The sequence below is a fragment of the Pseudophryne corroboree genome, chromosome 9 (genome assembly GCF_028390025.1).
Source record: "Pseudophryne corroboree isolate aPseCor3 chromosome 9, aPseCor3.hap2, whole genome shotgun sequence".
Lineage (NCBI taxonomy): Eukaryota > Metazoa > Chordata > Amphibia > Anura > Myobatrachidae > Pseudophryne > Pseudophryne corroboree.
This window is the reverse complement of record NC_086452.1, coordinates 346,617,339-346,689,427: the sequence shown is the minus strand read 5'-3', so window position 1 is coordinate 346,689,427 and position 72,089 is coordinate 346,617,339. Positions and strand designations below refer to the sequence as shown.

Sequence of the window (72,089 nt, the reverse complement as noted above, 5' to 3'; positions counted from 1 at the left end):
GTGTCTGCTGCTAATATAGACTGGATGATAATGAGATGAAATCAATATATATGTATATATCACTAGTACTGCAGCCGGACAGGTATATATATTTATTATGTAATGACTGATGACGGACCTGCTGGACACTGTCAGCTCAGCAGCACCGCAGACTGCTACAGTAAGCTACTATAGTAGTATGTATAAAGAAGAATGAAAAAAAAAAAAAAACCACGGGTAGGTGGTATACAATATTATATATATATATTATATACAATTATATATATATATATATATATATATATATATATATTAAACTGGTGGTGGTGATTGATTATTAAACTGGTGGTCAGGTCACTGGTCACACTATCAGCAACTTGCAAGTAGTACTCCTAAGCAGACAATCACAAAATATATTATACTGGTCTGGTGGTCAGTGTGGTCACAATGGCAGTGTGGCACTGACTCTGGCAGCAAAAGTGTGCACTGTACGTTATATGTACTCCTGAGTCCTGCTCTCAGACTCTAACTGCTCCCCACTGTCAGTGTCTCCCCCACAAGTCAGATAATTAATACAGTCACACTATCTAATCTATATCACTTCAGCAAGTAGTAGTAGTATAGTAGTACTCCTCCTAATAATGCTCCCCAAAATTACTACTACTGTGTCTCTCTCTACTGTCTCACTCTCTTCTCTAAACGGAGAGGACGCCAGCCACGTCCTCTCCCTATGAATCTCAATGCACGTGTGAAAATGGCGGCGACGCGCGGCTCCTTATATAGAATCCGAGTCTCGCGATAGAATCCGAGCCTCGCGAGAATCCGACAGTGGGAGGATGACGTTCGGGCGCGCTCGGGTTAACCGAGCAAGGCGGGAAGATCCGAGTCGCTCGGACCCGTGTAAAAAAACATGAAGTTCGGGCGGGTTCGGTTTCCGAGGAACCGAACCCGCTCATCTCTAATGAATACATGATTTTTTATTTTGGTTTTACAGTGTTTGAAAAAAGCAGTACTGGTCGTCCTACAGTAACTCCCATGACATCTGATGATGATGACGCAGCGGAAGCAGGTAAAGTGTCCATTGTAGTATAGGGTATGTTTATAAAGGAATGGCCATAACAAAATTTAACTTTCAATAATAGGCCCATCAAAAGAAGTCTGGAGCAGCAGAAGTGGGACTTCTGTAACACACCACCAAAAAAAACATGTGGCAGCAAAGAAAGCAAGGTCTGATGTCCAGGGCCAAACACAGCAGGCTACCCCGCCACGGAGATTATCGACAGTATGTTCGGTCCCCCCGCTCCAAATTTTGGACACACCTCCAAGACGTGAACCACACTCCCCTCATCTTGATTGTGAGTATGAAACTGAAATAAATTAAAGCAATTCAGATCATAATAACACTTTAACTGAAATGCATTAAGTCAAAACACATCAAAATATGACATACTTGCCGAAGTCAGTAAGACACGAAATGGAATCCTCCCAAAATGGCCTTGTCCACATCCTGAAAATATATGCATGTCCACTTCAGCCATAGAGTAGCACATTGGGTGTAAGATGCTGCAACAGAAACTCATGTTTAATTTTGGAAAATAGTACGGTTGTTTAACAAATTTTCACATGTGTGTTTGACCTAACATTGCCAAATACATATAAAAACATTACTATGTTTGTTTTTGAGAAGGTATAAGGTAACACAGTATGGATTACAAAGTGTTTTTATGGTGGAGTATGTGTGATCTACAATAAAACTAATGTGTTTCCTTTCACAATGAAGTAACCAGACACATTTGCCACAAACAGGCATATGTATGTATTTAAGCTATGAGTGATGATGTTGCTAGGCAGGATATCTGAAAGCAACAGTCAATGACATGTGTTCCATGTGTAGTAATTTGTTATAATTTATCAAACATATGGCTAGCTAATGGATATTTTTTTCTAAATTTCTGCTTCTAATCCGGGTAACAACATCCCTCCGCAACAACAGCAAACAAGCAGCAGTTCTGGTACGACTACTCCAAATATCACGCCAGTGTAATCACCACCAAGATGCTCCAACAGAGCACGCCAACATGACAGTGGTAAAGGCAAAGGGCAGGACAAGCAGCCACCCAATAAAACTTAACAAATAAACCTCACATTTTTAATTTCAGAGAAGTAAATCCAAAAACTTAGTAAGTGTATGTTTGTCAAAATAGATATAACACTTAGCTCCTTGACAATTTGTACAACGTCATTAATTATAAGTGGTACAAACAACAACAGGAAATTTGTACGCACATTTATTCTTTACCATCTTTGAATTTTTTTGGAGGAGGGAAATGTTGTTTGAGCTGCACATAGATGTTAGCAGGAAGTAACCAGACCACTTGATTTTTTTCTAATCATTACTCTTTCTAGATTCCAATCAATCTTATATTCTGCAGACACAATAATTGGCAGCCATGCAGAATGTCTTCAGCATGCAGTAACCAGACCACTTGATTTTTTTCTAATCATTACTCTTTCTAGATTCCAATCAATCTTATATTCTGCAGCCAATACAAATTACAATGTGATTGTTAACTATTTTAACTTTCTTCTCTATACAGCATTACAAAAATAACACAATTGAGTTGGCTAAAAAGATTTTAATATGTTGTGATTTAATTTAGATAATTCTGTGCCAAAATGAATGGCATTATTGTTGGGCCATGTTTGTGTGTGTTAAAAATGAGTAATCAGTTTCTGACACATGATGCAGAAACCAAGAAATGTGTAATTTAAAAATAAATAAATAATGTGTATAATAATGTATATATGTGCCAAACTGTGTATTTACTTACAAATCAGCAAGTTTACTGCAGCCAACATTACTAAATAATTTTTTTTGGATGAGACTAAGTTTGTGTCCCTTCAATACGATGGAGCATCACACATAGGGACACTTGTATTCCTCAAGGCTAACATATTATATGTGGAGGACTGTTTAATTAGGACACAGTTTCTCAAACTCGGGCCTCAGGACCCCACACAGTGCATGTTTTGCAGGTCTACTCACAGAATCACAAGTGACATAATTAGCTCCACCTGTGAACCTTATAAAATGTGTCTGTGAGAAATTCATACACCTGTGCTTCTACTGGGTTACCTGCAAAACATGCACTGTGTGGGGTCCTGAGGGCCGAGTTTGAGAACCTGTGCATTAGGACGTTACACACAATCATAAAGTAAAAAACAAAATAAATTACTCTGTGCATTATGTGTGCTTGTAATAAATTGCAAATCCAAGTTTGTTAACACTTATCCAGACTTCATACATACAACTCATAATCTGTTGTTTTGAGTTTTTAAATAAACACAATACACATGCTACATTTGTATAGCATAAAGCAAGGGTATGTTTGTATGTCTCAAGGAGACAGACACATTCTGAGTAATGGTTTTTAATTGAAAAATGGGGCAACATATATTTAGCCTTACACAACAAATGAAAGAAGCAAAGAAAACTTACCTTAAAAATAACGATTTATGAGCTCTTGCCTAACCTGCCTCCCTACATCTGTACTCCAAGTATCACCAGATGTCTCTAATTCCTCTGCTTGCTGGCTGCTTTCTTCATCCTCCTCCTCCTCAACATGTGGCAGATGTTGTTGCAAACACATGTTATGAAGAAAGCAGCAGCAGAACACAATTTGAGTCGCCTTCAAGGGACTATACAACAAAAGGCCACCAGACTTATCCAGACACCGAAACCTAGATTTCAGTACACCAAAACATCTTTCTATCACATTCCGCGTGGACTTATGTGCATGATTGTAATTGTGTTCAGCAGGGGTATCAGGTCGGGACAATGGAGTTAGAAGCCAAGAGAAACAGCTATATCCTCCATCACCTAAAAGACAGATATAGTAACGTGATTCATGTTAAGATACAGCAACACATAAGTAACACACTGTGAGGCAGATGTATTAACCTGGAGAAGGCATAAGGTAGTAAAAAAACAGTGATATGTGCAAGGTAATAAAGGCAGCGGCCAATCTGTCCCTAAATTATAATTTTCATATTGGAGCTGATTGGTGCCTTTATCACCTTGCACATATCACTGGTTTATCACTTCCTTATGCCTTCTCCAGGTTAATACATCTGCCCCTGTATTTGGACAAAGTAGACGCAGGCCTACACATATCAAATTACATACCCAGCAGCCACCCATCTGGCATTTGTCCGTCCTCAAACTTATCAAAGAGGGATGACTGACTGAGGATGAAGGCGTCATGGCAGCCCCCAGGGTAACCAGCAACAACACTCATTATTTTGAGATTTGCATCACAAACCACCTGCACATTTGTGGAGTGCTCTAGATGTCGATTAGTATAGATGTGCTGCCTACCCCTAGGTGGTCTCAGCTGAATGTGTGTGCAATCTATGGCTCCCAGCACATTGGGCATGCCAGCCAGCTCATAGAAATCTACCCTGACGGCATGCCACTGAGACTCCTGGGTAGGGAAGCAGATTGAGGCATCGATGTGGGGCTGCAAAACAGCCAACACCTGTGTGTATATTTGAAAGAAAAATAAACATGAGATTTTAGGACAAAACTGGCCTCCGAGAAATAAAAAAAATAAAAAAAACAGAGGAGGTAGTTAGGTATACATCACCTGTGTTAATATTCTCGAAAATGAGGGCTGTGAGATTCCTATGACATCCCCTGACACAGCCTGAAAGCTGCCAGTAGCCATAAAGTGCAACACAGCCAGGAGTTTGTGCAGGCCTGAGACAGAGCGAGAGCGTGCTGTCTCAGGGTCTAGGCCCAGTTTGACAAGGTCATACAGACGGAAAATGTTGTTACGATTTAGACGGAACATCTGTATGACCATTTCATCGGACAATGCGTTCAAGTTTAAACGCCCCCTAAAAAAACGAGGCCTGCGCAGCCTCCGCGGAACCTGTACAACCTGCTGACCATGTTCAGTTTGTTGGCCCTGGTTACTTACAGGCTGATGTCTGAGTCTGAGGAATCCCACAGCACACAAAATATCACTGGTCCACAGTCCTGCTGCCATTTCTGAGTGTAGGTGTATTGAATTGGGCCTAAGATCCTTTTATAGGCATCCTTATTCAGGTGTGATTGATTTTTGAGTTGCAACACATGTAAACACGGCTGAAAAAAGCAGGTCTATTTTTTTGCCGCTTTTTTTAACGAATCGCAAAAAAATACGACCGCAATTGAGCACTCAGAGACTAACACCCAAATACGAATGAATAGTGAATACCCGTGTTGTATGAAATAACAGCCGCGTTTGACCGATGGTCTACTCATTCGTATTTCTGAACTTTGTCATTCAAACCATTACGAATAGTCCAAACACTGCCGAGATTTGTGCTTAGTGAATTTCCCGTGTTGGGACTTAGAAAAAAAAACACAAATCGGCCAAACTCGGATTTTTAGTAAATACTGGCCCAGGTCTGAATTAGGCCCAAAATCTGGGCAGTGACTTACCATGATCATTGAGCCTGCATATATCTTAAGTGCTGTATTACATAAACTCAGGGTCGGACTGGCCCACAGGGGTACCAGGGAAACCACTGGTAGGCCCCACTGCCTGAAGGCCCACTCCTTCCTCTCGGCATCAGGTTCTAGACTGTGCACTTGTATTATACTTGGTAGATATGTTGCATTACACTGCACTAAACTATTGTGTATTTCAAGCCTCTGTGGAGGCTGGCCACACCCCCTTTATAGGCTGGCTACACCCCTAAATATGGGCCCCTATCACTGCATTCCCCCGGTGGGCCCTTCATACCCCAGTCCGACACTGCATAAACTGCATTTTGGAGTAGACTGTAGCATGTTACATGCTAATTTCTCTAACGTCCTTGAGGATGCTGGGACTCCGTAAGGACCATGGGGAATAGACGGGCTCCGCAGGAGATAGGTCACTTTAAGAAAGCTTTGGACTCTGGGTGTGCACTGGCTCCTCCCTCTATGCCCCTCCTACAGACCTCAGTTTTACACTGTGCCCAGAGCAGGATGGGTGCACTGCAGAGAGCTCTCCTGAGTTCTCTGCCTAAAAGCATTTTTGTTTGGATTTTTTCTCTACTTTTTCTACTTTGTCACAGGGAGCACTGCTGGCAACAGGCTCCCTGCATCGAGGGACTGAGGAGAGAGGAGCAGACCTTCTTGTCTAAGATAGGCTCTGCTTCCTCGGCTACTGGACACCATTAGCTCCAGAGGGGGTGAACGTAGGTTCTTACTGGGCGTCCACCCCCGGAGCCGCGCCGCCGTTCTCCTCACAGAGCTAGAAGAACAGAAGACAGAAGTCGGCAGGCGGCAGAAGCCTTCAGCTTCACTGAGGTAACGCACAGCACTGCAGCTGTGCGTCATTGCTCCCATACACCTCACACACTCCGGTCACTGTAAGGGTGCAGGGCGCAGGGGAAGGGGGGGGGGGGGGGCGCCCTGGGCACCAATATAAGCACCTCTTATGGCAAAAGACAATATACATGTACAGGTGGGCACTGTACATGTATATAAAAGAGCCCCCGCCATATTTTTGTAAGTTTGAGCGGGACAGAAGCCTGCCGCCGAGGGGGCGGGGCTTCTCCCTCAGCACTCACCAGCGCCATTTTCTCTCCACAGCACCGCTGAGAGGAAGCTCCCCGGACTCTCCCCTGCTTACACACGGTGAAGGGGTGTTTAAAAGAGAGGGGGGGGGGCACATAATTGGTGGATAACATATTATACACGGCTGCTGGGGAAAAACATTTTGTGTTGGTCTCCAGGATCATTGCGCTGGGGTGTGTGCTGGCATACTCTCTCTGTCTCTCCAAAGGGCCTTGACAGGGATACTGTCTTCAGAAAGGGGTTCCCTGTGTGTGTGAAGTGTGTCGGTACGCGTGTGTCGACATGTTTGACGAGGAAGGCTCGCTTAATGTGGAGGGGGAGTGCTTGAATGTCATGTAGCCGTCGGCAACGCCGACACCGGAATGGGTGGATATGCTGAATGTCTTGAATGCAAATGTTAATCTATTCCATAAAAGGTTAGACAAGGCAGAAGCTAGGGATCAGTCAGGTAGCCAGTCCATGCCTGTCCCTATGGCGCCAGGCCCTTCGGGGTCTCAGAAGCGCACCATATCCTAGATCGATGACACAGATACCGACACAGATACTGACTCTAGTGTCGACTATGAAGATGCAAAATTAAAGCCGAAGGTGGCAAAAGGTATTCGGTACATGATTATTGCCATTAAAGAGGTTTTGGATATTACTGAAGAACCCCCGGTCCCTGACACAAGGGTACACATGTATAAAGGGAAAAAGCCTGAAGTCACCTTTCCATCCTCATTTGAACTAAGCGAATTGTGCGAAAAGGCTTGGGAATCTCCGGATAGGAGACCACAAGTTCCCAAAAGGATTCTTATGGCGTATCCTTTTCCACAAACTGATAGGATACGCTGGGAATCTTCGCCTAAAGTAGATAAGGCGCTGACACGCTTGTCCAAAAAGGTGGCACTGCCTTCTCAGGATACGGCTTCCCTCAAGGAACCTGCTGACCGCAGGCAGGAAATTACCTTGAAGCACATTTACACTCATTCAGGTACTATTGCTAGACCGGCTATGGCGTCGGACTGGGTTTGTAGTGCGGTTGTGGCATGGGCAGATTCCTTATCTACGGAGATTGACACCTTAGATAGGGATGCTATTCAAATGACCATAGAGCATATCAGAGATGCTGCCTTGTATTTGAGAGATGCTCAGAGAGACATTTGTTTATTAAGCTCCAGAATAAATGTCTATTTCTGCTAGGCGGCTCTTGTGGACCCGACAGTCGACGGGAGATGCCGATTCAAAGCGGCATATGGAGTCCTTGCCTTACAAAGGGGAGGAGTTGTTTGGAGACGGGCTCTCGGACCTTGTCTCTACGGCTACGGCTGGTAAGTCGAATTTCTTACCTTATGTCCCCCTGCAGCATACAAAAAAGGCACCTCATTATCAAATGCAGTCCTTTCGTTCCAATAAAAACAAAAAGGTACGGGGATCGTCCTTTTTTGCCAGAGGGAAAGGTAGGGGAAAGAAGCTGCACACAGCTAGTTCCCAAGAGCAAAAGTCCTCCCCTGCCTCTGCAAAGTCCACCGCATGATGCTGGGGCTTCCCGGGGGGAGGCAGATCTAGTGGGGGCTCGTCTTCGGTTTTTCAGCGACGTCTGGGTTCACTCGCAGGTGGATCCCTGGGCATTAGAGATTGTTTCTCAGGGATACAGGCTGGAATTCGAAGACTTGCCTCCTCGCCGGTTTTTCAAATCGGCTCTGCCGGCTTCCCTGTCAGAGAGGGAGCTAGTGTTGGCGGCAATCCAAAAATTGTATGTTCAACAGGTGATTGTCACAGTTCCTCATCTCCAGCAAGGAGAGGGATATTACTCGACCCTATTTGTGGTTCCGAAACCGGATGGTTCGGTCAGAAGAGGTTCAAGTTCAAGATGGAATCGCCATCCTGGAGGGGGGGGATTGGATGGTGTCCCGGGACATAAAGGATGCATACCTTCATGTTCCGATATTCCCCCCTCATCAGGCGTTCCTGAGATTTGCAGTGCAGGACTGTCACTACCAATGTCAGACGTTGCCGTTTGGGCTTTCCACGGCCCCGAGGATTTTCACCAAGGTAGTGGCGGAAATGATGGTGCTCCTGCGCAGGCAGGGGGTCACAATTATCCCATACTTGGACGATCTCCTCATAAAGGCGAGATCTCGGGAGAAGTTGCTGGACAGCGTGTCTCTGTCCATGAAGACGTTGCAGATACACGGCTGGATTCTCAATATACCGAAGTCCCAGCTAGTCCCTACAACGCGTCTGACCTTTTTGGGCCTGATTCTAGACACAGACCAGAAAAAGGTTTTTCTTCCGATCGAAAAGTTTCAGGAGCTCATAGCCATGGTCAGGAACCTATTAAAACCAAAAAAGGTTTCAGTGCATCATTGCACGCGGGTCCTGGGGAAGATGGTGGCTTCATACGAGGCCATCCCTTTCGGCAGGTTCCATGCGAGGACCTTTCAATGGGACCTCTTGGACAAGTGGTCCGGGTCCCATTTACGAATGCATCAAAGGATCACCCTGTCTCCCAGGACCAGGGTATCTCTCCTGTGGTGGCTGAACAGTGCTCACCTGCTAGAGGGTCGCAGGTTCGGCATTCAGGACTGGGTCCTGGTGACCACAGACGCAAGCCTCCGAGGCTGGGGAGCAGTAACACTGGGAAGAAATTTCCAAGGTCTCTGGTCAAACCTAGAGACTTGTCTCCAGATCAACGTCCTGGAGTTGAGGGCCATATACAACGCCCTGTGTCAAGCGGATGAATTGCTTCGGAGAAAAACGGTTCTGAGTCAGTCGGACAACGTCATGGCAGTGGCTCATATAAACCGGCAAGGCGGAACAAGGAGCAGAGTGGCCATGGCAGAAGCGACCAGGATTCTACGCTGGGCGGAAGGCCATGTAAGCGCACTATCAGCAGTGTTCATCCCGGGGGTGGACAACTGGGAAGCGGACTTCCTCAGCAGGCACGACCTGCATCCGGGAGAGTGGGGACTTCATCAAGAAGTCTTCGCACAGATCACGGATCGATGGGGACTGCCTCAAATCAACATGATGGCATCCCGTCTCAACAAAAAGCTAAAGCGGTATTGCACCAGGTCAAGGGACCCTCAGGCGGTAGCGGTAGACGCTCTGGTGACACCTTGTGTGTTCAGATCGGTCTATGTGTTTCCTCCTCTTCCTCGCATACCCAAAGTGTTGAGAATAATAAGAATGAGCAGGGTCAGAACAATCCTCATTGTTCCAGATTGGCCACGGAGGACTTGGTATCCGGAGCTGCAAGAGTTGCTCACAGAAGATCCGTGGCCTCTTCCTCTAAGGCAGGACCTGCTGCGGTAGGGGCCCTGTCTATTCCAAGACTTACCGCGGCTGCGTTTGACGGCATGGCGGTTGAACGCCGGATCCTAGCGGAAAAAGGAATTCCGGAGGAAGTCATTCCTACCCTGATCAAGGCTAGGAAAGACGTGACGTTAAAACATTATCACCGTATATGGCGGAAATATGTTTCTTGTGTGAGGCCAGAGCTGCTCCTACGGAGGAGTTCCATTTGGGCCGTCTGCTTCACTTCCTTCAAACAGGAGTGACTTTGGGCCTAAAATTAGGGTCCATAAAGGGCCAAATTTCGGCCTTATCCATTTTCTTTCAAAAAGAATTAACCTCTCTTCCTGAAGTACAGACTTTTGTGAAGGGGGTGCTGCATATTCAGCCTCCCTTTGTGCCTCCGGTGGCGCCTTGGGATCTTAACGGGGTGTTACGTTTCCTCAAGTCACCTTGGTTTGAACCACTCAAAACTGTGGAGTTGAAATACCTCACGTGGAAAGTGGTCATGTTGTTGGCATTAGCTTCGGCTAGACGTGTTTCAGAATTGGCGGCTTTATCACAAAAAAGTCCATACTTGGTTTTTCACGTGGATAGGGCAGAGTTGAGGACTCGTCCTCAATTTCTGCCAAAGGTGGTCTCATCTTTTCATATGAACCAACCTATTGTCGTGCCTGTGGCTACACGGGACTTGGAGGATTCCGAGTCCCTGGATGTGGTCAGGGCTTTGAAGATTTATGTGAAAAGAACGGCTAGAATCAGGAAGACTGAAGCTCTGTTTGTTCTGTATGCGGCTAACAAGGTTGGCGCTCCTGCTTCAAAGCAGACTATTGCTCGCTGGATCTGTAACACGATTCAGCAGGCGCATTCTACGGTAGGATTGCCGTTACCGAAATCGATTAAGGCCCATTACACTAGGAAAGTGGACTCTTCTTGGGCGGCTGCCCGAGGGGTCTCGGCATTACATTTGTGCCGAGCAGCTACTTGGTCGGGGTCTAACACCTTTGCAAAGTTCTATAAGTTTGATACCCTGGCTGAGGAGTACCTCCTGTTTGCTCAATCGTTGCTGCAGAGTCATCCGCACTCTCCCGCCCGTTTGGGAGCTTTGGTATAATCCCCATGGTCCTTACGGAGTCCCAGCATCCTCAAGGACGTTAGAGAAAATAAGATTTTACTTACCGGTAAATCTATTTCTCGTAGTCCGTAGAGGATGCTGGGCGCCCGTCCCAAGTGCGGACTTCTTCTGCAAGACTTGTATATAGTTATTGCTTACATAAGGGTTATGTTATAGTTTATCGGTTGAACCGTGGCTATGTTGTTATTCATACTGTTAACTGGGTAGTTTATCTTAAGTTATACGGTGTGATTGGTGTGGCTGGTATGGATCTCGCCCTTAGATTTACAAAAATTCTTCCTCGTACTGTCCATCTTCTCTGGGCACAGTTTCCCTAACTGAGGTCTGGAGGAGGGGCACAGAGGGAGGAGCCAGTGCACACCCAGAGTCCAAAGCTATCTTAAAGTGCCCTATTTCCTGCGGAGCCCGTCTATTCCCCATGGTCCTTACGGAGTCCCAGCATCCTCTACGGACTACGAGAAATAGATTTACCGGTAAGTAAAATCTTATTTATACATCCTTCATGGACTGTAGACAATCGTTCTTAAATCAAACATTTGGAAACGCCCCTCCAGAAATCCTGCGTTTGCCCCAGGCGCATATGCAGGCACGACTGTGTCTTTGCACAAAGTGCAACTGTGAATTTATGCTAATGCGAATTGCCTCCACATCTGAATCAGGCCTTCTATTATTATAAGAAGTGAGAGAATTGTGGTGATGTAGTATAGGGTTAATATGGAACAACTGTACAAGTCCTGGGTTTCCAGGTGGGTATCCAAACTAGTCTGATTACAATTAGATTCTAATCACTTGTGAGAGAATCAAGATTCAACTGTCATTTCTCATCTTCACTCTGGAGGAAGATTTATATACAGAGAAAAGAACAGAGACTTTTCCTGATTCTGGGATTAACAGATTGTTCACTGAACATAAAATAAGCTGTTTCTCTCGCATTGTACAGTATGTGTCACTAATTAATTATGCTTGTGAGGGCTACTATATTACACCATATGGGTGCCATCGTTGTTCTTGTTTATGGGCCTAATTCAGACCTGATCGCAGCAGCAAATTTGTTAGCTTATGGGAAAAACCATGGCCCTCATTCCGAGTTGTTCGCTCGCTAGCTACTTTTAGCAGAAATGCAAACACAAAGCCGCCGCCCTCTGGGAGTGTATCTTAGCATAGCAGAATTGCTAACGAAAGATTAGCAATTGCTAACGAAAGATTAGCAATTCTGCTATTATTAGCAGAATTGCTAACGAAAGCAATTTCCTTGCAGTTTCTGAGTAGCTCCAGACCTACTCCTAGATTGCGATCACCTCAGTCCGTTTAGTTCCTGGTTTGACGTCACAAACACGCCCAGCGTTCGATCAGCCACTCCTCCGTTTCTCCAGCCACTCCTGTGTTTTTACCTGGCACACCTGCGTTTTTTAGCACACTCCCTGAAAACGTCCAGTTTCCGCCCAGAAACACCCACTTCCTGTCAATCAGCAGAGCGACTGAAAAGCTTTGTTCGCCTGTGAGTAAAATAGCATAGTTTTGTGTAAACTTTCTTAGCGCGTGCGCCCTGCTGTGCATACGCATGCGCAGAACTGCCGGATTTTAGCCTATTAGCAATTCTGCTAAAATTAGCAGCGAGCGAACAACTCGGAATGAGGGCCCATGTGCACTGCAGGTGGGGCAGAAATAACATTTGCAGAGAGAGTTAGATTTGGGTGAGTTATATTGTTTCTGTGCAGGGTAAATACTGGCTGCTTTATTTTTACACTGCAATTTAGATTTCAGTTTGAACACATCCCACCATAATCTAAAGGTGTGTACACACTGTGAGATAAATCTGTAAGATTTTGACTATATAGTCAAAATCTTATGAAAAGTTAGTGCATATCTCAAGGTGTTAGGCTGCTTGCGATACAGATTCGATCCTGATGCACGCTCCCGTGGGGTCGGTAGCGTAAGGCTAGATAGACTGTGCAGCCAAGTCAGTCTTGACTATCTAGTGTAATATCTAGTTCAAAGTATAGTCAAAATTGGCACTTAGTCAAAATCGTACATAGACAAAATCTCAAGCACAGATAGTCAAAATCTGTACTATCTGGGCACTGGGGGAGTTCAAGGGAAATAGCATAGTCAAAATCGAACATAGCAGGGATCTCACCGTGTGTACACACCTTAAGGCTAGATAGACTGTGCAGGCAAGTAAATCTTGACTATCTAGTGTACAATCTAGTACAAAGTATGGTCAAAATTGGCACGTAGTCAAAATTATACATAGACAAAATCTCAAGCACAGATAGTCAAAATCTGTACTATCTGTGCTATCTGGGCTCTGGGGTAGTTCAAGGGAAATCACATAGTCAAAATCGAACATAGCAGGGATCTCACTGTGTGTACACACCTTAACTCTCTCTGCACATGTAATATCTGCCCGCCCTGCAGTGTACATGGTTTTGCCCATTAGCCTAACAAATTGCTGCTGCGATCAGGTCTGAATTAGGCCCAATGTCCATTTCATTTAAACACATGAGAAGGCTTTTATTTATATACCTTCAACTTTACTTTTAGACATATTTGTGCTTTTCATTAATACATTTTTCAGCAATTACTAACAGTATTGAGTCTTCCCAGTGTCAGACTGGAGCATGAAGGGCCCTTATGGGGAAATAAATAGTAGGGACCCACTGAATGTGGGGTGGTGCAAAGCTGAAGAGATGTGGCCAGCTTATTGAAGGGGTGTGAAAGAAAGCATTGAAATGTCGGCCAATTTATTTAGAGAACATTGCAGTGACCGCCATATATTGTAGGAAGCACCACAATGCCTTCCATATAATTCAGAAAGCAGGAGAGACTGCCATATAATATAGGGAGCCTGCAGTGACTCATAAATTGCAGGGAGCTTTGGAATGCCCTCCACATTATACAGAGAATGTTGCAGAACCTGCCAAACAATGCAGTGAGCATTGCAGTGAGTGTCAAACAATGCAGAGAGTTTTGCAGTGACTGACATATAATGCAGAGTACAATGTAAAGACTGCCATATAATACAGAGAGTATTGCAGTGACTGCCATACACTACAGAAAGCAATGCAGTGACTGCTAAATAATTCAGAGAGTAATGCAGTGACCACTATATAATGCAGAGAACAATGCAGTGACCACTATAAAATGCATAGAGTAATGCAGTGATTACTATATAATGTTGAACTCCTCAGAGTGATTGCCATATAATAGAGGGAACATTGCAGTGACCACCATACAATACAGAAAGCAACGCAGTGACCACCATATAATACAGAGATAATTGCAATGACCTCCATATAATACAGAGAGCAGTGCAGTGACCACCAAATAATACAGAGTCAATGCAGTGACTGCTATATAAGACACAGAGCAATGCAGTGACCGTTATAGCTATAATGCAGAAAGCTTTGCAGTGCACACCATATAATGCAGAGAGCATTGCAGTGGCCTACATATGTATAACAGATAATAATAATAATAATAATAATAATAATAATACGCAATATTAGTACCATGGGTAGATATGGTGGGGGCCCTAATTTAGTAAATGCTGAAATAATGGCTCAAATGCTTTACAATTATATTGCCCAACCAAATTCAGCCCTTCTGCAAGCTAAATATATACCCATTGAACAAAATGCCCATTGTACAGATCCCATTATGTTTAACTATATTTTCTACATCTATCCTACTTTCTTTTTATCAGAGGAAAAAGACCTGTCATTGAACCCCTAGATCTGAGAGGCTGACCTATTCTCAGGAGACGATTAAAGCTCCTCAAAATTTGTAAGCCTTCCTGACATTCTAGAAGAGTAAGCAGGTATGTAAGTCTGTTTGTCCATTGCAGTTGGAGAGGAGGCACACTGCTGCATTGATGAGTCACCTAAGTCATCAGCAACTGCAATTTCTGTCAGTGCCTCATGAATCCTACATCGCTGTATGTTCACTGTATCATAGCTGGTAGCAATTTCCTCGGTCACCATCGGTTTCTCCTTCATGGCGTATGGAATTCTTGGGTGTGGAATAGAAGATCAACAGTATTTAAGTTGAGACTCAATGGGGGGAATTCTATTGTTTGAAAAGTCAGTTGGGTGTCCGTTTTTTCCTATCTAATAGACAGGAGCAAACAGACACCCAAGCGACTTTTCAAACATTTGAATTCCCCCCAATATGTTGACACCATATGGTCGACATGCATCAGGTTGACAGGTCCAAAAGGTCAACACAAGTTAAGGTCAACAGGTACAAAAGGTCAACATGACAGTGGTTGACACACAAATGGTTGACAGAGTTTTTTTCAGTATTTTGAGTCAAATCTTGCATGTTTTGTAATATGCAACCACCATCAGAACACACGCATACCCTCAAGGGCTCTCTTCACTTGCAACATTTTAGGCAAGGTGGCTCGCTGCGCTTGTCACAGGCTACTATTCCCAATTGTAGTCCACGTGGATAGTAAATCAAGCAAATGTTGGGAAAACATGAAAAAAAGTGTGTCGACCATTTGTGTGTCAACAATTGTCATGTTGACCTTTTGAACCTGTCAACATTTTGTATCTGTTGACCTTAAGCACTATTGACTTCTCATCTGTGGAGCTTTTGTACCTATCAACCTAATGCATTTCGACCATTTGACTGTCTACCTGGACACTGTAGATTTATCATCCAGATACTGGAACTCTTGTGGCCCTTTATAAAAAAAAAGATTTCTGGTCCCCAGTATAAAACATAGACTTTAATATGGTTCAGTGAACTTATACAAGCTAAACTATATTTGGCGCTAAGGCTATTATCTGATTTCAACACTAGGACCAAGTATGGCAGCTCCAGGACGTGCAATCTCCGACATGCACTACGGAGCATGTGCGGCTCCCTGCCATGTTTTTCTCCGAACCCTTATCCTCTACAACATCCTCTGCTCCTGAATATCTCCTCTGAGTACATCCTCTGCCCTTGAGTATCTCCAAATGTGGAGAGCCCAAAACTTCACTGTGCCACCACTGCAGTACATCACATAGATTCCATTTTACAAGTGTGGGTGTAGTAACTGGCACACCACTACACCCAGCAACCCTTATAATCCTCTGGGTCGGATTAACAATCGGGCAGTTCCAGGCCCACACTCTAGTATAAGCCCAATGCATCTACAGCCAGTCTCTGTGTTGCTGTAGATAGGGAAAAATGTTTTCTTCTACTGCAACATCCTTGGCCCCTTCAACACCACCCTACCCCCCCCCCTCCGCCGCAGCACCGATAGAACAAATGCCGCCGGCATAGATATCTATGATAGAGGTGCAGTGGAAGGCTCTCCCTGTGCCGCATGCTAACTGAGACCCGGCGCCTCTTCCTCACCAAGTGACGTCACATCGTACAACGTCACCGTTGTGCCCAGACTCCACAGCCTAGGGCGCTGGGCTGTCCGAGCTTCAGCTCTATGAAGGCTTCCCAGTGGTGGCACTGTGTTGGATCTTCTGTCTTGTGTCCTGACTGAGGTAAATAATATTATACTGGCATGTTGCTGTGGCAACCCAGGCAGGCACTCAAACTTCTGAAAGGTTATTGTGCAATTAGAAATGTTCTGTGTGCAAAGTCTGAGGTTTTACATTCACATCAGAGCTATGTCTAGCTGAAGCGCATTCTCCTACTAACAATAAAAAGACCGCCTACTTATCCTCAACCTGGAGCCTTTAGATTTTATAGCTCAACAATGTGTATTATATGTTCTGTAGTATAGTTGGTCGGTAATAACTTAGGGCAGTCAAAGGAGGTTGCAAATGAGCAGGGGCATAGCTATACCTTTAGAGGGCCCATAGCATAATTTGCATGGGCCCTCCAGAGCATACACACACACACACACACACACACACACACACACACACACACACACCACTACCCCACCTACTGGCATACCATTCAGAGTTCTAACTTGCTTAAAACCCTTCACTTTCCACACCAAGCAGGCTAAAACCAAACTTCTCTCATCCCCCCCCCCCTCCCTTCCCCAACAGCAGACTTCCTCTCCATCTCTCCACCACTCCCTCATCCCCCCTTCCCTGGTGGACAGAGTAGACAGAACCGCACCTTCAGAGCCCCATTAACTGCCTTTTATTTATGTCCACTAAGGTCACACCTCTGCTCTCCTGGCCTGCTCCGTTATAGTCCTCACTGACTGGTACAGGGAGGAGGAATGGCCGTGATCCGGGGTTGTCCCTGAAGGCTCACTTGTGCCTCCTCCCAGCATCACTGACAGTGAGGAGAAACGGATCCAGCAGGAACAGCAGGTGTGCCTGTAGTGCACTGCTAAACTGGTAGCACAGTTTAGGTGCAGGAGGAAGGCTGGGCCCAGGCCCCTGCATCTATTGTAGCTGCGCCCTTGCAAATGAGTCAGGTTACTATAAGGACTGACAAACCTTTATAGAGCACCCTTATTTGCTTCTGAAAGTGCAGATGTATCTTTGGCGCGATGTGTATGCATGGGCATACGCATCGCGGCATGCTGCATTATTTGCTGCATTATGAGCTTGGCTACATCTGCAGCAGTCATCACTCTCAGCGCTTATTCACACCAGTCATATTTAGGGTGCAAGAGATCCATCTGAAATTTAATGGGTGTCTTTTTATACACTTGACTCTTAATTGGCTACACTCTCACAAGACGCCTTTAGAACAGGCAATCCTGCATGCAAACACTCAGCTGCACAGGGTGTGTGGTGTGGGCCTCCCTGGAACCCGGGGTCCGGTGCGCACAGCACATACCACCCATTATAAATACTCCAGTTTTAGGCGCTATGGAGATTTGTCATACACTGTAATGTATGGCCCATATTTCTATATTGGCTATAGTTTTTGGGTGGTATTCATGTGACCGGCGGTCAGCAGACCGATGGTCACATAACCTCCCCCAAAATCCCGCCCCCTCACTATCCTGACGGTCGGCATGCCGACCAACAGGGACTATTTCCACTCATGGGTGTCTGGTCGCTACCGAGCCCGCAGCACGATCCGCAAGGGGCTTGCTGCACTCACCCCTCCCCGCCGGGATCTCGGCGTCAGTATGCTGACCGGCGGTCAGGAGACCATCGGTCAGCCATACCACACCTATAGTTTTTACCCTCTTTCAGACAAAAAATGCTTGGAATTCATTTGCAAATATGCAGGGCAGCAGACCAAAATATACCTGATTTTCATATGAAAAATCTTAACCATTTTTATTTTTTTAAAAAGGGAAAAAAATAAAATAAATTATCTTATGAGCAGCTCAATGATAGCCCTTTCACACCGCAAAAATAACCTGGTATCGACCCGGCAATATACCCACATGGGTCGCTGTGCGGTATGAAAGGGGCCATGGACGAATTCCCGTTTTGCCTGACCCGGTAATTCCATCCAGGAATAAAGAAGGGTTATTCCCGGATTAAATACCGGGTCAGGTGCAGTGTGAATGGGTTGCCGGGGCGATGTGACCTGGGACCCGTTCACTGCATAGGGAGAGGCGGCGCGGAGATGATGTCATCTCCCAGCGCCGCCTCCACACATGCCCCTGATGCTGGCTCCATCCCCACCCCCAGATGACAACCCGACCCGGCATGGCGGTGTGCAGGGTCCAATGCCGGGTCCCACCTGGGAAGGACCCGTTTCCAATTCCCGGGTGGGACCTGGCATTGCGATGTGAAAGCGGTATAAAAGAAGAACTGAAATGTAAAATGGAATACAAAGAATGGCATAAAAAAGAAGTAGGCATTTGCAAAAACTGCATTTTTTTATACACAGTGAAAGAATGAACCTAAATATGTACCTGCTACAAAATTATAAACCTTAAACAAATGTAATATCCAAAAATACCATATTACAAACCAAAAACTTTCATGTATAGTGGAGAAATTTTGCTACAATGTTTTAAAGAATGCCAATTACAAAAAAGTTTGACAAGTCCTTTAGAAATATTATCTATAATCTATTTCCTTTTCTATAGCCACTGTTCTTTTTCCCTTCTATTATACTGTATCTCTTTATGCCCTCTTCTTCTATTCACTATTATCTCTTACATAATTCCTTTATTCATTCTCTCTTGTTACTTCCTAACTTTCCTTCTTTTCCACCTCATCTGCCTCTTCCCTCCCTATAGGCTGCTGCCCTGCTCTGTCTGTCCCAGCCTACTTTACCAGCAACCTCTCACACGCTTTGTGGACCCTTATTCTTCCAGCTGTTATGGTGTTATACTGAAGCTCCACTCTCCCAGCCTGGAACTAAGATAAGAGCAGGTAATCCTATAACAATCCATAAACTGTAATAGATCTGTTGCTAAGCACTGTTTAACCGTTTGCTAGAAGGGGGTCCTGCAACGTACTCACATACAGTTAGTGATGTGATACCATAGTTATAACATCTGCTAACTTTTAAAGCTTCATAATCCATAAGAATCTCACATTCAGTCTCTAACATGCTTAATCAGCTATAACATGGGTAAGTGCAAATATTTGAGGGGTAGCGGAATAAATGTTTTCAGGATTTCAGATACAAAAGAATAGCTGTGTGTAAATTGTATGGATTTCAATGACAACACCATCAGTGTCTTTGTGCTGATTCAGACGTATATAATTATACAGTAGAAGGACATGTGGGGTCATGTAATCTTGAAGTCTGAAATATGAATATAGAATTTAACAGCAGACATGATCAACCTTTTAAAACATTAATGTGTGAAATGTTTCTCCTTCCACAAACAGCACGACCTGTATAACTATCTCCTACTAAAGTTTGTCACCCCATTACTCTGCCACCTGTACTGGCAGGTCACTCCCACTACTGCACTTTCAGAAAGTTTTTATCAAGCTCACGTCTGGATGATTTGTGCACAGTGTTTATATTTTCTTGTCTTATTAAAGATTCTTCTGCCGCATTTTACTGTCCTGCAGATAACAGACTTCTTAATTTCCCACTGTATGACCCCTGTGCTGAGTTGTGTGCCACAATGTTCTGACCCCTGTCTTATCTTGCCCTGTATAAATAGCTTTCACATTTGTTTTACTGTTTATTATTAATCTGTCCTGCTCTTTCTGACAGACCTTGGTTACTGATACAGAAAAGAGTACATTCTTCTACAAAGGCTTCTGCTGTATTTAACTCTCTACAGGTCATTTCACGTTTAGAAATATATATGTAAAAAAAATCCATGCAATCCGGCACTCACATAAATCCAGCAGTCATTGAAAAAGTCACAAGAAACTTGCTTGTGCGACCTCCCATGGGAATGACCAATAGTAGTATAGGATATATATATATATATATATATATATATATATATATACACATACATACATGCATACAGTAGGCCAATGAAAATAAATTGCACATTTTTTTGGGAACTCTCTCTGGAGTGTTGCCCACTCTCACGGATCTCACCCGTTTCCCCAGTGAAATACAGTAGATGTAAAGGGGTTGATAAATCACGTCTGTGTTAGTTCGCTGTTTGCATAAATTGTTGCACTGTGCCCGGGGAGGGAGGGGGGGCAGCGCAAAAGCGATTTACATCACAACGCCCCCCACATTTCCTACTGGGAAAAGGATGGTGGTGCTGTATCAAAAGTATATATGTGTTTTATCTTATTCATCCTAAAATCTGTTTCTGTTGTGTGGAATTTACTTTATTTATCTTGGGTTGAATTTGTTTTGAAATTGTGCTTTGAGACTTCTGTCTCTTTCAATTACTTGGTAGCTTCCCTCCTGTATGGAGATGATCTGTTTCCTCCAATCTGCTTATTGTTCTAACTCACTGGTCTTCACTCTTCTCTTTCTGTCTCCCCTCTTTGCTTTGGTAAAACAAGGGTGGATCTGCAGAACAAAGCCAAAAAATCTGAAGAAACTGCTGATTATACCAAATTTAGCTCAGCCTCAAAATGAAAACTGCTACTGAAAGCAGAGAATGAGAAAGTGAGGGTGAATGAGGGAGTGACTTCTGGGGAGAAAGTATTTGGTGGGCATGAGAATTGCAGTCTGGCAGATCTTGCATTTAATTGTAACCCTTTCACTGCTATAGATGACTCTATTTTAAGCAGAGGAAATGCACCTCCAGAATAGGATTAGTAGCCGAGGCATACTGTAAATCATAGCATAGTTTGCTTTATTAGGAATGCATGCTCACAAACCAGTTACATCAGGCAGTATCCCTAGGGCTGGGTTTAGTTCCAGTGGCACCTTGTTCAGAGTATAAAGCAGTGCACAAGTCCATCAAATATCTTTTAAAGGGGCATATTTATGACTATTTGTGGGATGCCCCTGAAAGCAAAGATTTCTAATCGCTGTAATTCATGGCAATAAGGAACCTTTATTTGCCTAAATGTACCATTTCCGAGTGACCAGGACAGAGGCACCAAAAGCAGCCCATCCGGGCGATAAGTAAAGGGTACAGTGATTTCATATGTGATTACTTTACCTCCTGCTTCAGAACCCCGCTATGGTACTGCACATGCATGGATGTCTGGATAGCACCTGGTAGCATACCTCCCAACTTTCCTATTTTTCTTGGACTGTCTCGTCCCAACTGTAAGTCGCAGTGTTTTTGACAGTGGTGGTGCAGTTGAGAGACCCTCTCTCACCTGCTGCTCTGCTTAGCAGAGTAGCAGTGAATAGATGCTGTGTGCATGCGCACAACATCTATTCTCTGGGAGAGAGGTACAGGGGGCTTTGTCAGCAGCTCACAGAGCGTTGGTCATGCCCCCATAGTGATTAAAATGTGGGCATCACTCATCACTGGGGCATTCCAGCGAAGCCACATCCCCTTTCATGAGACCATGTCCCTTCCCCGAGACCACACCCCCTTATGCTGCAGATTGTTCTTAATGGCATTGGCTATATGTTTGGGGTCGTTGTCCTGCTGTAGAATACATTTTGAGACAATATGATACCTCCCCAATGGTACTGGATAAGTATCTGCCTGTATTTCTCAGCATTGAGGAAACCATTAATACTGACCAAATCCCCAGCTCCTTTTGCTGAAATGCATCCCCAAACATGCAAGGAACCTCCACAATGCTTCACTGTTGCCTTCAGACACTTATTATTGCACCACTCTCCAGCCCTTCGGCAAACAAACTGCCTTCTGTTACAGCCAAATATTTAAAATTTTGACTCATCAGTCCAGAGCACCTGCTGCCATTTTTCTGCATCCCAGTTCCTATGTTTTCTTGCATAGTTGAGGTGCTTGGCCTTATTTCCACGTTGAAGGTATGGCATTTTGACCACAATTCTTCCATGAAGTCCACTTATGGCCAGACTTCTTCAAACAGTAGATGGGTGTACCTGATTCCCACGACTTCTGAGTTTATGGAACTGTTGGACATCTTCCGATCTTCAGACATCTTTGAAGGAACGCACTGTAAGCATGATGCACAAAGTTTCCTTGGCCGACCACTGCGTCTACGGTCCTCAAACTTGACCGTTTCTTTGTGCTTCAATGCTTAAAATTATTGGCAGGTGCTTATCCATCATGCAATACTATCAGGGAGGCGACTGATTGGCTCCAAATTTATTTTGCGGCAGGACAATGATCCAAAACATACAGCATGTAATTAAGAACTATCTTCAGAGTAAGAAAGAACAATGAGTCCTGGCAGTGATGATATGGCTCCCACAGAGTCCTGATCTCAACATGATCTAGTCTGTCTGGGATTACATTAAGATATAGAAGGATTTGAGCAAGCCTACATCCACAGAGGATCTGTGGTTAGTTTAAGAAGCTCCCTGCCGAGTTTCTTAAAAAACTGTGCAAGTGTACCTGGAAGAATTGATTCTGTTTTAAAGGCAAAGGGTGGTCACACCATATATTGATTTTATAGTTTTCTTTTGTTCATTCACTTTGCATTTTGTTAATTGATAAAAATAACACTTCTATTTTTGAAAGCATTCTTACTTTGCAGCATTTTTTCCCCACACCTGCCTAAAACTTTTGCACGGTACTGTACAAACACTTATTGTTTATAAAATCTACAGAAGTACATCGGTGTCTGAGAGAGGCTTTTGCAATCAGTCTTGTAGTAAAACACAGAGCGAAGGACAGGGAAGGTTTTCTTTTAGTTCCTGAAGATTTGAAGGAAGGAAGTCACATTAGAGTCCTAAGAATTTCACTAGGGCCAGAGGGTGCACAGGAAAAGCAATGTAAACTTCCCCCCATTAACAGAGCACTGAGATGGAAGACATGAAGACAATGGGAGCTTAGAGGGGAAGGGCGAGGGCATGAGTTAAACATTGGAGACTGAAAACACAGGCTGTTTCCACCTGTGCCAATCATGATATAAACAAGCAAATAACTGAATTAAACACCAAGTTCCTTTAATTCTGGAGATGATCCAGGGCCAAGACAAATGAGCCGTAACGAGAAGAATTTATCAATGCCCTCTGTTTCCAGGAGGTAAAATACTGACAGGTTTATCAGAATAAATACAATGGTACGTCTCATCAGAGGATATTTTTGTGCATGAATAAACATGGAACGGGAAAAGCAGAACAAGATCTCATCAGAAGATAGGTTTAGAAATGGGATGGCAAAACATGTTTTTAAAGAAAGTTAAACGCCTCTTTGTGTGCTCTTATTTGTGGGTGGTGGCTGGAGGATGACACGGATCACTAGGCCAAATTAAGCCGGAGAAAGTTGCAAACTTTTACATCCGAATATGGAACAAGACTAATATTTTGCTGAACAGTTTTAAACATTTTCTCATCCCTCTTGTGTATGGAAAGCAGGTGGTAACCCTCCTGGCTGGAACAGACAGCACATTAAATCATATTTTGTTTACTATATAGCCATAAATTATGCAACTCTCAGGAATGGATGGTACCATCATTTCATTTATTTAAAAAAATATATAAACATATATTTCAGTTGTGGATAAGAAATAGACCAGCCACACCTAATAGTGCATTTTTAACCTATTGGACAACCTTAATCTACTTCAGAGTCCTCAGTTCATAGCCAGTACAAATTAGAATGCCCAGAACCCATCCTAAGGGTAAATGCATATGTATTCTCCTGCACAAACAGAGGTCAGGGTGAACTGGAATTTACATACAGTGACGCATTCTATAAATTCATTTCAAATCAGATTTTGACATACCTGTAGATGAGCTTGAATACTTTAAAGAAAGAATATTTTCTTAATATAAAATGCATATCTTCAATTTAGGGATAAAGGGGATAGCCGTAATGCACACTTTGTAATACAGTATGAGATTCTTAGGGGTATATTCAATTGAAGTCGAAAGCTGCCGTCTGTCGAAAAGACTGCAGTTTTCGACTTTTTAAGGTCGAATCGTGATTCGACCTATTCAATATAACCCAAAATTTTTCAACAAGTCGATGAACTCGACTTGTCGAAAAGCACGTGGATCGGCGGAATAGCTGACGATCCACGTGCTTATGTCGAAAACGGGGCCAAAACCGACAGGGTTTGGCCCCCTTTTCGACCATCTCAGTTCGACTTGAAAAAAAGTCGAGTGAGATGGGGAGAGCAGTGCCTGGAGAGCCGATGCGGGGAAGGGGAGAGCCGAGGCGGGGACGGGGTGAGCAGCACTGGAGGATGTCACAGCAGCGTCCACCCGGCTCCAGCAAGCGAGCCATCGCTTGCTGGAGCCCAGTGGACGCTGCCGTGAGCGGCGGCTGAGAGAGAGGGGGAGACGGGGAGCGGCGGCTGACGGGGAGTGGCGGCTGTGAGAGGGGGGACGGGGAGCGGCGGCCATGCGAGAGGAGGAACGGGGAGAGGGGGAGATGGGGAGCGGCGGCTGATGGGGAGCGGCAGCTGTAAGAGGGGCGACGGGGAGCGGCGGCTGTGAGAGGGAGGACGGCAAGTGGCGGCTGTGAGAGAGGAGGGACTGGGAGGGGGGAGACGAGGGAGAGCCGCGGGCAGAATGGGGAGAGCAGTCCTACAGCAGCGCCTATTCAACATAAGTGAAGTAATGCCCCAAAAAATAAACATTCTCTGCAATTTGTGATGTTAGTTTCGGGCAATATATCAATGACTTTCACCAGGACACGGGTTCTATTACTAGCCCATCCCAGGGACGAGTAAAAAAGTATTAGCTAACGCCATAACTTTGCTTCTGTGTTCGTACTCGTCTATCAATATAAAACCATCAGCTGAGCAAGTGCAAAGTGCAATAGTTGCTATAGATCTCATGAAGATATCCAGCCTTCTAGGGAGGTATCAGAATATATCTTGGGGGTCTATATACTAAAGGGGGGTACACACGGAGCGATGTTTAGCTAATTTCTAAGCAATCTGCTTAGCCTGGTTAGCCGTGTGTAGGGGTGCTGGCAACAGTGATGTGCGGTCCCGCGCGTCACTATCGCCGGTGCTAGATTGGCCTGCATGCAGGCACAATCTAGCGGGTCGCTCATTTCACCACTGGGTAGGGCCTATCCCTAATCCCAATACTTACCTTCAGGATACTGAATGTCGGGGGTGCCGCTGTCTGCATTCTGACTGTCGAGATCGCAACTGCTGGGATCCTGACCGCATCCCCATATAAACTACAGTATGTTATATAATCTTCTAAAGTGTGTGTCAAGCTCATGCGCGCTGGACATGATACACATAGCTCCCGCTAAAGAACCACTTAACTCACATGGTTAGTGCCGTCCCACTCTGTCCCCCCATTTTTGACGAGGAGATCCGTTCTGCAGATGTGCATAATATAATGTTTAAATATTTTAAAAAATACTTTTTCAACTTTATTAAATAAAATAAATTTTAAAAAACAATGTTGTTAACGCTTTTGAAGACATGGGCATTCTAGGTATGGACATCGAGAGCCCAGTATTGAATGGTTGCCGGGGTTCTGACCTCAAATCCAGTGATGCCATCGCATCACAACAATTCAATGGTACTATCACCAATGGTTTTACTGTGCGTATGCGCAGTAGCATTCAGAGCTTCATGTATGAGCACATTAACTGAGCTGCGGGCACCACTTGCATCAGATGGGCATTGAAAAGTTGCATCCTATGGCTGGCAACCATTGAATACCTGCAATTCGATGGAAAAAGTACTTACATCGTATCGGAAATACCAATGGTTACTAACTATTGGCTTCCAATGTCCATACCACAACAGACAAAGGCCACAACATATAGACGACTGATTCCCCCAACCATGCACCTTAAGATATTTCTGGATTTTGAGAAGTAGCGAGCACAGGCCCTCACACTATGCTTACTCTAGTGCATCATGCATGTTTGAAGGTGCAAGTAGTACTGCCAATAACAGGTGGCACACCCAGATGCAGATACCTCCGTTCTCTGATCCCTAATCCCTGCGCAGCTGACCTTGATGCCGTGGCATCGAGAGGGATAAATAGATATTGGGAATCAGGGTTAGAGATGGGGACAGAAAGGAGGGGGTAGGAAGGCAGACCTATGGGAACATGGAGGAAGAGTAAAGCAAGTCACTATAGCTAGCAAGCGGGGAATGACGAGTCAAAAATATTAGTTTTATACAACCTTAAAATGGAATGAGGTCCACCTTCAGACTGGTGTTGGACCTCAGGTAAAACACTTACTTTGGATGTCTTTTTATTCTACTTCTATCTATAAATACAGATGTGTCCTCTTACAACCAGCCTCAATATGCCAAGCAGCGCAAGATGACTGGCATGAGTGAGCTGCCCGGTCCCATGCAACTCCGCTAACATCGGGCATCTCTTTTTTGCTGTAAATGCAGCTTAGTCACACCGCCAAGCATCTAGGATGCACAAGCAAACTGGGAGGATTCATTTGATATATGACACTTACATACTGTGTGTGACTGAGGCTGTATACGGACTGGAGCAGAACTTGCATTGGAAAAAAGCTGCAGCTGCTACATTGTAGCACATCGTGTACAGATTCAGAGACTCAGTCGCACACATATCTACAAGTGTCATATATTAAATTAATCAGTGCAGTCTCCTCGTGCGTCCTAGATGCGTTGTGACTAAGATATTTTTTGTAAAAAAGATGCCCGATGCTAGAAGATTCTTACACGACCTGGCATGCCAAGAGTGTGACTGCAGAAAAGATGTATGAGGCCATACCTGTATTTCCATAAAATGAAGCGTTTTGCACATAATGGAGGTCATTCCGAGTTGTTCGCTCGCAAGGCTATTTTAGCAGAGTTGCTCACGCTAAGCCGCCGCCTACTGGGAGTGAATCTTAGCATCTTAAAATTGCGAACGAAGTAATCGCAATATTGCGATTACACACCTCGTAGCAGTTTCTGAGTAGCTTCAAACTTACTCGGCATCTGCGATCAGTTCAGTGCTTGTCGTTCCTGGTTTGACGTCACAAACACACCCAGCGTTCGCCCAGACACTCCTCCGTTTCTCCAGCCACTCCTGCGTTTTTCCCGGAAACGGTAGCGTTTTTTCCCACACGCCCATAAAACGGCCTGTTTCCGCCCAGTAACACCCATTTCCTGTCAATCACACTACGATCGCCTGAGCGAAGAAAAAGCCGTGAGTAAAAATCCTAACTTCATAGCAAATTTACTTGGCGCAGTCGCAGTGCGGACATTGCGCATGCGCACTAAGCGGAAAATCGCTGCGATGCGATGAAATTTACCGAGCGAACAACTCGGAATGAGGGCCCATGTACAGAATTATACATTGCAGGGCAAGGAATGTATATATTAAATGAAATAGTATAACAGTACAACAGGTAGATATACAGTGCCGCACGGGAACACACAGAAAATGAAACTTACAGTATCTGTTTTGATTAATAAGAAATTCCAATTTCTCTAACGTCCTAGTGGATGCTGGGGACTCCGTAAGGACCATGGGGAATAGACGGGCTCCGCAGGAGACATGGGCACTTTAAGAAAGAATTTAGATACTGGTGTGCTCTGGCTCCTCCCTCTATGTCCCTCCTCCAGACCTCAGTTTGAATCTGTGCCCGGACGAGCTGGGTGCTGTTCAGTGAGCTCTCCTGAGCTTGCTGTAAGAAAGTATTTTGTTAGGTTTTTTATTTTCAGGGAGCTCTGCTGGCAACAGACTCCCTGCATCGTGGGACTGAGGGGAGAGAAGCAGCCCTACTTTCTGAAGATAGGTCCTGCTTCTTAGGCTACTGGACACCATTAGCTCCAGAGGGATCGTACACAGGATCTCACCCTCGTCGTCCGATCCCAGAGCCGCGCCGCCATCCCCCTTGCAGAGCCGGAAGACAGAGGCCGGGTGAGCATAAGAAGCAAGAAGACTTCGAAATCGGCGGCAGAAGACTCCAGTCTTCACTGAGGTAGCGCACAGCACTGCAGCTGTACGCCATTGCTCCCACACACACCTCACATACTCCGGTCACTGTAAGGGTGCAGGGGGGGGGGGCCCTGGGCAGCAATTGGGACCTCTTTGGCAAAAGTTTAGCATATATACAGTTGGGCACTGTATATATGTATGAGCCCCCGCCAAGTAAATGTATATTTAAGCGGGACAGAAGCCCGCCGTCGAGGGGGCGGGGCTTCTTCCTCAGCACTCACCAGCGCCATGTTTTTTCTCCACAGCACCGCTGAGAGGAAGCTCCCCGGCCTCTCCCCTGCAGATACACGGTAGAAGAGGGTAAAAAGAGAGGGGGGGCACATAATTAGGCGCAAAAAAAAATCAATATAAACAGCAGCTACTGGGTTAACATTAAGTTACTGTGTTATTCCTGGGATAATAGCGCTGGGGTGTGTGCTGGCATACTCTCTCTCTGTCTCTCCAAAGGGCCTTGTGGGGGAACTGTCTTCAGATGAGCATTCCCTGAGTGTGTGATGTGTCGGTACGTGTGTGTCGACATGTCTGAGGTAAAAGGTTCCCCTAAGGAGGAGATGGAGCAAATGTGTGTGTGAGGGGTGTCTCCGTCGACAACGCCGACACCTGTTTGTAGAGATGTGCACTGAAAATTTTTCGGGTTTTGTGTTTTGGTTTTGGATTCGGTTCCGTGGCCGTGTTTTGGGTTCGAACGCGTTTTGGCAAAACCTCACCGAATTTTTTTTGTCGGATTCGGGTGTGTTTTGGATTCGGGTGTTTTTTTCAAAAAACCCTAAAAAACAGCTTAAATCATAGAATTTGGGGGTCATTTTGATCCCAAAGTATTATTAACCTCAATAACCATAATTTCCACTCATTTTCAGTCTATTCTGAACACCTTACACCTCACAATATTATTTTTAGTCCTAAAATTTGCACCGAGGTCGCTGGATGACTAAGCTCAGCGACCCAAGTGGCCGACACAAACACCTGGCCCATCTAGGAGTGGCACTGCAGTGTCACGCAGGATGGCCCTTCCAAAAAACACTCCCCAAACAGCACATGACGCAAAGAAAAAAAGAGGCGCAATGAGGTAGCTGTGTGACTAAGCTCAGCGACCCAAGTGGCCGACACAAACACCTGGCCCATCTAGGAGTGGCACTGCAGTGTCACGCAGGATGGCCCTTCCAAAAAACACTCCCCAAACAGCACATGACGCAAAGAAAAAAAGAGGCGCAATGAGGTAGCTGTGTGAGTAAGCTAAGCGACCCTAGTGGCCGACACAAACACCTGGCCCATCTAGGAGTGGCACTGCAGTGTCAGGCCGGATGGCCCTTCCAAAAAATACTCCCCAAACAGCACATGACGCAAAGAAGAAAAAAAGAGGCGCAATGAGGTAGCTGTGTGACTAAGATAAGCGACCCTAGTGGCCGACACAAACACCTGGCACATCTAGGAGTGGCACTGCAGTGTCACGCAGGATGGCCCTTCCAAAAAACACTCCCCAAACAGCACATGACGCAAAGAAAAATTAAAGAAAAAAGAGGTGCAAGATGGAATTGTCATGATGAAAAAGAGCGGGAATCTCCAGACAAGAGACTGCAGTTTCCCACAAAGAATTCTCAGGGAGTATCCTTTCCCTACTAGGGCCAGGATACGATGGGAATCTTCCCCTAGGGTGTCACGTTTGCCCAAAAGGTAGCCCTGACTTAACAGCTATCCTCAGGGATCCTGCAGATAGCGTGCACATTCAGGTACACTACTCAGACCGGTGATTGTGTCGGCATGGGTTTATAGCGCTGTAGCAGCGTGGACAGGTACCTTATCAGCAGAGATTGAGACCCTAGTATGTATATATATATATATATATATATGTATATATAGATATATATATATTAAAGATGCTGTCTTAAGATATATATATATATATATATATATATATATATTAAACATGCCCAAAGAGACATTAGTCTACTGGGTTCTAGAGTCAACGCTATGTCGATTTCTGCTTAACGGGTCCTGTAGAATATGCAATGGACAGGTGATGCCGACTTAAGAGGCATATGGAAGGCTGAGGATTGTGTGGAGAAGGGATCTCGGACCTGGGGGTAAATTTACTAAGATGGGAGTTCTGTTTAAGATGGGATGTTGCCCATAGCAACCAATCAGATTCTACTTCTCATTTATCTAGCACCTTTTAGAAGATAATACCTGGAATCTGATTGGTTGCTATGGGCAACATCCCATCTTAAATAGAACTCCCATCTTAGTAAATTTACCCCCTGGGGGTAAATTTACTAAGGTGGGAGATTTTTAGAACTGGTGATGTTGCCCATGGCAACCAATCAGATTCTACTTACCATTTATCTAGCTGCTTCTAGCAGATAATAGATATAATCTGATTGGTTGCTATGGGCAACATCACCAGTTCTAAAAATCTCCCACCTTAGTAAATTTACCCCCTGGTCTCCACAGCTATAGCTGATAATTCTGATCTTTTGCCTTATATTCCTGCACAGCCTAGGAAAGCACGACATTATCAAATGCAGCCTTTCGAACACAAAGAAACAAGAAAGTCCGAGGTGCGTCCTTTCTTGCCAGAGGCAGGGGCAGAGGAAAGAAGCTGCACAACACAGCTAGTTCCCAGGAACAGTAGTCCTCCCCGGCCTCTACAAAATCCACCGCATGTCGCTGGGGCTCCACAGGCGGAGCTAGGCCCGGTGGGGGCACGTCTTCGTAATTTCAGCCACAACTGGGTTCACTCCCTGTTGGATCCCTGGGCAGTAGATATTGTGTCTCAGGGATACAAGCTGGACTTTGAGGAGATGCCCCCTCACCGACGGCCCTGCCGGCTTCCCCCCACGAGAGGGAAATAGTGTTAACTGCAATTCACAAATTGTATCTTCAACAGGTGGTGGTCAAGGTTCCCCTCCTTCAACAAGGACGGGTTATTATTCGACCATGTTGTAGTCCCGAAACTGGACGGTTCGGTCAGACCCATATTGAATTTAAAATTCCTGAACATATACCTGAAAAGGTTCAAGTTCAAGATGGAATCGCTAAGAGCGGTCATCGCAAGCCTGAAAGGGGGAGATTTTATGGTGTCTCTGGACATAAAGGATGCATACCTTCATGTCCCCATTTATCCACCTCATCAGGCGTACCTCAGATTTGCGGTACAGGATTGTCATTACCAATTTCAGACGTTGCCGTTTGGTCTCTCCACGGCCCCGAGAATATTCACCAAGGTAATGGCGGAAATGATGGTGCTCCTGCGGAAGCAAGGTGTCACAATTATCCCGTACTTGGACGATCTCCTCATAAAAGCGAGACCAAGAGAGCAGTTACTGAACAGCGTATCACTTTCTCTGGAAGTGTAACGGCAACATGGCTGGATTCTATATATTCCAAAGTCGCAGTTGGTTCCTACGGCTCATCTGCTTTCCTAGGCATGATCCTAGACACAGACCAGAAAAGGGTTTATCTACCGATAGAGAGGGCTCAGTAGCTCATGACACTGGTCAGGAATCTATTAAAACCAAAACAGGTGTCAGTGCATCACTGCACTCGAGTCCTGGGAAGGATGGTGGCATCATACGAGGCCATTCCCTTCGGCAGGTCCCATGCGAGGACCTTCCAATGGGACTTACTGGGCAAGTGGTCCGGATCACATTTTCAGATGCATCGGTTAATCACCCTGTCCCCCAGGGCCAGGGTGTCACTCCTGTGGTGGCGGCAGAGTTCTCACCATCTAGAGGGACGCAGATTCGGAATTCAGGTCTGGGTCCTGGTGACCACGGACGCTAGCCTCCGAGGGTGGGGAGCAGTCACACAGGGAAGAAATTTCCAAGGTCTGTGGTCAAGTCAAGAGACTTGCCTTCACATCAACATCCTGGAACTAAGGGCCGTATACAACGCCCTACGTCAAGCGGAGCACTTGCTTCGCGACCAACCGGTTCTGATTCAGTCAGACAACATCACCGCAGTGGCTCAGGTGTACCGCCAAGGCGGCACAAGGAGCAGAGTGGCGATGGCAGAAGCCACCAGAATTCTTCGCTGGGCGGAGAATCACGTAAGCGCTCTGTCAGCAGTGTTCATCCCAGGAGTGGACAACTGGGAAGCAGACTTCCTCAGCAGACACGACCTCCACCCGGGAGAGAGGGGACTTCATCAGGAAGTCTTCACACAGATCACATATCGGTGGGAACTGCCACAGGTGGACATGATGGCATCCCGCCTCAACAAAAAACTACAGAGGTATTGCGCCAGGTCAAGAGACTCTCAAGCAATAGCGGTAGACGCCCTGGTGACACCGTGGGTGTTCCAGTCGGTCTATGTATTTCCTCCTCTTCCTCTCATTCCCAAGGTGCTGAGGATAATAAGAAAAGGATGAGTGAAAACAATCCTCATTGTTCCAGATTGGCCACGAAGGACCTGGTATCCAGATCTGCAAGAAATGCTCACAGAGGACCCGTGGCCTCTTGCTCTAAGACAGGACCTGTTGCAACAGGGGCCCTGTCTGTTCCAAGTCTTACCGCGGCTGCGTTTGACGGCATGGCGGTTGAACGCCGGATTCTAGCAGAAAAGGGCATTCCGGACGAAGTAATTCCTACGCTGATAAAAGCTAGGAAGGACGTGACAGCTAAACATTATCACCGTATACGGCGAAAATATGTTTCTTGGTGTGAGGCCAGGAATGCTCCTACAGAGGAATTCCAGCTGGGCCGTTTCCTTCACTTCCTACAGTCAGGAGTGAATTTGGGCCTAAAATTGGGCTCCATTAAGGTCCAGATTTCGGCCCTATCCATTTTCTTGCAAAAAGAGTTGGCAGTGGAGTTAAAATATCTCACGTGGAAGGTGGTCAGGCTATTAGCCTTGGCTTCGGCTAGGCGTGTGTCAGAATTAGCGGCTTTGTCACATAAAAGCCCCTATCTGGTTTTCCAAATGGATAGAGCAGAATTGCGGACCCGTCCACAATTTCTGCCAAAAGTGGTGTCATCTTTTCATATGAACCAACCTATTGTGGTGCCTGTGGCTACTCGTGACTTGGAGGATTCCGAGTTACTGGATGTGGTCAGGGCTTTGAAGGTTTATGTAGCCAGAACGGCTAGAGTCAGGAAAACGGAGTCGCTGTTTATCCTGTATGCATCCAACAAGCTGGGTGCTTCTGCTTCAAAGCAAACTATTGCTCGCTGGATCTGTAACACGATTCAGCAGGCTCATTCTGCGGCTGGATTGCCGCTGCCAAAAATCAGTTAAAGCCCATTCCACTAGGAAGGTGGGCTCTTCTTGGGCGGCTGCCTGAGGGGTCTCGGCATATGCCGAGCTGCTACTTGGTCAGGTTCAAACACTTTTGCAAAGTTCTACAAGTTTGATACCCTGGCTGATGAGGACCTATTGTTTGCTCAATCGGTGCTGCAGAGTCATCCGCACTCTCCCGCCCGTTTGGGAGCTTTGGTATAATTCCCATGGTCCTTACGGAGTCCCCAGCATCCACTGGGACGTTAGAGAAAATAAGATTTTACTTACCGGTAAATCTATTTCTCGTAGTCCGTAGTGGATGCTGGGCGCCTGTCCCAAGTGCGGACTTCTTCTGCAATACTTGTATATAGTTATTGCTGCAATAAGGGCTATGTTATTGTTGCATCAGGGTTGAACTGATGCTCTGTTGTAGTTCATACTGTTGACTGGGTAAGTTTATCACAAGTTATATGGTGTGATTGGTGTGGCTGGTATGAGTCTTGCCCTGGATTTCCAAAATCCTTTCCTTGTACTGTCAGCTCTTCCGGGCACAGTTTCTCTAACTGAGGTCTGGAGGAGGGACATAGAGGGAGGAGCCAGAGCACACCAGAATCTAAATTCTTTCTTAAAGTGCCCATGTCTCCTGCGGAGCCCGTCTATTCCCCATGGTCCTTACGGAGTCCCCAGCATCCACTACGGACTACGAGAAATAGATTTACCGGTAAGTAAAATCTTATTAAACACATCATGCATTGTGTAAAAGTCTACTAACATCTGTGGGGCACAGTATGCCGTGTACAGTATATATGATTCATTGATAACCTAACTCCTGCAGTGACACAGGTCATGGTTCTGAACATAGCTGATGCAGACTTGCATATGATAAGTGAGTTTACACAAGGCCTGATAAGAGAACAAACATATAGCTGTGATGTGAGGTCACTGTTATGCAGAGGGTTGGTTTCTGGGGCCGGATGAAGGAGGGTCCTTGAACTGATCCAGGTTGAACTGCATTGGAAGTCTGATCTGCAAGTACAGTATGTTTCTTGCAGTTTTCAGGAAGTTTTTTTGTAGTTTCATTATTTACTTTTATTACATTCAAAAATGTTTCCCAGTGATTTTTGGGGAAGAAATGCACAGTGAGGATTTTCCTGTCTTCCAGGTCCACATGTGGGAGCTAACACATAACTGCAGTGTTGGGGGTGGCACATTTGTGACCTCAGTAATGTCATTGGTTCTTAGTAAATTTCTAGACTGCGTATGGTACCTTGCATAACTAGAGACGAGTGAGACCACAATAATTTGAATCTGGTTGGTCCTTTTTTTAAATCCCCCCCCCCCCCCAAAAAAAAACAAAAAAAAACAAACCCACTATTTCCCATTCCACATCATGCTCTACTAAGGGGCAATAATGTGATTCCCCAGCATCACAATTGTTTCCATGTATCTGAGACTTGCAATGAGTAGCTGTAGATGTGTCACAGTTGCACTATGCGCCCGTGGTGATTGATTAGCAATGGCGGACGCAGAGACAATTTATATGCAAAGTGAGTGATGGGTAGTCAGTGCTTGTGGGAGGTAAAGGGGGGGGGGGGGGGGTGGTGTCTTGTCAATGCTAGCATCTACTGGGCATGTCCCAACCAGTGATGTGCGACCGATGCTGCATGTTTTATATGTTAGCAATTTTTTTAGTGATGGCAGCGGCGGGCAAATCCCAATGGCTGCGGTATTACCATATTTTCACAAATCCACTGTATACGGGATTGCAGTAGCGATGGCATTTGCTTCCACCATGTATCAGGCCCAGTGTTTCTAGTGCCGATGGGCCCTGGACATGATGTACTGTACTTGCTTGCGCTGCCAATGGTAGGAGTATATCAATGTGGCAGCTGGTTGAATTAGCTGTAGCGTGCGTCCCATTAGAGGCTTTATTCACTACAAAACTCTTGGTGCAGGAAATTCGATGTGCTCATCTGTTTAGGAGCCTCCATGTCCCTAATTGAGGACGCCAGTACAATGGTTGGGATCCCGGGAGAAGGAAGGACCCTAACTTCCTTTACATGTAGGAATCTACCAAAGGGGGACAGTTGTCCCAAAGTATCCAACTCCTTCAAATCTAATTTATTTCCACTGTATTTTTTTTTTACACAATGTGTTTTCATTTTATGCACTGCTCTTTCCTATACTGAATGGAATGTCATGCTTGTTTGTCACAAGATATTTTAGGAACGTACTATAATGCCAGCTTTGTCTAAGTCTCTGACCAGCAATGGGTCACTTTTCCAAAGCATACATATTCGAGCTGGATTTTATTGCTGGCAAAAGCAATATAAACCTTTATCAACTAAAACATTGTCTTTTAAGAATTCTGTAAGCTTTACTGCTCATCATAGGAAAGTATATCTTATGGGTTTGTCATATAGTATGAAAATGTATGGCATTATCTTGTGATATATGTGTACTGTATGCCATATGGGTGCACCAAATCCATGTACGACCGAATCCTGGATGCGTCACACATATTAATGTCCAGACATTTGGTCTGATTGCCAACTCACCCGGGCCTTTTCATCCTGTGATGAATTGCCAGATCAAATTACCCCTCATTAATGTGTTCATTTGTTGACTGCATATAATGATCATGGTCAAAGCCCAACAGCCTTTCTGTGACTGGAGTTTTGTTGTACTACAACATATTTGATGAGCACAGCCATATTGGGCCTTTAAAGTGGCTGTCGTTTTCTGCCGGATTTAATATATTTGGTCAACAGTCACCATTTGACATGATGTCGACATGAGAAGGTGAATATGGTGATGTTGACAGACATGTTGACATGTTCAGCATGTTGACACTAATAAACTGTCAACATGGTCACAATAACAACAATCCATTTTGAAGATATGCCTAACCCTAATCCTAATCTCTAAACCGAGCCCTAATGCTAATTTCAACATTTTCATTATGTCATCATTTTCCAAATGTTGACATTTTCTGGGCGTCGACATTTTAACCATGTTGATAGCATAACTGATTACATTCTGGCATCAACATTATGAGTGTCGACATATAGATGTAGCCATGCTCACCATGGCTACATTTGCGGCAAACTGGCACTCTCGGTACCTAGCCACGCCAAGCTGCATATTTAGCCCTCCCATTCATGCGTATGGGGCGTGTGCACATCTAAGACATGCACTCGCCCCAGATGTGCACGCGGTCGCGCCTAACAAGAAGCAATTGCGCTGAGATGTAGCAACATTGAGCATGGCTACATTTCTACTGACTTATAACACCCCGGTCTGACAGTCCCGGACAGAGGAAACACCTCCCAATGCGACTGCCTTGTGTGTCTGTGACTAAGAGGTACGGACTTCCAGTTGGAAGTCATTGCTAGTCACAGTGAAGACAGTTCAGTCACGGACTGCATCTGGCTTTACTGACACTGAGCTGGGTGGCGGATTTTATCTGGGAGGGTATCCATAGGTAAAATCCGCCACTGATTAGTAGGATTTAGTGGGAGATCTATCAAACATGAACTACAATTGAAGAAAAAATTTGATCATTAAGTTCTAATCTGCTTAATTTCATTATGTAAACTAAAGTTTGACTTTGGCTCAACATTTGAGGCAGTATTTATTAGAGATGAGCGGGTTCGGTTCCTCGGAATCCGAACCCGCCCGAACTTCAGCTTTTTTTACACGGATCCGAGCGACTCGGATCTTCCCGCCTTGCTCGGTTAACCCGAGCGCGCCCGAACGTCATCATGACGCTGTCGGATTCTCGCGAGGCTCGGATTCTATCGCGAGACTCGGATTCTATATAAGGAGCCGCGCGTCGCCGCCATTTTCACACGTGCATTGAGATTGATAGGGAGAGGACGTGGCTGGCGTCCTCTCCATTTAGATTATAAGAGAGAGAGATTTACTGGAGCTTAGGACTAGGAGGAGTACTGTAGAAGTGTAGAGAGTGCAGAGAGTTTACTAGTGAGTGACCACCAGACAGTGCAGTTTATTTAATATATCCGTTCTCTGCCTGAAAAAAGCGATACACACAGTGACTCAGTCACATACCATATCTGTGTGCACTGCTCAGGCTCAGCCCAGTGTGCTGCATCATCTATATATATTATATATCTGTCTGACTGCTCAGCTCACACAGCTTATAATTGTGGGGGAGACTGGGGAGCACTGCAGTGCCAGTTATAGGTTATAGCAGGAGCCAGGAGTACATAATATTATATAGTGAGTGACCACCAGACAGTGCAGTTTATTTAATATATCCGTTCTCTGCCTGAAAAAAGCGATACACACAGTGACTCAGTCACATACCATATCTGTGTGCACTGCTCAGGCTCAGCCCAGTGTGCTGCATCATCTATATATATTATATATCTGTCTGACTGCTCAGCTCACACAGCTTATAATTGTGGGGGAGACTGGGGAGCACTGCAGTGCCAGTTATAGGTTATAGCAGGAGCCAGGAGTACATAATATTATATTAAAATTAAACAGTGCACACTTTTGCTGCAGGAGTGCCACTGCCAGTGTGACTGACCAGTGACCTGACCACACTGACCACCAGTATAGTTAGTAGTATACTTATATTGTGATTGCCTGAAAAAGTTAAACACTCGTCGTGTGACTTCACTTGTGTGTTGTTGTTTTTTTTATTCTATAAAAATAAAACTCATTCTGCTGACAGACAGTGTCCAGCAGGTCCGTCATTATATAATATATAATATATACCTGTCCGGCTGCAGCAGTGATATATATATATTTTTTATATCATTTATCATCCAGTCGCAGCAGACACAGTACGGTAGTTCACGGCTGTGGCTACCTCTGTGTCTGCACTCGGCAGGCAGTCCGTCCATAATTGTATACCACCTAACCGTGTTTTTTTTTTCTTCTTTATACATACATACTACTATGACATCTCTTTATCAACCAGTCTATATTAGCAGCAGACACAGTACAGTACGGTAGTTCACGGCTGTGGCTACCTCTGTGTCTGCACTCGGCAGGCAGTCCGTCCATAATTGTATACCACCTAACCGTGGTTTTTTTTTCTTTCTTCTTTATACATACATAGTTACATAGACATCTCTTTATCAACCAGTCTATATTAGCAGCAGACACAGTACAGTACGGTAGTTCACGGCTGTGGCTACCTCTGTGTCTGCACTCGGCAGGCAGTCCGTCCATAATTGTATACCACCTAACCGTGGTTTTTTTTTCTTTCTTCTTTATACATACATAGTTACATAGACATCTCTTTATCAACCAGTCTATATTAGCAGCAGACACAGTACAGTACGGTAGTTCACGGCTGTGGCTACCTCTGTGTCTGCACTCGGCAGGCAGTCCGTCCATAATTGTATACCACCTAACCGTGGTTTTTTTTTCTTTCTTCTTTATACATACATAGTTACATAGACATCTCTTTATCAACCAGTCTATATTAGCAGCAGACACAGTACAGTACGGTAGTTCACGGCTGTGGCTACCTCTGTGTCTGCACTCGGCAGGCAGTCCGTCCATAATTGTATACCACCTAACCGTGTTTTTTTTTTCTTTCTTCTTTATACATACATAGTTACATAGACATCTCTTTATCAACCAGTCTATATTAGCAGCAGACACAGTACAGTACGGTAGTTCACGGCTGTGGCTACCTCTGTGTCTGCACTCGGCAGGCAGTCCGTCCATAATTGTATACCACCTAACCGTGGTTTTTTTTTCTTTCTTCTTTATACATACATAGTTACATAGACATCTCTTTATCAACCAGTCTATATTAGCAGCAGACACAGTACAGTACGGTAGTTCACGGCTGTGGCTACCTCTGTGTCTGCACTCGGCAGGCAGTCCGTCCATAATTGTATACCACCTAACCGTGGTTTTTTTTTCTTTCTTCTTTATACATACATAGTTACATAGACATCTCTTTATCAACCAGTCTATATTAGCAGCAGACACAGTACAGTACGGTAGTTCACGGCTGTGGCTACCTCTGTGTCTGCACTCGGCAGGCAGTCCATCCATAATTGTATACCACCTAACCGTGGTTTTTTTTCTTTCTTCTTTATACATACATAGTTACATAGACATCTCTTTATCAACCAGTCTATATTAGCAGCAGACACAGTACAGTACGGTAGTTCACGGCTGTGGCTACCTCTGTGTCTGCACTCGGCAGGCAGTCCGTCCATAATTGTATACCACCTAACCGTGTTTTTTTTTTCTTTCTTCTTTATACATACATACTACTACGACATCTCTTTATCAACCAGTCTATATTATTAGCAGCAGACACAGTACAGTACGGTAGTTCACGGCTGTGGCTACCTCTGTGTCTGCACTCGGCAGGCAGTCCGTCCATAATTGTATACCACCTAACCGTGGTTTTTTTTTCTTTCTTCTTTATACATACATAGTTACATAGACATCTCTTTATCAACCAGTCTATATTAGCAGCAGACACAGTACAGTACGGTAGTTCACGGCTGTGGCTACCTCTGTGTCTGCACTCGGCAGGCAGTCCATAATTGTATACTAGTATCCATCTCCATTGTTTACCTGAGGTGCCTTTTAGTTGTGCCTATTAAAATATGGAGAACAAAAATGTTGAGGTTCCAAAATTAGGGAAAGATCAAGATCCACTTCCACCTCGTGCTGAAGCTGCTGCCACTAGTCATGGCCGAGACGATGAAATGCCAGCAACGTCGTCTGCCAAGGCCGATGCCCAATGTCATAGTACAGAGCATGTCAAATCCAAAACACCAAATATCAGAAAAAAAAGGACTCCAAAACCTAAAATAAAATTGTCGGAGGAGAAGCGTAAACTTGCCAATATGCCATTTACGACACGGAGTGGCAAGGAACGGCTGAGGCCCTGGCCTATGTTCATGGCTAGTGGTTCAGCTTCACATGAGGATGGAAGCACTCAGCCTCTCGCTAGAAAAATGAAAAGACTCAAGCTGGCAAAAGCAGCACAGCAAAGAACTGTGCATTCTTCGAAATCCCAAATCCACAAGGAGAGTCCAATTGTGTCGGTTGCGATGCCTGACCTTCCCAACACTGGACGTGAAGAGCATGCGCCTTCCACCATTTGCACGCCCCCTGCAAGTGCTGGAAGGAGCACCCGCAGTCCAGTTCCTGATAGTCAGATTGAAGATGTCAGTGTTGAAGTACACCAGGATGAGGAGGATATGGGTGTTGCTGGCGCTGGGGAGGAAATTGACCAGGAGGATTCTGATGGTGAGGTGGTTTGTTTAAGTCAGGCACCCGGGGAGACACCTGTTGTCCGTGGGAGGAATATGGCCGTTGACATGCCAGGTGAAAATACCCAAAAAATCAGCTCTTCGGTGTGGAGGTATTTCACCAGAAATGCGGACAACAGGTGTCAAGCCGTGTGTTCCCTTTGTCAAGCTGTAATAAGTAGGGGTAAGGACGTTAACCACCTCGGAACATCCTCCCTTATACGTCACCTGCAGCGCATTCATAATAAGTCAGTGACAAGTTCAAAAACTTTGGGTGACAGCGGAAGCAGTCCACTGACCAGTAAATCCCTTCCTCTTGTAACCAAGCTCACGCAAACCACCCCACCAACTCCCTCAGTGTCAATTTCCTCCTTCCCCAGGAATGCCAATAGTCCTGCAGGCCATGTCACTGGCAATTCTGACGATTCCTCTCCTGCCTGGGATTCCTCCGATGCATCCTTGCGTGTAACGCCTACTGCTGCTGGCGCTGCTGTTGTTGCTGCTGGGAGTCGATGGTCATCCCAGAGGGGAAGTCGTAAGACCACTTTTACTACTTCCACCAAGCAATTGACTGTCCAACAGTCCTTTGCGAGGAAGATGAAATATCACAGCAGTCATCCTACAGCAAAGCGGATAACTGAGGCCTTGGCATCCTGGGTGGTGAGAAACGTGGTTCCGGTATCCATCATTACTGCAGAGCCAACTAGAGACTTGTTGGAGGTACTGTGTCCCCGGTACCAAATACCATCTAGGTTCCATTTCTCTAGGCAGGCGATACCGAAAATGTACACAGACCTCAGAAAAAGACTCACCAGTGTCCTAAAAAATGCAGTTGTACCCAATGTCCACTTAACCACGGACATGTGGACAAGTGGAGCAGGGCAGGGTCAGGACTATATGACTGTGACAGCCCACTGGGTAGATGTATGGACTCCCGCCGCAAGAACAGCAGCGGCGGCACCAGTAGCAGCATCTCGCAAACGCCAACTCTTTCCTAGGCAGGCTACGCTTTGTATCACCGCTTTCCAGAATACGCACACAGCTGAAAACCTCTTACGGCAACTGAGGAAGATCATCGCGGAATGGCTTACCCCAATTGGACTCTCCTGTGGATTTGTGGCATCGGACAACACCAGCAATATTGTGTGTGCATTAAATATGGGCAAATTCCAGCACGTCCCATGTTTTGCACATACCTTGAATTTGGTGGTGCAGAATTTTTTTAAAAACGACAGGGGCGTGCAAGAGATGCTGTCGGTGGCCAGAAGAATTGCGGGACACTTTCGGCGTACAGGCACCACGTACAGAAGACTGGAGCACCACCAAAAACTACTGAACCTGCCCTGCCATCATCTGAAGCAAGAAGTGGTAACGAGGTGGAATTCAACCCTCTATATGCTTCAGAGGTTGGAGGAGCAGCAAAAGGCCATTCAAGCCTATACAATTGAGCACGATATAGTAGGTGGAATGCACCTGTCTCAAGCGCAGTGGAGAATGATTTCAACGTTGTGCAAGGTTCTGATGCCCTTTGAACTTGCCACACGTGAAGTCAGTTCAGACACTGCCAGCCTGAGTCAGGTCATTCCCCTCATCAGGCTTTTGCAGAAGAAGCTGGAGACATTGAAGGAGGAGCTAACACGGAGCGATTCCGCTAGGCATGTGGGACTTGTGGATGGAGCCCTTAATTCGCTTAACAAGGATTCACGGGTGGTCAATCTGTTGAAATCAGAGCACTACATTTTGGCCACCGTGCTCGATCCTAGATTTAAAGCCTACCTTGGATCTCTCTTTCCGGCAGACACAAGTCTGCTGGGGTTGAAAGACCTGCTGGTGACAAAATTGTCAAGTCAAGCGGAACGCGACCTGTCAACATCTCCTCCTTCACATTCTCCCGCAACTGGGGGTGCGAGGAAAAGGCTCAGAATTCCGAGCCCACCCGCTGGCGGTGATGCAGGGCAGTCTGGAGCGACTGCTGATGCTGACATCTGGTCCGGACTGAAGGACCTGACAACGATTACGGACATGTCGTCTACTGTCACTGCATATGATTCTCTCAACATTGATAGAATGGTGGAGGATTATATGAGTGACCGCATCCAAGTAGGCACGTCACACAGTCCGTACTTATACTGGCAGGAAAAAGAGGCAATTTGGAGGCCCTTGCACAAACTGGCTTTATTCTACCTAAGTTGCCCTCCCACAAGTGTGTACTCCGAAAGAGTGTTTAGTGCTGCCGCTCACCTTGTCAGCAATCGGCGTACGAGGTTACATCCAGAAAATGGTACCTCATTGCGCCTCTTTTTTTCTTTGCGTCATGTGCTGTTTGGGGAGGGTTTTTTGGAAGGGACATCCTGCGTGACACTGCAGTGCCACTTCTAGATGGGCCCGGTGTTTGTGTCGGCCACTAGGGTCGCTAATCTTACTCACACAGCTACCTCATTGCGCCTCTTTTTTTCTTTGCGTCATGTGCTGTTTGGGGAGGGTTTTTTGGAAGGGACATCCTGCGTGACACTGCAGTGCCACTCCTAGATGGGCCCGGTGTTTGTGTCGGCCACTAGGGTCGCTAATCTTACTCACACAGCTACCTCATTGCGCCTCTTTTTTTCTTTGCGTCATGTGCTGTTTGGGGAGGGTTTTTTGGAAGGGCCATCCTGCGTGACACTGCAGTGCCACTCCTAGATGGGCCCAGTGTTTGTGTCGGCCACTAGGGTCGCTAATCTTACTCACACAGCTACCTCATTGCGCCTCTTTTTTTCTTTGCGTCATGTGCTGTTTGGGGAGGGTTTTTTGGAAGGGACATCCTGCGTGACACTGCAGTGCCACTCCTAGATGGGCCCGGTGTTTGTGTCGGCCACTAGGGTCGCTTATCTTACTCACACAGCGACCTCGGTGCAAATTTTAGGACTAAAAATAATATTGTGAGGTGTGAGGTATTCAGAATAGACTGAAAATGAGTGTAAATTATGGTTTTTGAGGTTAATAATACTTTGGGATCAAAATGACCCCCAAATTCTATGATTTAAGCTGTTTTTTAGTGTTTTTTGAAAAAAACACCCGAATCCAAAACACACCCGAATCCGACAAAAAAAATTCGGTGAGGTTTTGCCAAAACGCGTTCGAACCCAAAACACGGCCGCGGAACCGAACCCAAAACCAAAACACAAAACCCGAAAAATTTCAGGCGCTCATCTCTAGTATTTATCTGATTTATAGAATATAGATCTCGCAAATTCCTACCTAGCAGATTTGTACTGTACAATTGTTAATGAGCACACAATTGTATGGATTATAATAGCTATTCAGTTTGTGAAAACATGGGCCCTCATTCCGAGTTGTTCGCTCGTTAATTTTCTTCGCATCACAGCGATTTTCCGCTCACTGCGCATGCGCAATGTTTGCACTGTGGCTGCGCCAAGTAAATTTGCTAAGAAGTTTGGTTTATTACTCACGGCATTACAAGGTTTTTTCTTCGTTCTGCTGATCGTAGTGTGATTGACAGGAAGTGGGTGTTTCTGGGTGGAAACTGGACGTTTTATGGGAGTGCTTGAAAAAACGCTGGCGTTTTCAGAAAAAACGCGGGAGTGGCTGGAGAAATGGGGGAGTGTCTGGGCGAATGCTGGGTGTGTTTGTGACGTCAAACCAGGAATGAAACTGACTGAACTGATCGCAGTGGCAGAGTAAGTCCCGAGCTACTCAGAAACTGCAAAGAAATTTCTATTCGCAATTATGCGAATCTTTCGTTCGCAATTCTGCTAAGCTAAGATTCACTCCCAGTAGGCGGCGGCATAGCGTGTGCACTGCTGCGAAAAGCGGCTAGCGAGCGAACAACTCGGAATGAGGGCCATTGCCCGGCACATCCATTAAAGAGACACACAGTATAAAGCAAGACTGAAACTGACAGCTACAGTATTTGTTATTCTTGCAGTTAGATGCAAATTCGCACTAAACCATACAATCAATTAGTATTTAGTATTTTACTGTCTAGTGGAAACTAGACAAATAAGAAAATATCTGACTTATTTATATGGTTTAGTCACAATTTCACCTAAATGCATAAAAAGTAAATAACCCTCAGTGTCCGCTTAGAACAAAATGTTACAAATGAAATAATGATATGATTTTTGATAGCAGCTTGTTAAATGTGTCACTTAGTAAAATGTACGAAAATCACAGGCCAGCATATGGGTGTAAATGGGACCAATTCAAGTATTGTGCACCTAAAAACAAATAATGGTCTAATATGTTAATTTTAAACATAATTATAATAATTTACTGTTATACTGTGATATATTTATCATTTCATTTTTTTTTTTTTTTTTAGGTTGGGCTGACAGCGTTTTCCAAAACTATTAAGTGTCTGCACATTCCTACAATCTCTGAAATCCTGTTCGCGTCTAGTTACTTACCACAGTTAATGACCACAAGATTCTGAATTTGATGGTTTATAGTTTCTGTAAGGCATTGCCTGAAGGATCTAAACATCTCCAGGAGAGTCTTGTCAAGGATCCTATAACAAGGATGTAGGACTATATTTTAGAATACGATGGTGTAGATATCCATTGCATGTATTTCTTGGTCAACCACAATATTTTTAAAATTGACACGATGAGTCTGAGCAGCCTTCCAGTCATAAAAAACCTGGTTTTCCGATCCAGGCGGGAACGGGTAGTACTAACACCAGATATGATCAGTCCTCCTCTGGGCGACTTCCGACACACAATGCATGTGGGTAGAAAAGGAGAAGTCTTTGGGGACACATCCTTTCTCAGCAAGTGCCATGAGAAACAAAGGCACAACCGTTGGAACTACATCACCAAAAAACTACGCCAAGCTCGATTTATGTCCCCTGAGCGCCAATCTTCAGGACATCCCTTATCACCACCTCCACCTGTTTCTCCCATCATTAAGAATGCTGTCTCTTTGCCGCTTCTCAATAAGCATAGCTGGGAGGACGAGAGAGATGGGAACACAGAAGTAGCCTGGAATTGCATCACTGAGACTAATAGACCTTATGGTAAGTTGACATTCTAAGGGATAAAATAACTCAAATGTTGCTTATTTTTGAAACAACTTAATGTTTGACCCTTTTTACTGATGAAAGCCAGAGCAATCTCGTGTTGTTTGAAATGTATTAATTGACAGTGTCATTTTATCATATTTCTGTTTTCATTTTGTGTGAAATATATTCAAGTTTACTTTGCAAAACAGAGCACCACGCCTTTTAGTCAGCTGAACCAATATTTTTGAGAGTACAGTATAGCCGGATAATCCATTAGACAATCTAGTCTCTCGCCTAGGGCCCAGTTGTTGCTTTTTGACAAATAGAGTATTCAGGGCCTATACTTGTAAAGAACCTTGAAGTTGTAACCTGATTGTGGAATGCAGCCTGTCATCTCATTAGGAAACAGTGCTTCTTGAATATTGGTACTCAAGTGCCTCATTAATGTCACCGTGCTGCATAACTGTAACTTCTGTTGTTGCTGTATGTCGGCAACATGTTCTATTTACTGTAACTGCTTTATTTTGTAAAGCAAAATTTTGCAGACTGGAGACATTAAGAACAAACAAGTCTGGAGAAAGGTTTGTGGGGTATACAGGGCAACTAACTTGTAGGGGCTCCTACCAATATACTTGTCAATATGATATGATGGCATGTTATTCTAAAGTATAATGTGCCAATACTCCCAGCACCACAATGTGCAAAAGACACTGTAGTGCCCCGGGAATGGGTTTGTTAGGTCGACCCTATTTAGGTCGACACTCATTGGGTCGACCACTATTGGTCAACAGGCACAAGGTCGACACGTGGAAAAGCACAACATGGTTGTCAGGTCAATGTGGAAAAGGTCGACATAGAAAAAGGTCGACATGAGTTTTTAGTTTTTTTGTGTCGATTTAATCGTAAAGTGACCAGGAACCCCAATTAGTGCACCGTTTCCCCTCGTGTCCCCTTGCATGTCTTGCTTCAATCGCCATACTTCGGGGAAGGTGCCTCGCTCTGCAACCGCTGGCACAGGTTATTATTCCCAATCGTAGTCCACGTGGATCATAAAGTATGAAAAAGTAAAAAAAAGATTTAAAAAAAAAAAAAAAAAACGAATGTCGACATTTTCATGTGTCAGCCTTTGCCATGTCGACCTAATGACCTTTTACAGGTGTCGACATAATGTGTGTCGACCAATAGTGGTCGACCTAATGACTGTCGACCTAAGTAAGGTCAACCTAAGGGCCGTATACCAGTGCCCCCAGTTCACTTATGCTGCAGTGCTCCCATCTTAGATGATGTACAGTAGCTACTGTATGTGTGGGGGCCCCGGATGACCGCCTCCTTGCGGTTCTGTTGTTAATGTGGGTGGCACTGTGATCAAATAGGCACAGTGCAACCCCAACTCACAATGGCCATGCATCTATCTCCCCCCCACGCACACATACATGCAGGGCTTAAAGTGGTCCTGGAGAGGTGGGGGAACTCATCTTCCCCACAACCCCTCCCCCTTAGCGCGCGCCGTAGGCGCGCGTGCCGCAAAAAAGGGTGTGGTTTCATAAGGAAGGGGCGTGGCCACACAAAAGTACCCCAAATTCAAAGTAATGCCTCACTGTAGCACAATCTTATTCACATTGCCCGCCCCACATGCTTACAGAATGCCCCCAGTAGTGCTCACCATTAAATAAGTAAACATATATATATATCTCATGTTTCTCCAGCAGAACTCAATAAGGACAAGAGTCGGCTTTAGTGACTAAAGCCAACTCTTGTCCTTATTGTGTGCCGCTGGAGAAACATGTATGCCTAAATAATGATAAAGAAAGCACACTCACTCACATGACCTGACGGCGGGCGCAGCAGGAGACGGGCACAGGAATGTGCAGCAATAAATGTAGGGCACGTGTGGGGGGTGCGCACACCTATGATCCTATGCATGTGTGCGGGGGGACCCACTGTCACGGGCTCCGGCAGTCCCATTACGCTGTGCTGCGGGGAGACAGATTTGCCGGTCCCAGTATCCGTATAGGGGAAGGGGCTGCGCTTTTGAATCTAGCGCCGATTGCGCACCAATCACGTATCGCGGACTGTTAGCCAATGAGAAACTGCCACTAGGCAGCTTCTCATTGGCTGGCGGTCCGCGAGCCGTGATTGGCTCACGCCAGCTTTTGAAATAGCCGCCCCTTCTTTTAATTGGATCTGCAGCTGGTCCGCGAGCCGGGATTGGCTGGCGGACGCTGCAAACTTTACAATGCAGCCGTGACCTGATGCTGTGGCCGGACGGAGGCGGAACTGGTTCCGCCTGCAATTAGAGGTGACGGAACGCAGTTCCGCCCCGTTCCGGCCCACTTTAACCCCTGCATACATGTCATGTCTAAGCCCATCTTGAGCTTATATATAATAGAGATGTGCGGCGGGCACTTTTTGTGTTTTGGTTTTCGTTCTGGTTCCATCCTGTTGTTTTGGATCTGGATTGGTTTTGCCAAAACCACCCTTTCGTGTTTTGGTTTTGGATATGGATGATTTCAAGATAAAAAACCCATAAAAACAGCTAAAATCACAGAATTTGGGGGTAATTTTGATCCTACAGTATTATTAACCCCAATAACATTCATTCCACTCATTCCAGTCTATTCTGAACACCTCACACCTCACAATATTGTTTTTAGGCCAAAAGGTTGCATCGAGGTGGCTGTATGACTAAGCTAAGCGACACAAGTGTGCGGCACAAACACCTGGCCCATCTAGGAGTGGCACTGCAGTGGCAGACAGGATGGCAGATTTAAAAATTAGGCCCCAAGCAGCACAACATGCAAAGAAGAAAAATAGGTGCAATGAAGTAGCTGTATGACTAAGCTACAGTAAGTGACACAAGTGTGCGGCACAAACACCTAGCCCATCTAGGAGTGGCACTGCAGTTGCAGACAGGATGGCACTTAAAAAAACTAGGCCCCAAACAGCACATCATGCAAAGAAGTAAAAGAGGTGCAATGAGGTGCTGTAGCTGTATGACTAAGCTAAGCGACACAAGTGTGCGGCACAAACACCTTGCCCATCTAGGAGTGGCACTGCAGTTGCAGACAGGATGGCACTTAAAAAAACTAGGCTCCAAACAGCACATCATGCAAAGAAGAAAAAGAGGTGCAATTAGATAGCTGTATGACTACGCTAAGCGACACAAGTGTGCAGCACAAACAACATGGGACGTGCTGGAATTTGCCCTGATGTAATACACACACAATATTGGTGGCACAGGAGAGCGTACCCCTAAACCACACACACACACACACACACACACACACACGGCAATGCCTGTAAAATTAATTTGGATAATAATAACCATTTTATTTGCAGCTATTATAATAATATGCAGCACAGGCGAGCGTACCCCTACACCACACAGGGCAAACCCTTTAAAAATGATTTGGATAATAATACAAGTAATGTATATAACCTTTTTATTTGGAGTAATTAATATACAGCACAGGACACCACCACTGGACTTGTGGCAGCACAAGACACCACCACTGGACTGATGCAGCACAAGACAGCACCACTGGACTGGACTTATACGGCAGCACCCCTGGACTTATACGGCAGTACCCCTGGAGTTGTACGGCAGTGTCAGACAGGATGGCACTTTAAAAAACTAGTCCCCAAACAGCACATGATGCAAAGAATAAAAAGAGGTGCAAGATGGAATTGTCCTTGGGCCCTCCCACCCTCCCTTATGTTGTATAAACAGGACATGCACACTTTAAAAAAACAAAAATTTCGGAGACAGGGTCTGCCACACGACTGTGGTTTGTTTGGGCCCACACCAAAAAAGAAGCAATCAATCTCTCCTTACACAAACTGTCTCTACAGAGGCAAGATGTCGACCTCATCCTCATCCTCCGATTCCTCACCTCTTTCAGTGTGTACATCCTCCTCCTCCTCACAGAGTATTAATTCGTCCCCACTGGAATCCACCATCACAGGTCCCTGTGTACTCTCTGTAGGCAATTGCTGGTAAAGGTCTTCCCAGAGGAATTTATAATTAATTTTGATGAACATCATCTTCTCCACATTTTGTGGAAGAAACCTCCTACGCCGATCGCTGACAAGGTTACCGGCTGCACTAAACACTCTTTCGGAGTACACACTGGAGGGGTGGCAACTTAGGTCAGATAAAGCCAGTTTGTGCAAGGGCATCCAAATTGCCTCTTTTTCCTGCCAGTATACAGTACGTACGGACTGTCTGACATGCCTACTTGGATGCTGTCACTCATATAATCCTCCACCATTCTTTCATTGGTGACAGAATCATATGCAGTGACAGTAGACATGTCAGTAATCGTCCTTCAGTCCAGACCAGATGTCAGCACTCACTCATGACTGCCCTGCATCACCGCCAGCGGGTGGGCTAGGAAATCTTATCCTTTTCCTCACAGCCTTAGTTGCGGGAGAAAGTAAAGAAGGAGCTGTTGACGGGTCACATTCCACTTGAGTTAACAATTTTCTCAACAGTAGGTCTTTGAACCTTTGTAGACTTGTGTCTGCCGGAAATAGAGGTACAACATAGGCTTTAAACCTAGGATCGGTGGCCAAAATGTAGTGCTCTGATTTCAACAGATTGACCACCCTTGAATCCTGGCACAGCGAATGAAGGGCTCCATCTACAAGTCCCACATACTTTGCAGAATCGCTCCATATTAGCTCCTCCTTCAATTTCTCCAGCTGCTTCTGCAAAAGCCTAATGAGGGGAATGGCCTGACTCAAGCTGGCAGTGTCTGAACTAACTTCACGTGTGGCAAGTTCGAAGGGTTGGAGAACCTTGCACAAGATGGAAATCATTCTCCACTGCACTTGACTCAGGTGCATTCCCCTTCCTATGCCTATATCGTAGGTGGATATATAGGCTTGAATGGCATTTTGCTGCTCCTCCATCCTCTGAAGCATATAGAGTGTTGAATTCCACCTCGTTACCACATCTTGCTTCAGGTGATAGCAGGGCAGGTTCAGGAGTGTTTGCTGGAGCTCCAGTCTTCAGCATGCGGTGGCTGAATGTCGAAAGTGGCCTGCAATTATTCGGGCACCCGACAGCATCTCCTGCAGCCCCCTATCATTTTTGAAAAAATTCTGCACCACCAAATGAATTGTATGTGCAAAACATGGGACGTGCTGGAATTTGCCCAGATGTAATGCACGCACAATATTGGTGGCGTTGTCCGATATCACAAATACCCAGGAGAGTCTAAGTGGGGTAAGCCATTGTGCAATGATGTCCCTCAGTTTCCGTAAGAGGTTGTCAGTGGTGTGCCTCTTACGGAAATCGGTGATGCATTGTGTAGCCTGCCTAGGAACGGGTTGGCGTTTGCGAGATGCTGCTACTGGTGCCGCTGCTGTTGTTGCTGCGGGAGGCCATACATCTACCCAGTGGGCTGTCACAGTCATATAATCCTTAGTCTGCCCTGTTCCACTAGTCCACATGTCCGTGGTTAAGTGGACAGTGGGTACAACTGCATTTTTTAGGACACCGAGGACACTTTTACTGACGTCTCTGTACATTCTTGATATCGCCTGCCTAGTGAAGTGGAATCTAGATGGGATTTGGTACTGGGGACACACTACCTCAAAAAATTCTCTAAGTCCCACTGAACTAATGGTGGATACCGGACGCACATCTAACACCAACATAAGTGTCAAGGCCACAGTTATCTGCTTTGCAACAGGATGACTGCTGTCATATTTCATCTTCCTCACAAAGGTCTGTTGGACAGTCAATTGTTTAGTTGAAGTAGTACAAGTGGTCTTCCGACTTCCCCTCTGGGATAACGATCGACTGCAACAACAGCAGTGGCAGCAACAGCAGCAGTAGGCGTACCACTCAAGGATCCTCCGGAGGAATCCCGGTTAGGAGAGGACTCTTCAGTCTTGCCAGTGACAAGGCCTGCAGGACTACTGACGTTCCTGACTGAGGAGGAAGTTGACGTTGAGAGAGTTGGTGTTGTGGCTTGCAGGAGCTTTGGTACAAGAGGAAGAAGGGATTTAGGTGTCAGTGGACTGCTTACGCTTTTACCCAAAGTTTCACAACTTGACACTGACTTCTGATGAATGCGCAGCAGGTGACGTATAAGGGAGGATGTTCCTAGGTGGTTAACGTCCTTACCCCTACTTATTACAGATTGACAGAGGCAACACACGTCTTTACACCTGTTGTCCGGATTTGTGGAGAAATAATTCCACACCGAAGAGGTGGCTTTTTTGGTATTTTGCCCAGGCATCACAATGGGTTTATTCATCCCACGGGCAACAGGTGTCTCTCCCTCGGTGCCTGATTTAAACAAACCACATCACCATCAGAATCATCCTCGTCAACTTCCTCCTCAGCACCAGCAACACCCATATCCTCATCCTGGTGTACTTCAATGGTGACATCTTCAATTTGAATATCAGAAACTGGACTGTGGGTGCTCCCTCCACACTTGCAGAGGGCGTGCAAATGGTGGCAGGAGCCACCTCTTCCCGTCCAGTGTTGGGAAGGTCAGGCATCGCAACCTCCGACACACTTGGACTCTCCTTGGGGATTTGTGATGCCATCTTAGAACGCACAGTTCTTTTCTGTGCTTTTGCCAGTTTAACTCTTAATTTTTCTAGCGGGAGTATGAGGGCTTTCATCGTCATATGAAGCTGAACCACTAGTCATGAACATAGGCCAGGGACTTAGCCGTTTTGAGTCATTTTGGGTCATTTTACTAAACTTTTGCTTTTTGGATTTGACATTCTCTCTATTATAACATTGGGCTTCGGTCTTGGCAGACGACGTTGATGGCATTTCATCGTCTATGTCATGACTAGTGGCAGCAGCTTCAGCACTAGGAGGAAGTGGTTCTTGATCTTTCCCTATTTTAGCCTCCAAATTTTTGTTCTCCATTATTTTTCTGGAGAATATGCGGTACAAGAGAGCGTACCTCTACACCACACAGGGCAAACCCTGTGAAAATTATTTGTATTAAATATTAATAACCCCTTTATTTGGAGTAAATAATATACAGCACAGGACAGCACCACTGAACTTATATGGCAGCACCACTGGACTGGATTTACACGGCAGTACCACTGGGATTATACGGCAGTATCACTGGAATTATACGGCAGTACCACTGGAATTATACGGCCAGATCACTGTAATTATACGGCAGTACCACTGGACATATACGGCAGTACCACTGGACTGGATTTATACGCCAGTACCGCTGGAATTATAAGCCAGTACCACTGAAATTATACAGCAATATCAACGGAATTATACGGCAGTACCACTGGAATTATACGGCAGTATCACTGGGCCTATACGCCAGCACCACTGGAATTATATGGCAGGATCACTGGAATTATACGGCAGTATCACTGGAATTATATGGCAGTACCACTGGACTTATACGGCAGTACCACTGGACATATACGGCAGTACCACTGGACATATACGGCAGTACCACTGGACTGGATTTATACGCCAGTACCGCTGGAATTATAAGCCAGTACCACTGAAATTATACAGCAATATCAACGGAATTATACGGCAGTACCACTGGAATTATACGGCAGTATCACTGGGCCTATACGCCAGCACCACTGGAATTATATGGCAGGATCACTGGAATTATACGGCAGTATCACTGGAATTATATGGCAGTACCACTGGATTTATACGGCAGTACCACTGGACATATACGGCAGTACCACTGGACATATACGGCAGTATCACTGGACTGGATTTATACACCAGTACCACTGGAATTATACGGCAGTGTCACTGGATTTATACGGCAGTACCGCTGGACATATACGGCAGTATCACTGGACATATACAGCAGTATCACTAGACATATACGGCAGTACCACTGGACATATACAGCAGCACAGGGACACCACCACTGGACTGATTCAGGATAACACAGCACCACTGCAATGGACTGGACTTATACTGCAGCACTGGAAATATGGCAGCAGAGGACACCAGCACTGTGACTGGACTGATGCAGCACAATACACCACCACTGAACTGATGCAGCACACAGGGCCGGTTCCGGGGCTTTTGGCGCCCCGGGCGGCATTAGGGGGCGTGGCTTTGTACAGGGGGCATGGTCATATACGCCCCCTGTACAGACTGAAATGATGTGCGGTGCGCGATGATGTCATTGCGCACCGCACAGTAAAGGACCTCTCCACGAAGGGAAACTAGACGCGTACGCGTCTAGTTTCCCTTCCCAGCGGCAGCGGGGGGCAGCGGCCAGCGGCAGCAGGGGGGCAGCGGGCAGCGGGGGGCACACAGCAGCAGCGGATCTTGCCCTGGTGTGGCGCCCTCCGGATGGCGCCCTGCGCCCTCCGGAAGGCGGCGCCCAGGGCAAAAGTCCTGCTTGCCCGTGGCAAGATCCGCTACTGGCAGCACAACACAGCACCACTGAACAGGACTTATACAGCAGCACTGGACATATGGCAGCAGAGGTCACCACCACTGTGACTGGACTGATGCAGCACAAGACATCACCACTGGACTGGATTTATAAAGCAGCACTGGACATATGGCAGCAGAGGACACAACCACTGTGACTGGACTGATGCAGCACAAGACTCTACCACTGAACTGATGCAGGACACTGAGGACGGAGACACGTCCTCTCTCTACACTCTCCAATGGCGGATCGAAAATGGCGGTGACGCACGGCTCCTTATATGGAGTCCAAACCCCACGAGAATCCGACAGTGGGCTGAAAATGTTTTGCCTCGTTCTGGTTTCCGAGTCAGGCGGGAAAACCCGAGCCTGACTCGGACCCGGGCTCGGGTAGTGAAGTACGGTAAGGTTCGGTTCTCAGGGAACCGAACCCGCTCATCTCTAATATATATAGACATTCATATATAGTGGGTACACTGAGGGGAATGGGAGGAGTTGCAAGGACTGGTGGAAAAATATCCATCTGTCCCTGCAGTTTTCGTCAGATAGAAGGATTTTCCTCACATGACGCCACTTTAAGATGGTGTTATATAGCTAAGCTTTAAAGGTTTTTTTTTTAATGTTGGCTTAGCAGAAAAGAGTAAGCACTGTAGAGAGCAATGGCATGTGTGCTACAATGCAATGTTGTAGGAGTTGGGCGTTAATAGGGAAGAAATTGCGTTATCTTCTCCATTAACCCTTTCCTACATAGATGTGATACTTAAATCATTTCTGCATGATTTAAATTACATAGTGACATAGAGATGAGACTCTGTTACTGTACTTATTAATCCAAAATGCTTAGACTGGGACAGTATACGGTAACGATGTGAATGTAATATGTACTGGCATACTGCTCCCTCTGGTGGTAGAATCTATTTCCGCAGTGATAAATTGTACAATTAGATGGTTTTGATTAGTGAGCATTTGTGCACATTTGTCTTTTAGCATTTATCTTTAATTGCTAAGAACAGAATTTCCCATATCATTGTTCAAAGTTCAGCCCCACCACAGAGCAGAATGAAATGACTGTTTTCCCAGCTCTGTGGGCTAGAAATTCTGCAGTATGTGATTTTAAAATTGAAGGACCCGTTAATTTGCGTACACCTCCAATGGTGGGTAAGCTGTGCACTTGCAGAATGAGTACTGCGTGATCGCATACAGTGTCCCCTACGCTGCGGCTGCTGCAGATTGACAGGCTGCAACCATTTGGGGATGGGGAGGGGGTGGGCAAGTAGAGCTTTCCTGAAAACAGGAGCATGTTGCCCATATTTTCTAGGGCCCACATTTTCTGGGAGTGCAAAAGCCAGGGTCTGCGTCTTCCAACAGTGATTTCCTGGCCCTAGATAAGCAGTTCAGCTTACTCAGATGATCAATGCTGCCAACAACACGACCAATAGTGATCCGATGGTGAGTAGTCGGATGCAGCACTAGGTCACCTCCTGCTGCTTTAGCATTTTTACACATCTGTGCTGCATCCAAAAACACAGCAGATATGTGTTCTGCATCCATCTTTGAAATAGGCTCTAAGTGCAGATTGGTACGTCATGAGAACTGTGCAATAGCCAGTACCCTGGTGAATTTTGATTTCTGGATTTTATTTATAACCCCACAGCGCACTTTTATTTAGCACAATGACTTTTTGTGCTGTTTGTGTTTTTTTTTTTCACATTTAAAGTCCACACCTTACAATCTAGTTACATGCATCTGTTTTCTTGTTGTGCTAATTTGTTCATTTACCACTGTACATGGAAGGGCAAGAATATACATTTCAGGTCAAAGCACTGCATAGAATGTCCCACCACTTCATTTCTGTTGCTAATTCTACCCCAACACAGAAGTATTGTTTCTGCAGGCAAAGGGAATAGGAAGCATAACCACAGGAACAGAAGATAATTCAAATTAAAACCAAATAAACATAGAGAAGAACATAGCTAGGAACTGGAAAAGCACAAACAAAACTCTAAAATCTATATGTGCAAATGCTAGGAGCTTAAGAAATAAAATCCCAGAACTAACTGCAATAATGACAAGAGATGATATAGATATTGTGGCAATTACAGAGTCATGGTGTAATGAAAATCATAACTGGGACATAGCTATACCGGGATATGCTTTATTTAGGATGGACAGAATGGGAAAAATCGGAGGAGGGGTAGCAATGTATATTAAAAAAAGCATAAATACTACCTTAATACAAAGTGTTGAAGAAAAGGCCCTTCGGGTGACTATAGAATCAGGGGAGAAGTCAATTATTCATATTTTGGCGTGATCTACAGGCCACCAGGACAGGAAGAAGAACTGGACAAGAACCTATTGCTGGACATAACTAAAATGGAGAGGTTATAATCATGGGAGACTTTAATCTTCCTGATATAAACTGGGAGGTGTCTGTTGCTACTTCCACTAGAAGTAGGGACATTTTAAATTCCCTTCAGGGAGCATCCCTCCACCAATTGGTGAGGGACCCTACTCGGAAAGACGCAACATTAGACTTAATACTTACAAATGGAGACAGAATATTGGACATAAAAGTGGGTGAAAACCTGGGATCCAGTGATCATCAAGCAGTCTGGTTCAGCATAAAGACAGAGACTGACTCATCCCATACAAAAACAAAGATGTTGGATTTTAGGAAGGCTGATATTGTAGGGATGGGAAAATGTGTAAGCGATTCTTTGGCAGAGTGGAGGAACTTGGAAGCAGTGCAGGAGAGGTAGGAAACATTAAAAAGTGCAATATTAAAGGCAACAAACATTTTGTATCAAAAGTGTTAGGAAAAACACAAGGAAAAGGAAGCCATTGTGGTTTTTGAAAGAAGTATCAAATATTGTGAAAGCAAAAAAGATGGCTTTTAGGAAATATAAGCAGACACAAAATAATGAAGACAAAGAGATATATCTTGTTAGACAGAAGGAGACTAAGAAGGTAATCAGATGTGCAAAGGCACAAGCTGAGGAGAAAATGGCCCATTCAATGTGTAAAGGAGGCAAAACTTGTTTTAGGTATATAAGCGAAAGGAGAAAAACAAAAGCGGAATACTCGTAATAAAATTAAAGACAGAGACTGGGAGTCTTGTTGAGGGAGACAATGTAATAGCAGATCAAGATAGAATTTTTCCCGGCGCTAACCAAATACCCAGGTTTTATGTAAACAGAATTGTCGCAGCCTTCATATAATTAAGGGATACTCTACCCTTATAGAAACAATAAAACACAGAAAGATTTGAAAGCGCTGACACTCTGTATATATGTATATATAAAATATATTTATTTATTTTAACTTGAGTTTCTTAATTCCACACAATAAAATACAAGAAATATAAAATCAGCAGTACATTTAAAAACACAATTTATCCCTATAGTAAACCATGTATATAACCCTCTTTTCTGGTCCCTAGAGACTAATAGCAACTAATGGTTACTTTATTCTCAACACAATTGTGTCAATTAAGTCTCTGTGGAACAGAAAAGCTCCTTGTTCCCTGCACCACAATATCTTTACTCACTTTGTAACTATTTGTACAGGACAGAAACACATGTAAGGTTTCCAATTATTCTTATTAGAACACCATAACACTCCTTTTTTATAATAACATTCTAAGGTCCACAATATGAAGATTTCCTTTGCTTGGTAATTGAATTTTGTTTAGCGTTCTGACGCCAGATTTTAATCAGGAGAATAAACTGCAGTGTGTTGGAGTCTTTGATTCAAAGATTAAACAGCGTGCACGCTGCTAGGGTATTTCAACTTTCTCCCAGCACAAGCAAAAGTCAATTGCACATATGATGTTGAAACATGGCCATGTATAGATTAAGCAACAACTTTACCCCTCTTGGTGTCCGTGGAAAATTATCACTGGTCAGTAGAACTCCCGTAGAACATCCAGTAGAACATCAGTTAACTGATGAAGCCGCCGATGGTGATGTGAGGCGGAGAAACGCGTTTTAGCAGCATCAGCAAACACGCCTAACGGCTATCCCTATAAGCCTTGTGAACCCACGTGGAACTGGTTTTGGATCTCCAGACTTGGCTCAAGTAAATGGAATTTAGCTACCAGAGCCGGGAGTTCTACTGACCAGTGATAATTTTCCACGGACACCAAGAGGGGTAAAGTTGTTGCTTAATCTATACATGGCCATGTTTCAACATCATATGTGCAATTGACTTTTGCTTGTGCTGGGAGAAAGTTGAAATACCCTAGCAGCGTGCACGCTGTTTAATCTTTGAATCAAAGACTCCAACACACTGCAGTTTATTCTCCTGATTAAAATCTGGCGTCAGAACGCTAAACAAAATTCAATTACCAAGCAAAGGAAATCTTCATATTGTGGACCTTAGAATGTTATTATAAAAAAGGAGTGTTATGGTGTTCTAATAAGAATAATTGGAAACCTTACATGTGTTTCTGTCCTGTACAAATAGTTACAAAGTGAGTAAAGATATTGTGGTGCAGGGAACAAGGAGCTTTTCTGTTCCACAGAGACTTAATTGACACAATTGTGTTGAGAATAAAGTAACCATTAGTTGCTATTAGTCTCTAGGGACCAGAAAAGAGGGTTATATACATGGTTTACTATAGGGATAAATTGTGTTTTTAAATGTACTGCTGATTTTATATTTCTTGTATTTTATTGTGTGGAATTAAGAAACTCAAGTTAAAATAAATAAATAAATATATTTTATATATACATATATACAGAGTGTCAATGCTTTCAAATCTTTCTGTGTTTAATAGCAGATCATCTTAATAATTATTTTTGCTCAGTATTCACTACTGAAAGAGAGGGGAAGGGGCCGCAGTTAAGTTGCAGGGATATTCAGGAAAATGAATAAAGTACATTTACAGAGGAGGAGGTCCTAACAGAACTCTCAAAGCTGAAAGTGGACAAATCTATGGGGCCAGATGGGATACATCCAATAATACTAAAAGAACTTAAAGAGGTGCTGGTAGCACCATTGTCAGAATTATTCAACCAGTCATAAGCTACAGGAGTAATTCCAGAGGACTGGAAAAGAGCGAATGTAGTCCCACTGCACAAAAGTGGAAGCAAGGAAGAGGCAAACACCTACAGACCAGTGAGTCTTACATCAGTAGTACGGACATTGATGGAAACACTCTTAAAAGAAAGAGTTGTAGATTATCTCAAATCCAGCAATTTACAGGATCCCAAACAGCATGGATTCACTGGGGGAGACCATGTCAAACAAATATTATTGACTTTTTTGACTGTGTGACTAAAGTGATGGATAAAGGTGGAACCGTGGATATAGCTTATCTAGACTTTAGTAAGGCTTTTGCCACTGTTCCACATTGCAGACAGTAAATGAACTTGGAAGTTTGGGATTAGATACTAGGATTATTGAATGGATAAGATCTCGGTTGCAGGATAGAAAACAGAGTTGTGGCAAATGGAGTGCATTCACAGGAGGGAAATGTTACCAGTGGAGTACCCCAGGGATCTGTACTTGGTCTTGGACCAGTGCTTTTTAATATATTCATTGGTGACATTGCCAATGGCATTATAGGGAAAGTATGCCTTTTTGCAGATGACACAAAGGTATGCAACATGGTAGACACACCAGGTGGGGTAAAACAAATGATTGAGGATCTAGGTAGACTAGAGGAAAGGCCAAGAGTCTGGCAATTACAGTTTAATGTCAAAAAAATGCAAAACAATGCACTTAGGTCTCAAGAATCCAAAGGCTAAATATAGTATTAATGGAACTATACTAGAAACTACTGAGGAGGAAAGGGATCTATTAGTCACTATTTCAGGTAATTTAAAGGCAAGTAAGCAATGTAACAAAGCAATGAGGAAGGCTAGTCAGATGTTTGGCTGCTTTGGGAAAGGAATCAGCAGTAGAAAGAAAGAAGTAATAATAACGCCACTGTAGAGGTCATTGGCGCGGCCTCATCTAGAATACTTTGTCCAGTTCTGGAGGCCATTTCTTCAAAAGGATATTAATACATTAGAGACTGTACAAAGAAGGGCAACTAAAATGGTGCATGGCCTACATCACAAAACATACCCAGAAAGACTAAAAATACGTATAGTTTGGAGCAGAGAAGGAAAAGGGGGGACATGATAGAAACTTTTAAATATATCAATGGTTTTAACAAAGTCCAGGAGGGAAACATTAATCAAATGAGGAGAAGCAATAGGACCCAAGGACATGCACTGAGACTGGAGGGTGGGAGGTTGACGGGAAATTTGAGGAAAAATTACTTCACAGAAAGAGTAGTGGACAAGTGGAATTGCTTCCCATCAGAGGTGGTAGATATAATTGACCTCTAGTGTCTGTGCAGCGCTATGGGAGAGACGTCATGACGTCTCTCCCATAGCATAGATCCGAGTAGCAGCGGCCGGAGACGCAGAGAACAGCAGCAGCGGTCGGGAAGCAGGAGCGGGGCTGGTGAGTATTTTTTTGTAAGAGGCGCAACTACTGAGGGCACTGCTACAGGGAGCAAAACTACTGGGGGCAAAGCTACAGGGGGCACAACTACTGAGGGCACAGCTACAGGGTGCAAAACTACAGGGCTCACAGCTACAGGGGGCACAGGTACAGGGTGCACAGCTACTGATGGTACAGCTACAGGGGGCACAACGCTACTGGGGGCACTACTACAGGGGCACATCTACAGGGGGCACAACTACTGAGGGCACAGCTACTGAGGGTACCTCTACAGGGGGCAAAACTACTGGGGGCAAAGCTACAGGGGGCACAACTGCTGGGGGCACAGCTACAGGGGGCACAACTACTGGGGGCACAACTACGGGGGCACAGCTACAGGGGTCACAACTACTGACGGCACAGCTACAGGGGGCACAACTACGGAGGGCACAGCTACAGGGGGCACAACTGTGGCCACGCCCCTTCCCTATTTTTTGCCACGCACCATCCCTGTCTTTCCTGTCTGGGAGGGGGGGGGTGCCAAAAGGAAACTTTTGCCCTGGGCACCAAGTGGGCTAGAACCGGCCCTGGCCTCAAGTACACTTCTTGTGAGTCGTTCTTGACAACGGCCTCTCTTTCAAGAAAGTAGAGGCACATTCATGTTATCTCCAAATCTTTTCAACACTGTACCCAGAGACATCCCTGTCTAGCTGATGAGTGTATGTAGGTACCAGGTAGTGGTTCAGGGTGCTGGAACAGTGGTTATATTGCAGGTAAATATGGGTCTCTCTTGAATTAAGTGGAAGACAACAGTCTTCCACGTTGGCACTCTAAAGCAGACTCAAGATGGCTAAGCACAATCTTAGTAGTAGCCATCTGGGTACAAGGAATGAAGCTTCCCTTGAGGAGTAGCTACTGTACATGGAGTCTGTCCAGTAACGCACTCTACTTTCAACAGTTTCCACTTATTTATAGAAAGAATTAAGTATCACCTGTATGCAACAGAATAAAAAGCGGGAGATGTAGGATGATAGTTTGTGACAGAAAAGCTTAGTTTTACTTGTTTGCGGTACCTAACACCATCTTTAGGTAACGTTAACCCACTATTCCCAATGGGAAGATAACTCAATATGCCCATCATAATGTTATTGAACTTTACTTATATCTCATTGCCGGGAAGGTTTCTCATTGGAGCCTGTCTCCCGGCGACTGCAGATTTATGCATACCATAAAAAAAATATTCCTTATTGCTGTTATATTTGGCGATAAGAAATGGTAATATTTTAGGGAAAGACCAACATTTTTAATACATATGCCCCTTAGACTGTAAGCAACCTAAGGCAGGACCCTCCACCCACTTTGTTCTCACTCTGAACTATCAATGTCTCCAGTGTGCTTCCACTCAAAGTCAGCTGGAATCCCGAACGCCGGCACACCGACAGCTGGGCGAGCGCAAATGAGCCCCTTGCGGGCTCTCTACATGTGCCACGCTATTTATTCTCCCTCCAGGGGGGTCATGGACTCCCAAGAGGGAGAAAAGCTGTCGGTATACGGGCGATCGGGATTCCAGCACCGGTATGGTGGTCGTCGGGAGCCTGGCCGCCGGCAACTTGAAGACCACCCGTTTAAACATATTGCATTGTTTGCATGTATTATTGTAATTTTCCTTGTGTGCTGCTACTCTCGGTTGTACCATATAAGTAATAGATAATAATAATAATAATGAAAATAATAATAAATGTGTTCGACATTTATTTGTGACAGTATAGGAGCATCATGCCCTAGCCAGTTTCCTTTTTATAGTCTGTTACTGTATGAATACGGAGTTTATGTTAATATTTCCTGGTCATAACAATACTCACTGGAACTGTTTCTCTTCTAAGGTCTAGAATCTGGATTTTGCACCATGCCCCGTATCTCCTGCTCAGAGGAGCTATCAGAGGACACCAACTCTCAAAAACCTGAGGAAGACTGGGCCAGCTCTGGACTTCCAGACGCAGAGGACTACAGTGTCTGCACTGTTCCCTTGGAGTTATCTAGCAGCATATGGCCCTCTGACTCCATGGAATCCTTGGTTATGGACTTCGGTCCATCACTTATGAGTGAGATCCTAGAAGGTATTAGCTTTTCAGATGCACCGAAAGACACAGAGAGTACAAGTGACCTCAGTGAACAAAACATACCGCCAATAAAAGATGATCCATCTTATCTTAGCATAACTATAGACAATAACAGCATGGAAGCAAACCAATCCCACTTCAATATTCTGGAACCAAAGGGGCTCGTGTGTTGGGAACCAGCAACAATAGCCGAGGAAATGGAGATTGATACGGACAGTGGGATAACAGGATCGGAACAAGGGAGCAGGGGAATCACTGGGGATCTATGGGACTCTGGTGATGGTTCTGAAATAGAAATGTAGACATTTCTAAAATAAATGCAAACCTTATGCCATATATATGTATACACAAATATCACACTTTTTCTATATAAGTGTACCAATTTAAGAGCATGAACTGTTTTACTGTTTGAGCTATGTTGAAAAATTTAATCGACTGTGACAGATATAACTGGATGGGTACATAATATGGCAGTTGAGATCCCAACAGTCAGAAGACCGACAACGGGATCCCAGCGGCTAGAAACCTGTCACTTCCCTGTAAGTATTTCTACCTTATCCCGTATTCCATCCCTCCCACAGCCTAACTCTAACCTCCCACAGGCTAACCCTAACCTTCCCCTCCCGAAGCGTAACCCTAACCATCCCTACCCCAACAGTCTGACCCTTACCCTCCTCCTAGTGCCTAACCCTAACCCTGGTACCTACATCCGGGATGTGATGGGATTCTGACCATCGGGATCCCACTGTCATTCTTTGGACTGTCTGTAAATATTTTAACCGCATCCCGATATAACTATATTATCTGTCAACCTGGGGATATTGCTCATTCCACTGTGGCATAATATTAATATGTTCCATTCAATCAGACAGTAAGAAATACTTATACTTTACCCAGACGTTGCTGGCAATGTATAACTAAGAAGGCTGAATGTTAAAGGACAAAAGTTAAATATTTCATGGTCCAGGCTTATTGGAGGGGGATGTACAGTATACAATCTACAAGAAATACAAAGTGGAGAGAGATAAAGTACCAGCCAATCAGTCTCTGTCTTTTTACAGGTTTTTTCAAAAAATGAGAGGCTCTGATTGGTAAGTCCACGGTATCTCTCTCCAAGGTTTGATATCTTTACCCTCTTTAAATGTAATGTGATATATGGGATACACATTATCACAAGAGTTAACACTAAACAATTCAAGAAAAAATGCAGCTTACAGTATACAAGTCTATTTTGGGCGCTATGCATATATGTAATTACATAATGCTAATGGAAATTTTTCACTTGGAGGGAGAACGTTTAACATTTACAATTGATTTCATGGGTTACTTGTAGAAGGTCAGTAAGTTAGGAACACTCCAGTAACAGGAAAATGTTACTGAGAATCTACAATAAAAGGATAATCAAATGTAGATTTCCTTTTCTATCTGTAAAATGTGCACCTGTATATTAGAAGTGTCTAGTAATTTTTTTCCATCTGACCGACCCAACAAATTTTGGGCTTTGTAGACGCGGCTCGTGATCTTTTTCACCAAGGCAAGTAATTACAGTAGCTGGGTTGCTATAGGTAAGATGTATAATTGACTTTTCTGCCATAATGTTCCTGTAGTGACCTGTCATGTCATTTTATATACAGTAATAAGGCCCAGATTTATCAAGCCTTGGAGAGTGATAAATTGCACGGTGATAAAGTACCAGTCAATCAGCTCCTAACTGCCATGTTACAGGCTTTGTTTGAAAAGTGACAGGAGCTGATTGGTCGGTACAGTACTTTATCATCGTGCAATTTATCACTCTCCAAGGCTTGATAGATCTGGACCTAAATTTTATATCTTTCATACATTGAAAAATGGCAAAAACCAGGTAGGCAACAATGTGCCAGGTCCAAATTTTCATTAGAGCACAACATTTACACAGTTGAAGACGACAATCCAAAGTAACCCCATGTGCTAAATGTAAAAGGCTGCGAGCTGCCAGAGGTGTGCAACTTTGTGCGAGTGTGGCCATACTTTTAAAGTGCCAGGTTGGTTTTGCCTTGTAAATGATTGGCGCTTTAAATATATGGGAAGACTTGCACAAATTCCCACTGCTCAGGTACTTTATTACTGTACATTTAGCCCTCTAGCAGGCCTGGCCAACTTGTGGCTCTCCAGATGTTGTGAAAGTCCCAGCATGCCCTGCCACAGTTTTGCTATTAGGGAATTCAAAAACTGTGGCAGGGCATGCTGGGATGTGTAGTTTTACAACAGCTGGAGAGCCACAGGTAGACCAGGCCTGCCCTATAGGCTTGATGGCCACAGATGAGGTCTTGTCATCTATTTCTAACAACAATGGCAAAAGGTTCCCATTAACTTAAATTTACCTTTCTTTCACTTCAATCTTTCCATGCGTGGAATGCAAAGGTATATATCTAAGCTTATAGCACTGTCTTCCCATGCCCCTCACCTATAATAATCTAAACGTTCCCTGTGTTTTTCAGCTCTTTTTCCCCTTTGACCCTCATTTAGCTACAGTAATGGATAAGTCAAGCTGGTAAAAGACAAAGGACTGCCTTTTATTTAAAAAAAAAAAAAAAGTAATACTTTTGGAGTTTGTCATTTTAAAACCACTGGTTTGGTTTGTAATAAATTGTACACTAATTTTATTTTATGTGCCTGTGATGAGCAAACTGCATCTCATTGACATAGGGGCAGTGACCCCTCTAGGAGGTGTCAAAAACTGGTCCATTTGTATGGGGTAAGACTCTACAGCACCTGCAATTTGCCCTGTATCCACCATGTTGAACTTATTTTTCTGTATCAATATAAGCACAATACAGGTTTCCCTGGACAGGTGAATGCATTTTAGTCACATGATAATTATTCATATGAACACCCTTTTCCACCAATCAGCATATGGCATCTGGTTATGGATTAAAAGATCATCAATAAGTAGGTTCACGGTCGATAGGTCGACATCATATGGTTGACATGCATTAGATCAACAAAGTCAAAAGGTCAACAGGGTCAAAAGATCAACATGAAAAAAGATGAACAGTACAAAAGGTCGACATAGTCAAATAGTCGACATGGAAATGGCAACACAAGTTCTTTTGTTTGTTTTTTTTGGTTTTTTTTGGGGGGGGGGGTCATTTTGCATGTTTAACCTTATGTGCCCCCAATTAGTGCAAAGGTTGACCCTCGCGGGCTTGCTTCCGGCAGGGTGGCTAGCTATGCTCGCAACAGTTTTCTATTCCCTATCGTAGTTCACATGGATAGTAAATAAAGCCAAAGTTGAAAAAACATGAAAAATAAAACTTGTGTTGACCATATGTTTTTCAACCATTTCCATGTCAACCTATTGAACCAGTTGACCTTCTGAACCTGTCAACCTAATAATGCAAGTTGACTATTGACTGCCGATCAATCATCTGGAACTCATGGCATCAGAGGTTACTATTTATTAAAGTGATGTCAACTCAAATGAGTTTTAAATATCTAAGGCCCAGATTAAGCCTTGGATTGTGGTGAATTGCACAAAAGTACCAACCAGTCAGCTCCTGTCATTTTTCAAACACATCCTGTAACATGGTGGTTAGGAGCTGAGTGTCTGGTGCGTTATTACCGTGCAATGTATCTCTCTCCAAGACTTTATAAATCTTGGTCTTAGTATCCTCTCCCTTCATAGCATCAGAATGTAAGGATACAAACTCTGGCACCTCTTCAATGTCTTAACAATTCAAACCCCTATGTGTAGGAAGTACTGAATGTATCATTTACCCTGCCACCTAGGCACACAATTTTGGGAGGTGGGGGAATAACCAAAAGTTAGGGGTCATGTATACAGTATATGGGTGTATACGTGAAATAAGCCACATTGATCAACTGCTTTTTATTATAAGGAAGAAAGTCAAGAAGTTGGGCTGTTTCTTTATGCTGTGCATTAACCACAGCTGCATTATTACATTATGTCTAGACAAGATCACATAAATAGATGCAGTCCTATGACTCTTTGTACAGATCAATAACTACATGTATACTCTTTATATAGCTACTTAAAAAAATGAACATGTCACTGAAGTAAATATAAATATCACAAGTAGTCTGCAATTGTATGTGTTTTGTGGGCAATATGTTTATTACCCACTGCTGAAATGCCAAAAATTGCTGTGCTTTTTATTTCTAACCAAGAATAAACATTACTATTATATGCAAGGTGTTATCGTACAAGGTTTTACTGTTTACAAAAAAACACTGTTTACTGTTTACAAAAAAGCACACAAAGATGTGTACACACGGTGAGATCATTGCTATGCCCGATTTTAACTATGCGATTTCCCTTGAACTCTCCCAGAGCCCAAATAGCACAGATTTTTACTATCTGTACTTTTGATTTTGACTATGGGGGTCATTCCGAGATGATCGTAGCTGTGCTAAATTTAGCACAGCTACGTTCATTCACACTGACATGCGGGGGGACGCCCAGCACAGGGCTATCCCGCCGCGCATGTCAGTGCCGGCCCCTTCCCCCGCAGAAGTGCAAAGGCATTGCACAGCGGCGATGCCTTTGCACTTCAAGAGTAGCTCCCAACCAGCGCTGCGTGTGATGTCACGCAGACGCTGCGACCTGCCCCCCGTTCGATCCGGCCATGCCTGCATTGGCCGGACCGCGCCCATGAAACTGCAGCCAAATGCCGCCATTCCGCCCCCCCTCCCGCCCAGCGACCGCATCGGCCTGTCAATCAGGCAGAGGCGATCGTAGCAGCCCGACGGCCTTTGGATGTCTGGCATGCGCCGGCGCATGCGCAGTTCTGACATGATCGCACCGCTGCGATAAACTGCAGCGTGCGACCGGGTCAGAATGACCCCCAATGTACGATTTTGACTAAGTGCCAATTTTGACTATACTCAGTTCTAGATAGTACACTAGATAGTAAAGATTGACTTGCCTGCACATCTGTCTAGCCTTGCAATACCGACCCCGTGGGTGTGCGCATCAGGATGGAATCGGTGTCGCAAGCTGCCTAACACCTTGCGATGTGCACACCGTGTGTGAGCAAAACCATGTTGCACTGCAGGTGGGCAGACGTAGCGTGGGCTGAGAGATATAGATTTGGGTGCAGAGCCGGCCCTAAGCAATAATAATGTCCTAGGCAAGATTTTTGCTGGTGCACCCTAGCACCACTGCTAGTTCCGCCTCTGACTCTGCACTCCTTTCCCAGCACCATCACCCCTCAGTCATAGCAGTCCTCATTTTGCTGCTCCTACCCCCTATATTTTAAATAGGAACAGTGCGTACATTCAGCGTGCAGCCCAAAAAGGGGCGTGTTCTTTTGGGAAGGGGCATGGCCACACAATATTACCCCCAATTCAAATTACGTCACACAGTAGTGCAACTTTATTCACATCATATCATGCAATAGTGTCCCTAATTCACGTTATCTCACACAGTAGTACCACTTTACCTTATATACACGTTACTCCTCACAGTAGTGCCCCTTATTCACTTTACATCACACAGTAGTACCACTTTCACTTATTTACATTACTAATCACAGTAGTGCTCCTTATTCACATTACACCACACCATATTGCTCTTTATTCACAGTAGACCACACAGTAGTGCCCTTTCTAATCATTACGCTACACAATAGAGCACCTTATACACATAATGCCACACATTAATAATGCACTTATACACATAATGACACACATAATGCCCCTTACACATATGTCGTTCATAATTAATGCATTTATATACATGACACACATAATGCCCCTTACACATATGACGAACACTATTGCACAATGAACCTAGCCACACACATCACTCACATGGCCGCTAACACTGTGGCCTCTGCTTGGATACAGATGTGTCCTTATACATCTTGCCTCAATATGCCATGTAGCTCCCATCCAGCTCTGCTAACGTTTGGCTACTTTTTTTTGCAGATATTGCATCTTATTTTCATTGCTATGTGACTAGGACGCACAACTAGCTTTTGCTGATTAAAAAGATAATTAGCTTACCTATAATCTGTGTGCAACTGCGGCTGTATCTGTATATGAAATGCTACGTTACAGTGATTTCCAGGAATACACTGTAACGTAGCATTTTGTATGCAGATACAGCTGCAGTTACACACAGAATATTGGAATGCCGCTTATCATTTTAATCAGCAGAATCTACTTGTGCCCCTAGACATTCTAAATGCCCCAGGCATTTGCCTAGTTTGCCAATGCCTAGAGCCGCCTCTGTTTTGGTGGGTTATATTGTTTCTGTGCATAGTAAATACTGGCTGCTTTATTTTTACACTGCAATTTATATTTCAGTTTGAACACAACCCACCCAAATCTAATCTCTCTGCACATGTTACATCTGCCCAACCTGCAGTGTAATATGGTTTTGCCAGTGGCTTGCTTTTTTTTTTTTAAAGCAATGTTTTTATTGGAAAAATGTTGAGTAAACCAATGCAGACAAAAAGGAAATGATGATACAAAGCATTTCTAAATAACGTACAGGATATCCCATGGGATACAAAAAAAGAGGTACATCAACAGCACAAATGTCGACATTAATTTTCTGTATAAAAGAGAAGATAGGAAAGAGAAAAGGGAAGAGAAGAAAAGGAAGAAAAAGAAAAGGAGAGAGAGAAGAGAAGGGGGGGGTGGGGGGGGAGACCACCATGAAAAATTTCAGAAACAAACTCATATAATGAGGATAAAAGATACGATCATCATACATAAACAGAGTAAAAAGTCGTACAGCCATTTAGAAGCATAAGTAATACAACTCCAAAGCAATGTATCATACCCATGAAATAGTGGTTTTAGTGTAAGTCAGGCATGTCCTAACTGCGGCCCTCCAGCTGTTGTGAAACTACATATCCCAGCATGCCCTGACACAGTTTTGCTGTCAGAGAATGCTAAAGCTATGTCAGGGCATGCTGGGATGTGCAGTTTCTCAACAGCTGGAGGGCCGCAGTTTGGACATGCCTAGTGTAAGTGAACCATGGTTCCCAAATCCTTACATATTTATCTGACCTATCACGTAAGGAAGCAGTGATTTTCTCCATCGTGGAGATATACCATATTTTGGACAACACCATGCTTATAGGGGGAGAAATGGACTTTTTCCACCATTTAGCTATCACACATCTGGTGGCGTGAAGGATTTGGAGTACAAGCTTATTAGCAATACTACTTAAATCAGACAAAGGAAGGCCCAGCAAAGCCGTCCAAGGTCCCAATGCCACCTGGGAGCAAAGGATAGAACCAATAAGATTCTCAATTTGATCCCAGAAAGGGCGGATTTTGGGGCAGGACCACCAAATGTGTTTAATATCTCCAATTTGACCACACTCTCGCCAACACAATGGGGAAGACCCAGGGAAAATCCTATTCAGTGTCACTAGTGGCTTGCTTTTTTGCTTTGCTTCCAAATCTGAATCAGGCCCAAAGTGATATATACAGACAAAGGGAAAAAGAATAAAGGTTACACTCATCATTCACAGAAACTACTTTAGGAAATATACAATTTCTGGCAATAAATTAATACTGTAATGAAGTTACAGGAGTATTTGCATATATATTTTTTTCAATTACATAAACTATAAAATACGTAGATAAGTATATCAGAAAAATGTCGGTTACAGAATTAGAAATCAGTACTCAGATAAGCAACAAATCACTGTTGGCTCAGTTAAGAAATCATTGTACCATCACATAATAATTGTAATACATAATGAATTATATACAATATATTACATAACAATACTAATGATACAGTTGTAACAAGTAAAAGCAATTGAAGTCACTGGCGTATCTATAATGGGTGCAGTGTGTGCGGTGCACACAGGCCACTGAGTCCAGAGGAGCCCTCACCGCACTCACTGCACCCATTTTTTTAATACTTACCCCTCCGGAGTTCCGCGCCGATGCCAGCAGCGCTGCGGGAATCACTGTGAAAATGGTGCAGCGGCCATTTGCACGGTGTTCGATGCATGTGCAGTAGAGAAGCTGCGTCATTTTCCCGGTGATCTGTGCATGCTTAGTAGAGTCTGAGCCCTCTAGTGCTCAGACTTTCCAGCGCTGCCGGCAGAGAGGAGGGGGCCCGAATGGAGGAGGCTGAACACGGGCCTCCTCCTCTCTTAAAGCGCCGCTGAGTCAACTAGCTATATACTAATTCTCCAACAGTAATTAAGTCTCTCCAATCCATTCCAATTCTATGATGTCCATCTTGTAGAGTACTCCATAGTTGCCTATGTTTAACTACTGTTATCACAGGTTCAGTATGATTTACCGGTGACCAGTATGCCGGCAGCAGGTCGAGCGCAAAGAGTCCCCTTGCGGGCTCGGTGGCTCGCTGTGCTCATAACAGGTTCTATTCACACTCTATGGGTGTCGTGGACACCCACGAGTGGGAACAGTCCTGTTGCACTGGTATCCCGGCTGCCGGTATTGCCAGCTGTCAGGATTCCGGCATTGGTATCCTGAGTGGTGGGATCCTGACAGCCGGCAAATTAAACATATACCATTATCACAACCAATACCAATAAATAATAACAGAGCAGCACCACTGCCATTCACCAGCCGGATGTCCTCTCTCAGTGGGGGAAATGTACTAAGCCTTGGAGAGTGATAAAGTGGACTACCAGCTCCTAACTGCCATGTTTCAGGCTGTGTTTAAAAAATGACAGGAGCTGACTGGGTAGTTTATCTCTCTCCACTTTATCACTCTTCAAGGGTTAGTACATCTCTCCCTGCATCTGCTCAATTCCGAGTCATCTTGGGTGATAATTAACAAGAGATTATACTACTTTGACATGAAATGAAATCATGGCTGCTGGTCTGTAGTACGGGTTGGATATGAAATCCCGGCGGACGGGATGCTGGCTGTCATTATCCCGGCAGCGGCATCCCGCCCACCAGAATGACGGCAGTGGGGCATGCGCTATGATGACAGCTGCGGTCGCCACAGGTTCTATTCCCACTCTATGGGTGTCGTGTATACCCACAAGTGGGAATAGCCCTGGTGAGGCTGTCGGCATTCTCGGCTGTTGGGATTCCAGCGGTTGGGATCTTGAACACTGGTATTCAGACGGCCGGGATATTAACTACATCCCTGTAGTACACTTACTCTATATACAGTACTGTATTACCATGTTCAATATGAAAATCTAAGAATAGTACAGGTTGAGTGTCCTATATCCGAAATGCTTAGGACCATAAGTATTTGGGACTATATGCATACCATAATGAGATACAGTATCTTGGTGGGGACCCAAGTCTAAACAGGAAATGCATTTATGTTTCATGTAAACCTTATGCACATCTAAAAAATGGAGTGTGGTCTCATTAACAAGGGCATGGATACACAAT

General features: G+C 44.6%; 1 protein-coding gene across 1 annotated transcript; it reads left to right on the top strand.

The window, feature by feature from the left end:
* Positions 1-19,157: 19,157 nt before the first annotated feature.
* On the top strand, positions 19,158-66,923 carry CDC42EP1 (CDC42 effector protein 1). Its single transcript, XM_063940646.1, has 3 exons — positions 19,158-19,264; positions 45,078-45,770; positions 62,496-66,923. The coding sequence occupies exons 2-3, from the start codon at positions 45,320-45,322 to the stop codon at positions 63,032-63,034; spliced, it is 990 nt and encodes a 329-aa protein (XP_063796716.1). The 5' UTR covers positions 19,158-19,264; positions 45,078-45,319; the 3' UTR covers positions 63,035-66,923.
* Positions 66,924-72,089: the final 5,166 nt, after the last annotated feature.

What these genes read in the sequence shown, in the direction of transcription:
- CDC42EP1 (XM_063940646.1), top strand. Translation starts at nt 45,320, where the DNA reads ATGTATTTCTTGGTCAACCACAATATTTTTAAAATTGACACGATGAGT. An exon ending in TGAGACTAATAGACCTTATG is followed by an intron (nt 45,771 to 62,495) that starts GTAAGTTGACAT and finishes TTCTCTTCTAAG; the next exon opens with GTCTAGAATCTGGATTTTGC.